The sequence below is a fragment of the Malus sylvestris genome, chromosome 5 (assembly GCF_916048215.2).
Source record: "Malus sylvestris chromosome 5, drMalSylv7.2, whole genome shotgun sequence".
Taxonomy (NCBI): domain Eukaryota; kingdom Viridiplantae; phylum Streptophyta; class Magnoliopsida; order Rosales; family Rosaceae; genus Malus; species Malus sylvestris.
In genome coordinates this window covers 3,238,023-3,296,934 of record NC_062264.1, presented here as the reverse complement: position 1 = coordinate 3,296,934, position 58,912 = coordinate 3,238,023, and the positions used below count along the sequence as shown (strand labels likewise).

At 37.9% G+C, this 58,912-nt stretch overlaps 1 protein-coding gene and 1 pseudogene across 1 annotated transcript; both read left to right on the top strand.

The window, feature by feature from the left end:
• Positions 1-20,880: 20,880 nt before the first annotated feature.
• LOC126623494 (dof zinc finger protein DOF3.5) lies at positions 20,881-22,089 on the top strand. Its single transcript, XM_050292392.1, has one exon. The coding sequence runs from the start codon at positions 20,996-20,998 to the stop codon at positions 21,905-21,907; it is 912 nt and encodes a 303-aa protein (XP_050148349.1). The 5' UTR covers positions 20,881-20,995; the 3' UTR covers positions 21,908-22,089.
• A 22,395-nt stretch (positions 22,090-44,484) lies between these two features.
• Positions 44,485-44,591, top strand: LOC126624863 (small nucleolar RNA R71; annotated as a pseudogene).
• The last annotated feature ends 14,321 nt before the right edge of the window (positions 44,592-58,912 follow it).

Below are 58,912 nucleotides of genomic sequence, written 5' to 3'. Positions count from 1 at the left end.
TCAAAAGCAAAAGTATCTCATATCATATCTTCTCCATTTGCTTCTCCTTACCCTTGTTGCTGTTTACGACACAATGAGAAGGAGAACAATCAACCGGAAGCCAAAGTCGAACCTCTGATCCAGGTTATTTGCTTGGAAGTCTGATTGCTTACCTTGTCTGTTACCTCCTTTGGCAAATCTCCTAGCTCGGCGACTTAGGGGACTCCTACTATAAGGTTTGTATCACACTTGACCAAGCTCGAAATTATAAGTAAGCTTCAAGTGAAATTGATACATTACCTTGTGCATCTTCATCGGTTAAAGATACCACCCCTGGATGGAGGAAAAATACTTCCAGAGAAGATGCCACATCTACATATGAGACAGATAAGGCAAGTGAAAATGATACCACACTTCGGTAATTAGAAGTTTCGTGATTACTCAATGGCTTGGATCTTGCAAGTCCGCAACCGAGGAGTTTCCCTCACTCGAGAACTTAGGGGAGCACTGTTTGTACCATACTTGACCAATCCCAAAACTATTGAGCACCGGTCAACGTTATACCGTCAAGGACCCAGAAGAGTTTCCCTCCAACCAGGAGGTCAATCACAGCGCGACACGTGTTGACATCAGAAGCCAATCATAGCGCGACATGTGTCAACATCAGAAGCCAATCACAACACGACACGTGTCAATGTCGGAATGAAACTAGAAACTATCTTCTATAAATAGAGATCATTCTCTCACAATATTTCCTAATGTCATTTGTACTAAATCATTCACTAGTACTCACTAAAGGAGAGCTTGAACCTATGTACTTGTGTAAACCTTTCACAATTAATGAGAACTCCTCTACTCCGTGGACGTAGCCAATCTGGATGAACCATGTACATCTTGTGTTTGCTTCCCTGTCTCTATCCATTTACATACTTATCCACACTAGTGACTGGAGCAATCTAGCGAAGGTCACAAACTTAACACTTTCTGTTGTACCAAAGTCCTCACTGATTTTGTGCATCAACACAATTCATAAATGTCAATTTTTATAAAAACTTTCAAATCTACCCAAAATCTTACATTAATATACCAAATTACCCTCCTATTAAAAAACCACACACCAAAGAGATGTGTATTTTCTGTTCGTTCTTTTTTATTCCTTTTCAATTTAGGGTTCCATATTGTAATTCGAAAATATAGAAAGAAATATGGCATATGTTCTGATGGTATCGAGTCCATTATATTCTCAAATTCAAATCATAATTGACAAACTTACAACCAAGACCATGAAGAAAATTACACAAAAATGCAATTTATGTATGTTTTTGTGTAAGATTTAAATTGTATTTTGCAGAAATTTTCATGGAAATTGCCATTACACGTTCTCATATTTGTTGGATCCCCAAAATCAGATTACCTATTTAATTAAGAGTGAGCATGAAAGGCATGCCCAATCCAGCAATTATAACGTGTTTGGATTATTTTGATTTAATGGTTGTTTCCATGGCTCCCATCTGTTCTAATAATATAATTTATTCTTTGAACTTTATATTTGTGGTAGAGTTCTTCAAATTTTATACTTAGTGTAGACAAGTAGAATGTGTTTCTATCTTCGCAATGGTGCAGCTGACGTACATTCATGGTGTCTTCCTTGTTCAACCATGGCTATAACTAATATACATGTGAGTCCAATTTACCACACCCAAAATCTCATCAACAATGACACAAGATTTGAAAGCATTTGTTTATGTAATTAGGTGTAAATTTTAAGGGTACTTGGGTCTATTCAAGTGGAGTTTTGGCTATATTTGAAATATTTTATAAAATAGACATTTTTTAATTTGTATGTTAAATTTTGGCTATATACAATAAATTCTCCCCTAAAATATAACCCCAATTGAAATTGACCCCCTAAAATATTTTTAGGTAAATTAACCCCCTGAACTATTTAAAATCAATCAATTAACCCCTTGTCGTTAGATCATGGGATCAATTCCATCAAATTCAAGGGCAAATTAGTCATTTCATCATTAATTGTTATTTGTTAGCTATAACCACCTATAAAATTTTGACACATGGCCACAAAATAATTAAAAAATATATAGCATAATGAAAAAACATAAAAAACCAAATGTTTACATAACGGACCATCTCACATTGTCATTACACATTATTTTGTTTTCACATGTCATAATTACATTGTTGGTTATAGTTGACAAGTAAGAATTAATGAAGGAAAGACTAATTTTTCTTTGAATTTGACGAAATAGTGGATGGAATCTACCGAAAATTGGTCAATTGGCTTATTTCAAATAGTTCAGGGGGGTCAATTTCAACTTGAGTAATAGTTCAAGGGTCAAATCACTAGTACAAAAAACAGTTTACGTGACGAAGCATAGTTCGTCGCAGGGTTTGCGCGACGAAGAAGTAACCAGCGTCGTGCAATAGGTTTTTGCACGACGCATCGTGCTCTCGTTGTCACGCAAAAATTAGTGTGCAACGCAAGTATTGTCATTGCGCAAAGACCTTTTGCGCGATGCATGTTACGCCTTCATTGCGCAAACCCTTTTTTTCTTTTTCTTTTTCTTTTTTGACAAAATATTTTTTACTTAATTTTTTTTATAAATATTGTAATTAAATTATAAACAATAATTAATAAACAAAAAATAAAGTATTTAATTATAAAATATATGAAAATGTACATACAAGATGTTCGAACATAAAAGAAAAAACTACAAGAAGTAGTCGTCTATGTTTGATGCATCAAGCTATTGGGTATCGGCTGGGCGAAGTGGCTGAGCGGCACCTGGGACGCCCTAGGAGTAGCTTCAGTAAGGGGTGTAGGCTCCCCAATCAATGGAGCACTCACAGCTGAAGCAGTAGGTGCTGAAAATGCAGGAGGCACATTGGTCACACTCCAACGACGAGTGATCAATTACGACATTTATACCCTTTTTGAACCATAAAAATATAACATTAGAAACTAATCCTTTCTTGCATTTGAAACTAATCAATTAGCAGTCAAAGTAGTATCATATCTTTTCTTGCATTTGTTCACATATATATAAAGCATTATTGCAAAGGTAGAAACAATACTAATTCAAAAGTAGTATTGTTTCTAACAATAACCCGATCTGAACTACAATAATAAATTTAAAGCTACTTAATAAATATACATACCATTGAATTTCTTAAGTGTTATACATACAAAATAAATAAATTTAAAGCTACTTAATAAATATATATACCATTCAACTTGATGGGATACGCATTCTACAAATTAGTTTCAACAATCTAACCGTCAAATTTGTTTGTATATACTTCGAGATCGCATACACCAAAAATCGCAAAAAAACAAATATTCAGAGCTCAAGTAACGAGACAAAAAATTTCGACAGTTATAAACGAAAAATCACGATTTAACGATTATTTTAACTCCAATTTTGATGATTTTTTACAGCTACACTCCTTGACCCTATATGAATACAATGAATGAATTCGATCTTCAATTTAAAATATTTACACTAGTGGATACCTCAAACTCTTATGTTATACTTAATGAATGGGTAAATAAACTCCAAGTGTTAGTGAATCTATTGTTTTGATGGGATCCGCATTCTATGAAACTAGTTTCAATGATCCAACCGTCAAACTTGTTTTTATATACTTTGAGATCGCATATGCCAAAAATTACAAAAAATAAACATTTAGAAATCAAGTAACGTGACAAAATTTTTCAATGGTTGTAAACAAAAATGTCATGCCCCGGACCCGTTGTCGGTAATAAAAAACTCGAACTTGAATCCGAAACACGAATAAAAGTAAAATAAATAAATAGAAATTGACACGGGTTGGAAAAATAAACTCCTCTTATTAAAATAACTCCAAAATCCTTACAGGGTGTACAAAAGTAATAAATTAAAATCCTTAAACTTCTCCTCAATCACAACCTCATCTCTTCTAACACCTGTCTTGCCAAATAACTCATATGTAAAATAATAGGTGAGGGGTGAACAACAACCACCGTCGCTCAATGAGTAGAATATATCATATGTCAGTCAAGCTTGCCATTTTAATCACACTATCAAATAGGATAATAATATCAAAGCTTTAGCCATGTAATTCCATATCACATCGTCCCTTCACATGTTGGTTATCCTTCATAATATGTAGCTCACCACGTGACCCCTAAAATGGCATTTCCGCCCTAATGTCCCTGTGTGCAGTTTACATTTATCCCTCGAATAACCCAACACTAAAGTTCTCATGCTCTATGAACATCTCAAGTAATTTCATATACAATATATATCCCATCATAAAACATTTACACAAAATCCAACATGCTTGACTTAAAATATGTTTGTACCATACTTAGGGCCTCCGTATTTAGACCTCGTATAAATACTCAGGGACTCAAATGTAATTATGTAATAAATGAAGGGGCAAATATGTAATAAGTGAGGAGCCCTTATTCTATAAAAGGACTCCTTACCCTCACAATCCTTAAGCTCTGATCCCCACATACAAAGCCTCACATCCCCGAAGAGAGGCTCATATCCAGCAACCCCCTCACACTCTTAAACTCTCTCTTTCTCTGGTGGACTCCCCCTCACCCTTGTAATTCATACATACAGTTAGAGAGAAATACAATCAACATCAGTGTGGACGTAGCCCAAACATTGGGGTGAACCACGATACATCTTGTGTTCTTTACTTTCTTGCAGATTCATGGTCGGATTTACGTTGTTCTAAGACCCCTCTGGTTTTGTGCATTAACATTTGGAGCCGTCTGTGGGAATCGACACGAAAAACTATGTCGGTTCTCTTTCATTTTTTCATCTCACCACCCACTGTGAAACCTCACCACATTGTCCACCATAAATCTGCAAAAAACCCAAGAACCAAAGCTTTCCCAGATCCCACATGAAAGAGAAAGAGATATGATCACTTGCAACAACACCAAATCCCAGATCCTACATTTTTTCTTTTCTCTCTGTTATTTCCTTCCAATCCAAACAACCAATTTTCCGAGAAAATAAAAGGGAATGGGAGAGAAAAGAAAATCCGGCTCCCCATTTCAGAGACTTCAATTTTCCTAATTTTCCCGAGAAAATAAGATAGAAAGATGATGCAGAGGTAGCAGCAACATGACCAGCAATCCAGGGTTTTGTACGAGCTATCGTCTCTGGTTCTCAACCTCCTCCGATCTCCTCCCATGTCGATTCAATTCTCTGATAACTCCACGGTGATGATGCCCCCGCCAATTTTTGGCGTCGTCGTTGAGGCGGCCGGTGGCGGCGTCGACGACGTAGAGCTCACCGGCGGGATTCGCATCGTTGATGCAGGGGATTTTGATGGCTCTGATGCTGTGCAGAACAGTGACTTTCTTCATTGGGTTCATATTGATGCCGTGGGTGCTGGGATTGGTGATGGCCATCAATGGCGGACATGGGTTTTAGGAAGGAAGCTCAAGCGACGCAGAGGACGCGTCTGTCAGTTTCTTCATCTTTTGATCAAGCTCCATTATTCCTCTGCTGCAGTCCGTCCCCGCCAAAACCTTCCAAGCCAAGCTCTACTCCAACAGGCTCCGACCCATCAAACAGAGAGGAAGGTTTGGGTTGTCTACGATTACATGCTCCTCTTCTAATGGCAAAGAGCCTGATTCTGTCAACATTGGTGTGAAGAGCGTGGAGCGTTTGTTGGAAGAGAAGCGGCGCGCCAAGCTTTCTGCTGGGATTGCCTCAAGAGAATTCATTGTGGAGAAATCTGGTTTTCCATCTCAATTGAAGAGCGGTTTGTCGAAGGTTGGAGTTCCTAAGAGGATACTAGATTTCTTGTTCAGTTGGGCTGATGCACCTGAAGACTATAAAAAAAAATAATTTCTAGAGGCAAAATGAGCTATCAGTGCCATCCGAAGGGGACTGGTAAATATGGTGCAGACGGCGACGTGCTATAGTTCTTGCACCGCATAAATATACGAAGCTCGTTCTTCGATGCGATTGCAAATCGATCAACTGGACGACACCGTCTTACGTGGCGTTTACTGACACGAAGAGGCTGATCGGGGATATGACTAATGGAAGCCAGATCCCATTCTCAATCATGCAGTTATTCTCCAGGTTGTCGCACTTGTCCAACAAAAGAAAAAAAAGGCCCTCAGACAGCTCAACCACTCCTACAAAAGTGAAAAGAAAAAGCAAAAGCAAGTCTGCAGGTGAGTATGTCTGGAGGTGGAGAGACAGAGAGATGTGCGGTGGAAAAGAGAAAGTAAAAGCAAAAGCTCAAATTCCCTTCAATTGTATAGATGCTATCCCATTATCCAACCATCTGCCATACCCACCTTCTGCAACAGCTTTTTTGAATAATGTGATTTACTTTTTTTATCTTTTGCAGACTTTTGTATAAACCCACCAGGGTGTAATCATAAATAAAGAAAGAAGGCAGCATGCCAAAAAAATAAAAAAAGGCAAGCCCAAATTAATGGGCTGGATTGTTATGTGGAGGGCGAAGGCACATATGCCCAAAAGAGCCAGGCCCTATGGCTTCAAATTCCAAACTCCATCCCCCCACTTAAGGTTCACCCTCTATTACCACCAACCAGGAAATCAAAAGTACGTCCAGTACTCCAAAATTATTCGGCAGTTTACCGCTATTACCACCAACCATGTGATCAAAAGTACATCCAGTACTTCAAAATTATTCAGGAGCCTGCCGCTATTATCACCAACCAGGTGATCAAAAGTACGTCTAGTACTCCAAAATTATTTGGCAGCTTGCCGCTATTATCACCAACTAGGTGATCAAAAGTACATCCAGTACTCCAAAATTATACATGAGCATCACTCATGTCAATCATACATAAACATTCATGAGCATCACTCATGTCAATCATACATAAACATTCATAACCATCACTCATGTCAACATTCATGAGCATCACTTATATCAAATATCTATAAGCATCACTCATGTCAATCAACATAAACATTCATGAGCATCACTCATGTCAAACATCTATGAGCATCACTCATGTCAATCAACATAAACATTCATGAGCATCACTTATGTCAATCAGCTTCGAAAGCTTCATTTACAGAGCTCCATCTTCGAGAGCTCCAGCTTCAAAAGCTTCATTTACAAAAGCTCCAGCTTCAAAGCTTCACTTCCAAAGCTTCACCTACAAAGCTTCAGTGCAATGTATACAAATACCGCATCTGAACAACCGCCACTTCGGCCCATACATGGATTCAATTTGAAGTCTCCAGCCAACAGATTCTATTGACTGAAGACTTAAGGGGCTGCACTATGTACCATATATTGGGCTTCCGCAACTGGGCCCCATGAAAAATACTTGGGGGACTTAGCCCATTATTTATGTATTGAGGAGCGAGCCCTTACTCTATAAAAGGGGCTCCATCACTTTCATTAGAAAGCACCCATTATTTATGTACTGAGGAGCGAACCCTTATTCTATAAAAAGGACTCATTCACCATCATTAGAGAGCATCGCCACCTGCTGAGCAACCGCCTCGCCGCGAGCATCAACTCTAGCCCATCATTTATGTATTGAGGAGCGATCCCTTATTCTATAAAAGTACTCCCTTACCATTATTAGAGAGCATCGCCGCCTGCTAAGCAACCGCCTCGCCGCGACATCAACTCTAGCCCATTATTTATGTACTAAGGAGCGAACCCTTATTCTATAAAAGGGACTCCTACTTTCATTAGAGAGCACTTATTATTTATGTATTGAGAAACGAGCCCTTATTTTATAAAAATGACTCATTCAACATCATTAAAGAGCATCGCCGCCAGTTGAGCAACCATTTCGCCGCGAGCATCAACTCTAGCCCATCACTTATGTATTGAGGAGTGAACCCTTATTTTATAAAAGGGACTCCTTCACCATAATTAGAGAGCATCACCGCCTGCTGAGCAACTGCCTTGCCGCGAGCATCAACTCTAGCCCATCATTTATGTATTGATGAGCGAGCCTTTATTCTATAAAATGGACTCCTTCACCTTCAACACCACAAGCCGAGCCAACTAATGCAACATAAGCCACAAACCGAGCAGCCTCGCAACATGTGCTACTTTCAATTGAGCATCATTTCAGATTGAGCACCGCCTTATATTGAGTATCAGTTCTAGACGACATCTAGTTACTTCGGCCCACACATAGACTGAATTTCAAGTCTCCAGCCAAAAGACTCTCTTGACTAAAGACTTGAGGGACTACTGTTTGTACCATACTTAGGGCCTCCGTATTTAGACCTCGTATAAATACTCGGGGGACTCAAATGTAATTATGTAATAAGTGAATGGGCAAATATGTAATAAGTGAGGAGCCCTTATTCTATAAAAGCACTCCTCACCCTCACAATCTTCAAGCTCTTATCCCCACATACAAAGCTTCACATCCCCAAAGAGAGGCTCATATCCAGCAACCCCTTCACACTCTCAAACTCTCTTTTTCTCTGGGGGACTCGTCCTCACCCTTGTAATCAATACATACAGTTAGAGAGAAATACAATCAACATTAGTGTGGACGTAGCCCAAACATTGGGGTGAACCACAATACATCTTATGTTCTTTACTTTCTTGCAGATTCACGGTTGGATTTACGTTATTCTAAAACCCTTCCGGTTTTGTGCATCAACAAAATAGATAGAGATTTATAAATAGATAAAACCCACAATAGTTCATGGTTTTCGTTTATCAGAAAATAAGAATATTTTAAATACATTACATAAACCACTCACCTCAATAATAGCTTTGACAAGACAACCCAACTAACAATCTCCATTCTTTCTCTCTTTACCCTCACTCCCTTTCTCTACTTTGAACCTTCAATGCACGCTCTACATGTTTCCGTCTTTTAATGCTCCAAAAACAATGGAGCAAAGCTCCTATTTATACTAGTAGGAGACGGCCAACTATGACCTCCAATTGGTTGGTTTTAGCAGCCAGACAATGGTGGCATGCAAGGTGTCAAATGGATGGTTTAAGGGGGGACACATTCACTAGTAGCTTTCTACAATCATCATACTAGAGTGCTCAGTCACTCAATCAAGATAAGAATGCATGAATGGCTTCCACCTCATGCTAATTGAAATAAACATCTGCTTTGGGAGATATCTATGGAATACTACAACTTATAAATTAATAACTAATAATATAATGTTATGGCATGTTGTTGTAGCTTAAGGATATCACGTGGAATTCTCATGTTAACCTATAAACTTGCCTAGGAAAAATATATATTCCAAAATACGGGTCCTTACAGAAAAATCACAATTTAACAGTTATTTTAACTCCGTTTTTTATGATTTTTTATAGTTACACTCCTTGACCCTATATGAATCAAATGAATGAATTCGATCTTCAATTTAAAATATTTACACTATGTTATACTTAATGAAGGTATAAATAGAGTAAATTGTATCAATAGTCCCTCAATTTTAACTCAATTGGAGTAATGGTACCTCAACTAAAAATCCATTACCATTGGTCTCTCAACTCATCAAAACGTGCAACTATAGTCCCTCAACTAAAAATCAATTACCAATGGTTCCTAAACTTTAATCCAACTAGAGAAATGGTCCATCAACTTTAACCCAATTGTAGCAATGGTCTCTCAACTTTAACCCAATTGTAGCAATGATCCTTCCAACATAACTCATTTTGACAAAATTGTGACGAAGTTGACAAAAATGACCATAGCTAAACGTTTTGATGAGTTGAAGGACCAATGGTAATATATTTTTAGTTGAGGGACCATTGCTCCAATTTGATTAAAGTTGAGGTACCATTGCTACAATTTACTCGTATAAATAAACTCCAAGTGTTAGTGAATCTATTATTTTGATGGAATACGCATTCTACGAAACTAGTTTCAACGATCCAACCGTCAAATTTGTTTGTATATACTTCGAGATAGCATACACCAAAAAACACAAACAAACATTTAGAGATCAAGTAACAGGACAAAACTTTTTGACGATTATAAACGAAAAATCACGATTGAATAGTTCTTTTAACTCTGATTTTGATGATTATTTACAGCTACACTCCTTGACCCTATATGAATACAATGAATGAATTCAATCTTCAATTTAAAATATTTACACTAATGGATACCACAAAATCTTATGTTATACTTAATGAAAGTATAAATAAGCTCCAAGTGTTAGTGAATATATTATTTTTATGGGATACGCATTATACGAAACTAGTTTCAACGATACAATCAACTCATTTGTATATACTTCGAGATCGTATACGCCAAAAATCGCAAAAAACACATTTAGAGATCATGTAACGGGAAAAAACTTTTCAACGATTATAAATGAAAAATCACGATTTAACAGTTATTTTAACTCCGATTTTAAAGATTTTTTACAGCTACACTCCTTGACCCTATATGAATACAATGAATGAATTCCATCTTCAATTTAAAATATTGAATCTATTGTTTTAATAGTGTCGCATATACTATTTCCAGAAAAGTGCGCGACGGACAAACCACTTCGCGCAAAGCCTCTTTGCGCAACGGAGATTTATTATATCGTGCAAAGTGTGTTAGTGCAACACATTGGTCCGTCGCACAAAAACCCTTTGTGCAACGCGGTTCTTCTATTGCACAAACACCCTTTGCGTGACATATTAGTTGGTGTGTTGCGTAAAACACCTTTGCACGACGCATTTGGTTCGTCGTGCAATTTTCTGGTACCAAACCATGATTTTATCGCAATTTCCTGGCACATTAATATATTTTTCTAACAAAAACCCGATTCGAACTACAATAATAAATTTAAAGCTAGTTAATAAATAAATATGTACCATTCAATTTCTTAAGTGTTATACATACAAAATAAATAAATTTAAAGCTACTTAATATATATATATATATATATATATATATATATATATATATATATATTAATCCTCATCTGAACTACAATAATAACTCTCACTATTCTCACCACTATCATTTTTGGATTCCCATTCATCCTCATTTCGTTTGCCTCTTCCGGTGCATTGTATCACGGCAAATCACCAAGGTCAATTGAAATTGACTCTATTGGTATTTCGATTTCGGGAACTCTCGCTACTCGTTTTCTTAATTGGAGCATACCATCACGCAAAACTATTTAACGCAACGAAGGTGTACCTTCGTCGTGGAATGTTGGAAAAAAAGGGTAAAAGTCTTGGTTTGGCACCAAAAACTTGTGCGACGGACCAACCGTGTCACGCAATTTTCTAGCGCCAAACCAAGATTTTTACCCTTTTTTTCCCAACATTGCGAGACGAAGTTACACCTTCGTTGCGCTAAACAGTTTTGCGCAACTGTATGCTTCATCGTGCAAAGTTCCGTTTACTCAAAATGTGCTTGGGTGATGCTTAGTTGTCAACATTGCGCAAAATGTCCTTACGCAACGTAATTTGCTCTGTCGCGCAAGTATGTTTTTGTACTAGTGAATGACACTTTACCATTCTTCCATTGCAGTTTTTTTTGGTTGAAACCTAGTAGGCAAAGACCTAAGTACTTTCTTGACAACTTTAACTTCAAGAATTTTTTCACCCAAGTTTTTTTTTTTTTTTTTTTTTTTTTTTGAGGACATCGATATTTTACATTAAGGGGAGGTAGTGTTTGGCTAAGTCACACAATGGGCAACCTAATTTGGTATCAAATTCACCATCCATGAGATTCGAACCTAAGACCTCTCACTTCTAAGTGAAGAGGAATACCACTAGACTGTAGTACTAAGTGCCTTTTTTCACCCAGGTTCACACACCCATTTATATGACACTCAATTTTTCTTAAAATTCAAAGTAAGATTCATCCTCACTCATCTTAATGTTTTCAAATTAAGTTGCGAGCATTGCAGTTTTTACTCTCTTACAATGTAATTTCTCTCATGAGTGACCTGTAAGATATCCCAAGCCTCCTTGCAATCTCACACCTTGAGACGTAATTGAATTGATCAGCAGACAGAGTTGTGAACAGGGAATTCAATCATTTTTTATTGCTTATGCAATGCGTTTTCTCATCAAGCGACCACTCACTTTTAAGTTTGGGGACAACAACCTCACACATATCGACTTATATTTCACTATGTCCGTTTTCTAATTTCATTTTCTCTTTATTTTTCACAATTTTAATTGGTGCAGTATAACCTTTAATAATTGTGTCCAAAGTACTATCATCTATTGTCCAAAAGAAAACCTTCATCTTGACCTTCCAAGCCCTATAATTTCAAAGTACTATCATCTATTAGCCAAAGGAAAACTCTGGCGCTAATCAAGCAACAGGTAGAGGTCTAGCATCTAGGAGTCTAGGCGGAGGCCTAGGCAGTTTTTTTTTAATTTAAATTTAATTTATTATATAACATATAAATAAATGTCTACTTTCTTAACACATGGTCTTTTTCGACCACCAAGTAGTACAGACCGATAAAAAGATCGAGAAAAGCCCAAGAAAGATCAAGACCTAAAGAAGGAAAAGAAGTCCAAGGCCTAACGAAATTAGAAAATGAGTATTTCTGAGCGCTATAGCCGACCTCTCACCAATGTGGTTTGACTAAGCAACATAAAGCACTTTCCGACTGGCACGTGGACTAACTGACATCTTATGGCACAAGGCTCTAGGAACATACCTACTCAGGCACCAACCCAGGCCACGTGTTGGTCACCAACGAAGATAGAAACCTAGGACAGAACCTAGAAGTTGTCAGACGATTGCTCAGAAGGAACATGTTGACTAGTCAAGGCCGAGCTTGGTGCTCGGTACATGTGGGCCTAGAAGAATATGTAATCTCGACTGAGCTACCATCATCTCACCGCCAACATGTCGAATGATGTACGAAAGAAAGGCCAGCATGCAAGCCCATGTAGGTAGCTCATTTAATACCAGAATAGTAAAGTAAGGGGGCACAAAGCTTTTGGGCTTACTGAAGGCCTATATAAGGGGGTAAATGCCTCTTATATGGGGTCAAACGATTGAGAAAAGAAAGAATTTTGACTATAGCCGAGCGCTTCTTGTAATCATCAAGTCAATATATTCTGAGCACCACAATGGATGTAGCCTAATTTTGAGGGGCGAATCACTTAAATCTTTAGTCCATTATTTCAGAGCTTTTAACATGAAACCATCTAGGGTTAATTGTTCTAGTAAATCATCCAATCCATGCATGTGAGTTTGAAAGAGAACAAACTTAGTTTCCCCTTGTTCCTAGTACCATCCAATCCAATTAGAATGGAACCAGACTCATAGCCTTAAGTTCAAGTGAAAACCCAAAGCATGGCCCACATTTGATAAGGAGAGAAATGAACTTTCCCTTTCCAACTCATGCAGGAGAATGATAGACGAAAGTAAGGAGGTGTGTTATTGGAATTAACGCTTGTGGAAATTGATTTGGGAAATAGGCGCTCTAGGAAGATCACCAACACAGTATTCACTAGAGCAACAATGCTTATCTTTGTTACACCAAAAAGGAAGGTTGCAGTTGGGCTAGGATTAGGAAAAATAGGAATGAAGACCGATGTAAAGGAAGAAAGCAAAAAAGCCTATAGATTCCCTAGGGATCCTTGGAAAGAGAACCCTTCACCTATAGCAAAGGAGGTTCAACTGAATGCAAATGGCAACATAACGCTAGAGAGAGGGAGAAGGAGATGAATTCAAGGTTGTATTTCACCGAGCAAGATAAATCACTCTCTAAGTGCAAGCAGTCTTGAATCCTTGAGACAGTCATCTTCCTACAATCTTAGAGGTTCCTCGCATCTTCCTTGATCTTTCTGACTCAATAGAAGCTCTCTTAGAATCCTAGGTAACCCAAATTATCCACCTCTTAACATCATGGAATCATGCAAAGTTCTCTCTCATGCTAAACTGACAAACTTCAAGCTTCCACGCCATGCTTCGCTTAGGCAATTCATTATTTGTCTAATCATGCTATCTTCAAGCCATTAATATAACCAAGATACTTCTTATGACACTCTAATTCTTTCGAGATATTCCTTAACTTGGTATTCAAACAAACTAGGGGAAGTAAAGGGTGTCCTCCAAAGCCCAAGTTTAGTTCAACATAAAAATCTCCCAACACAACCCAAATAAACTCAATCACATAAATGTGATTTCCTAAATGAATGCATATGATTTTTACCTTAAGAAGTCCACGAAATCAACTTTAATGATGTTCTCGCGCAAACCAAAGACCTAAAACTTAGGACTAAACTGAAATTGAAGATTAAATATTGCAAACAAGTTTTAAACAAAGTTTAGAAAATTAGCCAACTAAAAAACTTGCGCTTTCTGTATGATATTGAAATGATGATCAAGAAAATCTACGGTTCTATTATTAAATTTATGTAAAAATACGTTAATAGCAGAAAGTGAACAAGATGGTGCACCTCATGGAATGAATGCAAGTATTGTTCTTATAATAAAAATGAAGACATCCAACATGGAAAAATTGTAAAGGATAATTTGCACCAAGAGCTTATTGATATTTCAATCAGAATACATCAACTGCCTGCATGCGTTTAGGCAACCATCAAGTGGTGACACTGAAAGACATAACTACTCATTTCATCAGGTTGGTCCAGGTCATATACATAATGTCCCACCTTATCTGGCTTGCGTTAAGCATGCATACATGTCTAGCTACTATCTCATATATGGAGAAGATAATGAATCATCATCACACAGGTTACTCGAACTCTAGTCACACGGGTCATGCATGCAACATATTGTTATATTGCGCACGTGCTATTCCACCAGTTGTAGCTGTGCTTAGTTAAGGGACATGGAATGGAACATGTATCTCTTATTAATTTCATAGGACGATCGGTTCATTACAACAAGAACTTTGATACAGTATTATTGTAGCGTTCCGTATTAATAATATAAAGATAAATAAATAAAAATTTACACATACTATTTTGTTATTGTTAGAACAGAACATCACAATAATTTTGACAACTTGCAATGAGAAAGATATGAAGCATTCGGGTTTGTGATCATTTGTGATTTTGTGATATCTGCAAAGTAAAAACTAAGGAGAGGTAGAGACGTGGAAGCTATTGATCCTCGACTTCGCATCTATATCGTGAAAGCGACGCCAAACCCCCACGTGATTTAACTCATGACCAAAGGTTTCAATCCCATAGAATTGGCTAATATCTTGCAATTCCTGATCGTGTGAGATTGATAGTTGCCCACAATTAAACACCAATTTTAACTTAAATCCTTCCCGCGTGCAATAATAGTGACATTCAACTTTTTTGATTTTTGTGGGGAGAAAATATTAAAATATGCAAAGGAAATCAAGAATGTATCACGAGGACGTCATCTGAATTGACTTTGTTTTTTTTTTGTTTTTTGGCTAGCTTTGTTGTTTTGAAATTTTTTGATCCAAAAACTCTAGTTGCATTCGTGGGTCTTTATTCAGGATTTTCTCAGCTTGTAGATAAAGTTCTAGCAGTTAGATCGACAAGCTCTTCACTCTCTAATCCTCAAACAAAGCTGTAGCCGGTAAATGGACGGATTCATCACTCACTCTCTAATAGCTAAAAGAAGTTGTAGCCGTTAAAGCTCTTCGCAAATGAAACTATGTCAAATCTAATATTTATTTTAATAAAATTCAACGTAAAATATTATAATAAAACATGTTATATATATATATATATATATATATACGGCGGTGAAAATGAAATGAATGTGGTTGTTAGGAAATTGGACAACTCAAATTAGAAATCATATTTGTTTAACATTTAAAGGAGGAAAATTAAGGGAGGGATGTGAAGTTGTGCTCTTATGCAATATATATGTGAACATTGGCAGGCACATGCTGATGTAAGTTCTTGAAAGCCTTTGCATTATACGATCATGGATGCCTACTGCAGATAGTGTTGGGGACCAGTGACTGTAGGTTTTTTTAAAATTATTTTGAACAGTCACATGCATGGAGGTTTTTTGGGCCAATGGCCTTCTCCCACACGTAGGTACTAAAAACTTAACAAAAAGGATTAAATATATTAAAAGTTAGATACATTTTATGTTATAACACTATTAGTTGAATTAGAAGTTAGTTTCAAGTACCTGCGAGGAGGATGGAGTAATGAGTATGATAAGTTTAAAGTCAATTCCATCTAATTTGGCAAAAGATAATTACAAGCCGGGCAATGTTGTAGCGACGGTGGCAATGATGATGTTGTGAAATGCGCCGCTAGTTATGGTGATTATGATGGTGGGTGGTGGTGGTGACAAGGATATATGGTGGTGATCACTGTTGCTTTTTTTTTTTTGTTTTTTTGTTTTTTGTTTTTTGTTTGTTTTTGTTTTTGTTTTTTTTTTTCGCTTTTAAACTCCTATACTCATGTATTAACGTTCAAAATTTGTAGGGTAACAAACTAGAATAATTAGTCCTTGGTGGACTTGGAATTGAAACTCAAATGAAATGGACTCAAGATTTGAGTGGATCACCCCTCAAAACTGGGCTACATCCATTGTGTTGCTCTGATTATATTGATTTCCAAGGCTACATATGTCAGATAGTGCTCAGCTAAAGACTACAATTATTCTATCTCTCTTCAGTAATCCAACCCCATTACAACAGGTTCCCAACTCTTTATATAGGCCGTCAACGAACCCAGAAACCTTTGGCTCCCTAATCTTATTTTGCTAGCATTTAATGCATCACTCACATCGGCTAGCGTGCTGACAACCTTTCTAACCATCAATAGCTCTTTGGCAATGAAGTGACGTTTGCTCAATTGAGATTCCACGTTCTTCTAGATCGATATGTGTCAAGTGACCTACTAGGTCTTGACTAGTCAACGATGTCACTTTGAACAACAGCACGATTGAACAACGGCACGACCAGCTTTACGTCTCGTCCTAGACTTCTGCTTTGATTGGTGATTGACACATGGCCTAATTGGTACCTAAGCAAGTATGCTCCTAAAGTTTTGTGTTATATAGTTGTGAGTCTTCCCACGTGTCCTTGGCGGTTGGAAGTATTTTATGTTGCTCAGTCGAACTAGGCTGGTGAGCGGTCATCTCTAGCACTCAAACGTGCCCCCTTGTTAATTCTACATGGCATTGGGCTTCTTACTCTTCTTTGGGCTTTAACTTTTTGGTCATTTTCTTGACTTGCACTATTTTGAGGGTCAAAAAGGACCCTACACTAACACATAGAAATTTAGAGATGAGAACTACATAAAATTTAAATTTGGAAAATGGAGGTCCCAAATTTCAACTTTTTTTACGCGAAAATTCTAAATTTCTATGTTTATGAATCCAAGGAATGAAATTGGTGCATGTTAATTTATAGATTCAATCTTTTGTCTAAATTTTAAGTTTATCTTCCTCATCCAAACATAGTGTTAGTGATATGCCACTTAGTAATACGGTTTAGAAGTATATCTCTTTACTTGTATATGTGAAAGGTCTTATGTTTCGAATCTCGTGAATAATAAGTTCAAAACCAATTTATTTCTTCACCCCATAATGTAAATATATATTTATATCAAAAAGTTGAAAAAGATACAAAATTCAATTCCTCTCTTTCCTTGCATTATTAACTGGCAAAATTCATCATTTTCCCTTCATATAATATGTTTACTTGAACGTCAGTAGCAAATAGCTAGCATACTAAAGGAGATGCATGAATGAATGGCATAAAGAGCAACAGATACGTTGACTGTGATTAATTAAGAATTATGAAATTAAAGAGATTAATCATACATAATTAAATAATTGGAGTGTGAGTTGTGGACTAACACAGTCCGTAAGTTGAGATCAAGTATTCAATTCCAGTCTCCAGATGACAGAAATTATACATTAATGTTTCAATAAATTAATGTTAAAATTAAAAAATTGAGACGAATGAAATGGTGCCACGTAACAGTGGGGCATGTGGGTTAAGGGATGTGAAATGCAAGTATATGCAGCAAGATATACACCCGCGACGTTAGCCTTATGATTGATTAATGAAGGGGAAATCTTCCTTGCACAGTTGCACTCATTCCTCGTTAATTCCGAGAAGCAACGTACGCTGTGTGTAGTCCATACATGCACTTGCATGCCGACAACTAATTTGTTGACATTCTATGATTAACCAAGATTTCATTCTTTAATACAGTTTTTACTTTAATTTTTAAACTTTTTTTACAATTTGTCTGTCAAGTACAAGGAATATTATACACTAATTTAACAGAGGGATGGAGAAAATATGAACCTAAATCGTAGTATTTTGAAAAAGAATGACTTTAAACGGCATTTCACTATTTGCAACTATATCTTACATTTAAGTATGCATGTAATTAAGATTCATATGTCCTATTTAGATTATTTATATTAATTTACAAACTCATAGGGAAGAAATACAAATGAAAAAAAGTTCATGACTATTTAGTTTAGGATCACCCTATTTATACAATGTTGAAAGAGGTCTTTAACAGTGAGTTTGATATACAAATATAGAAATCAGACAATTTGAGTTTAATTTTTGCGGCTCAATTTTTATAATTGTTTGAATTTGATAAAAATGAGTTCCATCTATCAATTATATATGGAGATATATTTATTTTGGAACATTACTTGGCTACTCCAAGATGAGTAGGAACTCCTACTCAAAACTTTTAGTATTTGAATCACAGAGTTTTGTGCATATAATCAAAACCATTCATATTATCAATCACACTATAAAGATCATCCTTGCAAAAAATGAATTAAAACTATGATTGTTTAGTCAATGTATTCTAGCAAATACATAAACGGTTCGTAATGCTTTTACCAATTTCGTTCATTTGTTTTTATACAGTTCGATGACTAAACAATCTTAGTTTTAATTTATTTTTTGCAGAGATGATCTTTATAGTGTGATTTATAATATGAACGGTTCCGATTATAAACATAAAGTTCTATAAATTGGTAACGAACAATTTTGAGTAGGAGTTCCTACTCATCCTTTGAGTATCCAAGTATTGTCCTTTATTTTGTACTCTACTATATTGCACTCTCTCTTTCTCTGGGAATTATAATTCATAATATTGTAATTTTTTTTTAAAAAGGGACAACCATAATATTGTAATTAAACTCATTACTTTCAACATATTATATTCAATAATTAGAATCATTTTCATATAACTCAAAATTTTCTGCCTATTATAAGGTCTTCTATAGTATGCTGAAAAAAGTTAGTGTGATACCAATATATTGGACTCATACAAGAATTGTACTCTTACAATGGGCTGGAAATTTGGGTGTTATACCAATATATTGAACTCGTGAGTGTGATAACAAAATTGAACTCATACTATTAATAGTGTTATAGATATCAAACTTAGACTCCCTGATTCCTATATATAGGGATCACACTCACTCAAACTACTATGAAAGGTCTAAGAGTTTAATTCTTATAAAATTGGAATCAAACTCAACCGGCTCACTGTGAAAAGCCTCCAAGTTTCATACATAATAGTCATCAAACAATAATAATAATAAAAACCTATGAAAAAATGAAAAAAAATTAGAAGAGAACTCTTAGTAAAAATTTGAAGTACTGATCTATCGCTGTAGCGTAATAACCATAATCATATGGCCTCCATTGAATTCAATTACTGTGTTATGTCATGGTCCATATGATACTAACAAAAATACACTGCCAAATTAGGTATACTTGTAACTTTGTTCCTTTCATTAAAGCTATTATTCATGACCCTCATCCTTTCGAATTAATTAACTTATCGTCAGGGAATGTCCACATAAAGCTAATTAGGTTGTCATGAAATTGACCTATCAAGCTAAAATTTCTTCGCTAGCTGTTAAATTACTCAGCCAGTGATCTGCCCAATTTTTTCCACTGCCTTCAATTCCTTTGTTTATATGGAGATTGGAGACTTACAAGTTACAAACTAAATAAACTAGCTAAAGTACAAGATTAGGTATACTTGTTATTTCGCTACTCATTAATTAATCATGCTTCTAATAATCTTCACCCTCTTAAGTTCTACTTAAGCATTTATTCCTCAAACTCATTGCCCTAATTGCAAGTTCTCTGATCCCTAGGGACCATATAATATATATATATATATATACACACACACACACACAAACATGGCCATATTGGTCATTTGGAAACACAGAAAATGTGACAACTAATAAGAAGCTTTGACTTTGTTCAAAAAAAAAAAATGTTTTGACTTATCAACCTCAATCACTGTCATATGAACTCCCCAACGAAGAAATGCCACATGAGTTCGAGAAGGGCCACGACTAATCCGCCTAGTAAAGAGCATGCCGTAACATGCATGTAAACATGAAATAATTAACTCACTTCACATTAGCAAAATCATGATAAATTTTTGTTTTATTCTACGTGTTATAATGTGTTGGTAATATAATTGATATGTTTCACTTTTAAGTTATTAAAACAAAATAAATATCGTGCAATAATTTTAATAGAATAGTAATCATGTAACCCTAAAGGGTTGATCTAGCGGAAAGTGAGCAAAAAATTGAAACCTCCACCCCAAGTTCGACTCACACAGGTATATTGTTTGGTGTCACTAGCTTTGCTTTGGTGTATTATTTGACCTGGGAAGTCAAAAGTATGCTACCGTCTTATCCAGTATTAGGACTGTATGGGAAGAGAAATTAATCTATTATATGATGATATACCTTCTATATTAAAAAAAAACCATGTAATTTTGTGAAAGTGTTCGGAATACACCTAAATCTCTCCAAAATCACAATCACAATCACAATCTCAATCTCACACCCTTCCTTGGTCGTGACGCTTCCCCAACCGCCCACGTTCATCTCCAACCCCATCTTACAAATTAGTAAGAGATTCACATACAAATTTCACTCCCACACACACGCACACACATGCCTTTGCACTAACTCCAACACATACCCTCCAAATTCCAAAGCCTCTTATATTTATATACCCCCAAACTCTCTTTTCTCACAACCCCACTTCCAAATTTTAATCACAATTGATTTTGCAAAATGTTCACAGATCCTACTGTTAAACAAATGCTACAGTGCCCTCCATCTGGGCAAGGGCAATTCATGATGATGGAGATGAAGAGACCATGGAACAAATCCCATATTGAGGTTGCCCCAAACTGCCCTCGATGTGCCTCTTCCAACACCAAATTTTGCTATTACAACAACTACAGCCTCTCACAGCCAAGGTACTTTTGCAAAGGGTGCAGGAGATATTGGACAAAAGGAGGCTCCTTACGCAACGTCCCAGTTGGTGGTGGCTGCCGCAAGAACCGCCGTGGTAAAGCGACCAGGCTCTCACAGACTGACAGCGCTTCATTAAGTTACTTTCAGCATCACAACTCATCAAGTGGTACTGAAGATGATCCGTCCGGAAATAATCAGCCAGGTGGATCTAATGCATCAGATATTGATTTGGCTGTTGTGTTTGCCAAATTCTTAAACCACAACTCCACTACCCCTGATGATCATTATCATGACCCCAATTTGGTAATTTCAAGCTCAGCATTGAACGATCACGATGGCTCACAAAATTCTTCCAAGGCTGGTGATCTTGTTGAAGCAGTTGATCATTATTTACTTGAAGGACATCAACAATCACAGGAAGAAAATGTTCAAACTTTTATGGGAATTAATCACAATGATGATATGAACATTCATGAATTTGAGTTACAGGGTTTACCAGTAGACGAAGACCAAGTGGTGCAAGATGTGTTTTGGTCCGATGATGCAACGATGTCGTCTTTGGCAAGCAGTACTGCTAGTTTTACATGGCAACCGATGGTGCATTTGCAAGAGTTGGACTGTTCACTACCATCAGACGATGATCAAATGAAGATATCGACCAATTTATGTGGCGATAATTGGAGCACCTTTGATTTCTCAGGGTTTGAAGTTTTCTCACGATCTTAAATATTGGATGCAAATTTACAAGCATTTGATTAATTATTTGTTGTGTTAAGTTCATTTAATTTACAATTTTTGTTCCTATATATATAGTTGGAAGGTTTAGTACTGTTACATTGCCATGGAAAAGAAATATCATGGCATATACATAAATACTATGATATAATACAATAAACTTTTTTTCATAATATGTTATCGAGCGAGTAGTCAATTGTTATTAGCGTTAATTTCTGCTGAGTTTTTGAGTTTCTATATATATCTATATATATATATATTTACACACACACACACATTCAAAGAGGCTTCTAAGGTTAGTTTTATTATCATACGTCCTTAAAATGTCATCCCTCAATCTCCTGAACCTTATATTATATTAAACAGCTTTGGACCATCATTAAGAAACAAGTTAGCTGCGACCTTGCACGAACTACTATTGGTTATGTGAGGATGGTATATATTATACTAGATTACCCATTAAAATTTGCTACTTAATCAGTTATACTTGTAATTGAGAGGTCTTAGGTGCGAATCTCGTGGATGATGAATTCATTACCAAATTAGATTGCTCATTGTGTGGCTTAGCCGGAATCCTCCCTCCCCTTAGTGTAAAATATATTGTTGTACTCCAAAAAAAAAATCAATTATACTTTACTGTATTGAAAACAATATTGTTAAACAGTTCTAAATAATGTAAAGATTGAAGCAGTAGCTTCAATGGAGATGATTGAAGAAACCAAATTGTAGAGAGAGAGAGAGAGAGAGAGAGAGAGAGTTGAGAGAAGTTTTCTTTCTATTTCTTGAGAGTGAAGTTATCTTCTTACACCTTAGCTATATGTATTTATCTAATTACATGGCTTGTAACACAAGCTAAGATATGGATAATATTCTAACAATCTAACAACCTTAGCACCAGATTCTACCAACCTTATAACTTCCCTTGGATCTTGTGACACTTGTCCTCATCTAGACCCTTAACTTCCTTTCACTTGGATTCTCATCTTTGTGCTTATTGTCTTTACTTAAATCCTCTTCTTTGTGTTTGTCTACACTCTTACATCCCCCCTCAATCTCATGCTCGAGTGAACTGAGCATGAGATTGCCACAGTGTTGTTGAAAAAAGGGTTTAGATAAACCTTTTGTGAGTATATCAGCAAATTGTTCAGTAGAGAAAACATGTTGCACTTGAAGATATCCTCTTGTGACCCTTTCACGAACAAAGTGACAGTCGATCTTAATGTGTTCGAACTTGGCATGAAACACAAGATTGGTTGATAGAGTTATAGCTGAGATATTATCACATTGAATCATTGGTGCTTGATAAAGAGAAATGTGTAAATCACAAAATAACTTTCTTATCCAAGCTATTTCAGCAACTGTGATAGCAAAAGCTCGATACTCAGCTTCTGTAGATGACATCGACACAATGTGCTACTTCTTTGATGCCCAAGAAATAGGATTGGATCCTAGAAAAACTACAAACCCTGAGGTGGATCTTCTGTCATTTGGATCCTTGGCCCAATCTGTATCACTATAAGATTGAAGATGTATTGGTCCTAGTTTAAAATGAATCCCATAATTTGATGTGACTCCATAGGATTATGCATGAATTGACATGCTTAATTCACATAAAAGGCTATGTTAGGCCTTGTAAATGTGAAATATTGAAGTGCTCCAACTACACTTTTGTATTGATCAGGACTATGATATGGTTTTCCATCGTTTTTTAAGAGTCTGTGACATGGTAAGCATGGGGTAGCACATGGTTTACAATCCTGCAAATCCACTATGTCAACTAACTCACTGATATATTTGGAATGTGAAATAAATAAGCCTTCTTCTGTGTGACTAATTTGCAGCCCCAAAAAAAATAATGCAGATTACCTAAATCCTTCATCTCAAACTATGTAGTAAGTTATTTGATCACCTAAGATATCAATTGAGATGAGCTACCAGTTAAAATTACATCATCAACATAAAGCATCAACACTGTACAATGCCTTGTTGAGAGTGTTGAACAAATAAAGATGGATTAGCCTGTGAAGACTTGAATCCCAATGTAGGTACAAAAACTAGTAAACCTGTCATTTCTTGCTCTTGGAGCATGTTTAAGCCCATAGAGTGATTTTTTAAGCTTGCAGACATGATTAGATGGATGTTGTGATCTTTGAAACCCTAGAGACTGCTTTATATACACTTTTTCTTGTAAAATGCCATGTAAGAAGGCATTTTTCACATCTAATTGCTTAAGTTGCCACTTGAATTGTGATGCTAAAGCAAAAATAAGCCTAATGGTTGTAGGCATAACCACAAGACTAAATTTTACTCATAGTCTACACCTTCATTTGGACTATAGCCCTTTGCTACAAGCCTTGCTTTTTACCTTGCCACAGTGCCATTTGTATTCTTTTTTATTATGTACACCCATTTACACCTAACCAGGTTTTAATCACTTGGAAGTGGAAACAAGAGACCATGTATATTAAGAATGTAGTGCATCCATCTCTTCCTGCATTGCATTTTGCCATTTTGATACTTTGGAAACAGCCTTGAATGTTTTTGGTTTTGAGACAGATGACTGAGAACCAATACTAGCTTAGAAAGCTTTCCTCTTGGTAATACCATTCTTGGATCTTGTTAACATAGGATGCACATTCATTGGTACTGGAAGAACAACATGAAGTTGTTCATGTTGGAAATCAGAATCCACAGGGATTGGATGTTATGTAGGTGTGTTTCCTAGTATTTTAGGACTAGAAGATCGATTTGAACTGACGTGGTGATGAATGAATAAAATTTGGGGTAGCAGATGCAGGTGTTTCCAAGACATCTGAGGCACTAGATACAAGCAAAAAATCTGAGACACTAGATGCAGCCAATGAATCTAGGGCACTATATGCATTTGTAGTTATTAATCTATGATTTTTTATGAAGATGCATAAGCATGAAGTGGTGATATGACTTAATTAGTCAATGTAATGCATGGTAATGATGTACAAGGATGCAATGATAAATTTGTGAATATGAAGGTTGATGTTTTGATAGAACCATAAAACTTTTTGCATGGAAAGACTGATTCATCAAATAGCACATGTTTGGATATGTATAATTTATTTTGAGCAATGTCTAAACATATAAAACCTTTGTAATTTCCTGCATAACCTAGAAAGACACGTATTGTTGTTTTTTGTTGTAATTTGGAAGTGTTATATGGTTTCAAGAGAGGAAAACATGCATAACTTGCTGTGGTTATTGTTTCATTGCCTTGATATGGACTTTCCAATTCCAAGTTAGCTATCTTAGAGGTCATATATAAAGTTGCACCAGTGTCTGCAACCCATAATTGTTCTACAGATGCAGAAGGTTGATGATTGGCATACATTGCATAGAGATTTGGGGGTGGTGACTTTCCTTGATAAGCAAAATTGCCTCTATGATAGCATTGAATAGTTGAATGACCAAATTTCCAGCAAATTTAGCATTGAATTGGAGAATTAGAACTTGTGACTGGTGTATTATGTCTCTAGAAGCAATTAGCTACAACATGTCCTCTTTTGTTACAGATTTGGCATGTTGGTATCTCAGATGGATGATTTAGGTAATGAGCTTGAAATGGCCTTGAAGCACCAAGAATTCCTAGACTTGCATTTGGTAGAGGATATGATCTGCCTTTTCCTTTGCCTCTGAAGTTGTTACCCTTGTAACCCCTATAGTTGTAAAAACCTTGATAATGACCACCATAGTTGTTGTATTGACTACCATTGTTATTGTCTTGACCACCATAATTATAACCAGTAGAATTTGATCCACCATCATTACTCTTGTAGTTTTGATCATTGGTTCCAAAGCTAGAACCAAACTCAACAGAATGTTATGAGTCTTGATCAAGAACTAGAGCTTCCCCTTTATTGCACTAGTACAAAAAACAATTTGCGCGATGCAGGTCCTTCGTCGCGCAAAGTAAAAAATGTCGCGCAAAACTTAGCGCAACGAACCTTCGTTGCGCACTAACCGTCGTGCCAAAGCAGTGACAGAAAGGTTTGCGCAACGAAGAAGAAACATGCGTCACGCAAACCCTCTTTGCACGACGTAGGCTGTGTCGCGCAAAACCATGTTTTTTTTTTGGCAAAAATATTTTTTATAAATATTGCAATTAAATTATAAACAATAATTAATAAACCAAGAAAAAGTATTTAATTATAAAATATATGAAAATGTACATACAAGATGTCCGAACAAAAAAGAAAAAACTACAACAAATAGTTTCCAAAGAAGAATGGTGTAAAGTTGGTGAACAAAGGCTCATTGGTTTCAGGATTCATCTTCTCAGGTTTTTCTGATCATCTTCTCAGCATTTGAAAATGATCATAAAAACCTTGCAAAAAGTAAGCAAATAAGTAGCAATGCAAATTGTTCAGGAGGAGTTAAGAATTAAAAAAAAAAAAGGTGCTGAGAATCAATCAGTAGGGATACATTGGCCTTACCTGATTCAATGAATGAGAAAGCTTGACTATCTGCAATATGCCCGATTTATCAGTTTCCTTGCTGGGAAGAATCTCAACTCTGCCCTTGCTTATGAACGTATAAGGATCACTACAATGTTGGATGCGAATATCAGTCTAACATTCATTTCTCATCCCAAATAGAAATCAATATTCGCCAAAGTTAAGAAGAAATATATATTGGAAAGAAGAGGGTTGGTTGCTAGGAATAATACCAAAAATCAATACATAAACATTAATATTTCTAGTTAGGTATATTAGTTGAAGAGAAACATGGATCAATAAAGGAGTACACAAAATCGTAAATGGAAAATCAGGGAGTCTATCAATTCTTTCACCATAGTGTCAGAAGCCAGTCAGTAACAGCAGAAGGCTAACCTCTGAGGCACAGAGTTCAAATTAGCAAGGGAATCTTCAACTTGGAAATTTTCTCAAGTGCATGGATGAGGGTTACAACCTTGTATCAACAAAGAAGCAAATTAAGTCAATTCTGCTCATTAAACACAAAACTAACAGAAGGAAGAGTTGCATTTTACACACAGCACCTGCAACAATTTTATGTCTGGATTTTTTACATTTGCATGTAAATGGGTATTTGACTGTGGCCGAAAAGGACAACTGTGTCAGCAGTCAGCACTCGAGAATTTAGGATATAAGGTTGTAGAATTTGAAATAGACACGATACCACACAAATTGTAGGTCCCTCATTTTCCACCATTTCTAATATAACAACAAGTGCAACATTGTCTTGAAAAATTGCGTACAAGAAGCTGATATAACAAACAGATGGGAAGCAGAAACAAGAGCCCCACTATAATAGAATGCACATTAAAAACCATACAAGAAGCTGATAAACAAACAGATTGGAAGTGTTTCTAACCCTCCAAACTACTTCTCTCACTCTTTTAACATGTTCTATTGCATCTAATATAACCAGGAAGATCGCCATTGATTTAAAGTCATAGTGTTCTTTTTAATATAATTGGATGCTCCCTGCCCCTATTAGATTTTACTTGAAAATATATCAGCACAATTAAACATACATACTAGTCTACAATTAAATGTCAAAACATACACCACTTTGAACCTATTTTCATGTTTTTCAACAAACTCCTAGAGTAACCTATACAAAACAACTTTTAATCACTTGTAAACAAGAAATGCAACCCACAAGCTTTGAGATAGTTCCTATACCTCTTTGCAGCATTCAAAGACACCAAGTAATTTCAACTCAACCACTTGTAGGAAACCTATAACATAATTCAGCACCGAAAGTAACTAAATTTAGACAATCTTATACAAATTTAAACACATCTTAACTCAAATTCCAATCAAGAATTTTTTGTAGTAGGTATACATGAAATTAAATGTATAATCAATCCTAAATGCCCCACCAAAGGAAAAAAACCTTCATCCCCTGCACTCGATCACCAAACTGCTGCTCCACTTCAATGATTCAATATGCGCCTTCCCCAATTAAGGTAAACAAAATTTAGTTTACTTTTTTGGGACAAAAGGGAGAATATTACACAAAGATAGCATCATAAAGATCCCTAAACACCAAGGTACAAGCACAGAAACTAAAACAAACTTTCAATCAAATGGAGGAATCGAGTAGGAGGGATTGGGGGCGCCATGAATTATACACATGGAGAATTGGAGAATAATGCACATGCTTTTGTAATTGGTCGGTTTCAGAACCCAAATTAACGTACTCGATTTAATTTATCTTCTGAGTATAACATAAAAAAGGTGTGTGTATGTGAATGTGATATGGGTTCTTCCCAATTTCGTCCCAGCAGCATAAAAAAATATTTTTATTAGTCATTCATCAAACAAGGTTGGTTTAATCTCTTCTAATGTGCATGTAGCATTCTATGACCTCTTGCCGCATTCTATAACCCATATTAAGGTACAAATGCTTGATTAAAGTGCACAACAAACGGATATTTTCTCAGAATTTGCAGAGAGCTAGAGATTAAAATTAAATAACTGAAAAAATATATATGAGAAATTAAGGTGGGCTCTGTGATAAGAAATTAATTAACTTTAAAAAACAAAGACCTGTGAAATTGGAGGAAAAGGGCAGCAGATTTTTACCTCTGCGGTGGCTGTCGAGACGGCCAGGCGAGCAAGTGCTTGACAGCGAGGATACAAGGCTGCAACCTGTGAGGGTTTGCAAGGCTACGAGAGGGAGTGGTGTGAATGATGATGACTGACTCATAGTGAGGGAGAGGGAGGCGCGGGGAGGAACACAGGCAGAGAAGAAGAAGTGAAGAAAAACCTAGGGTTAGTAGCATAAACAAAAAAAAACGGTGGAATTGGGCTTAGGTATGCAGGGGTGGAGGCACTTGGAAATTTCTGAAGAGGAAAGGCAAAGAAGCTGCGATAGAGAAATGAAGAGGATGAGATTTTGGGCGCCATGCCAAAATTTTGGTAGCCCTCCAAATTTTAATCTCCCGCCTCCTTCAAATGTTTTTACTTATGTATGATTACTTTTTTTTTCTTTGTCACAATGTATGATTCTATTAAAATCTATTGTTTTGATAGGATACATATTCTACGAAACTAATTTCAACAATCCAACTGTCAAACTTGTTTGTATATACTTCAAGATCACATACGCCAAAAATTGCAAAAAAAAAAGACATTCAGTTATCAAGTTACAGGACAAACCTTTCCGACGGTTATAAAATAAAAATCACAATTTAACGGTTATTTGAACTCCGATTTTGATGATTTTTTACGGCTACCCTCATTGACCCTAACTAATTTGATCGTCAATTTAAAACATTTACACAAGTGGATACCACAAAAAAAAAGGCAATGCAAGAACACCAAAAGAAAAGCAAAAGAACACAGTTGTATCTACGTCGCTCAAAGTCCCTTTTTTTTTCCTTTTGCTTACGAGTATAAAATAAATAAATTAAAATCTACTTAGTAAATACATATACCATTGAATTTGATGGGAAACGCATTGTACGAAATTAGTTTCATTGATCAAACTGTCAAACTTGTTTGTATATACTTCAAGATCGCATACACCAAAAATGGCAAAAAAAAAACATTCAGAGATCAAGTAACGAGACAAAACTTTTCGACGGTTATAAATGAAAAATCATAATTTAATGGTTATATTAACTCCGATTTTGATAATGTTTTATAGCTACATTCCTTGACCCTATATGAATACAACGAACTGATTCGATTGTCAATTTAAAAGATTTACACAAGTGGATGCCATAAAATCTTATGTTATACTTAATGAAAGTATAAATAAATTCCAAGTGTTAGTGAATCTAATGTTTTGATGGGATATGCATTGTACGAAACTAGTTTCAATGATCCAGCCGTCAAACTTGTTTGTATATGCTTCAAGATCACATACGCCAAAAATCTTAAAAAAAAAACATGCAGAGATCAAGTAACCGGATAAAACGTTTAAATGGTTATAAACGAAAAAACACGATTTAACGGTTATTTTAACTCCAATTTTGATGATTTTTTACAGCTACACTCCTTGATCCTATATGAATACAATAAACTCATTCAATCGTCAATTTAAAATATTTACACAAGTGGATACCACTAAATCTTATGTTATACTTAATAAAAGTATATATAAACTCCAAGTGTTAGTGAATCTAACGTTTTGATGGGATACGCATGGTACGAAACTAATTTAAAAAATCCAACTGTCAAACTTGTTTGTATATGCTTCGAGATCACATACGCCAAAAATCACAAAAAACAAACATGCAGAGATCAAGTAACGGGACAAACCTTTTTTACGGCTATAAACGAAAAATCATGATTTAACGGTTATTTTAACTCCGATTTTGATGATTTTTTACAGCTACACTCTTTAACCCTATATGAATACAATGAAATAATTCGATCGTCAATTTAAAACATTTACACAAGTGGATACCATAAAAGAAAAAGGCAATACAAGAACCCCAAAAGAAAAGCAAAAGGAAAAAAAAAAAAAGGACTTTGAAATTTTTGACGGTTGGATCGTTGAAACGAATTTTGTACAATGTGTTTCCATCAAATTCAATGGTATATGTATTTACTAAGTAGATTTTAATTTATTTATTTTGTACCCATAAGCAAAAAGGCAAAAAAAAAAAAAAAAAGGTACTTTGCGCGACGTAGGTACAACTGCGTCGCCCAAAGTTGGCAAAAAAGCGGTCAAATATTCTTTGTTTGATGCCAAGATCTTGCGTGACGTAGGTTGGCGTCGTGCAAAACGTAGAAACTGCGGCGTCGTGCAAATCTGTTTTGCGCGATGCCAGCCTACGTCGCGCAAAGTTCCATCGTGCAAAGGCCGTTTGCACGACGTTTTGTGTTTTGGGTCGCGTAAACATACTTTGAGCGATGAAATTTGCTCCGTCACACAAACATGTTTTTCTACTAGTGTTGGTTTCAGTACCAGCAACCATTATAGAACTAAAAGGTGTTGAGGTCTCAAAGTATTGACCAATTGTAGTCTCTTTTGCAAACAATTGTGATCTAAAATCTTTTAGTGAAATACCATTCTCTCTGCCTCTTATAACACATGAAAGTATTGAATTTTGTAGGAATACCTTTCAAGGCAAGAATGATTATATCATCAATTATAAAAAATAACTCATGCAGCTGCAAGATGATCCCTTGCATCTTTGATCTTTTGCAAATACACAAAGACAGATTCAAACCCTTTTTTTATGTTCTGCAGCTCAATTTTCATATGAAAAATTGTAGCTTTTGTAACCGTTAAAAACCTCTCAGCAAGATTAACCCACAGTTCATGAGAACTTTGACTTCCAATTATGCAGGACATTGCAATTGTAGACAGAGTTGTAATGAGTAATTGCATAAGAGCACGATCGTGCATCTTCCAGAAAAGATAATCATCATTTTCAATCCCTTCAATTGTAGCATCATTATCAAACCTTGGAGGACATTTTCTCGATCCATCTACAAACCCCATAAATCCATGACTTTGAAAGAGTAGTGTGATCTAAAAACTCCAGGTTAAGTAGTTAGAATCATAACACTTGACTGTAACTGATGTAGAAATGGTGGAGATAAGACCGGTGATCGGAGACTGAACAATCTTTAACTGATCAGTAGTAACAATTGTTGATACTTTGAAGAATTCGTTCATTGAGATGTTTTATCAAACAGTTGATGTGCATAAGAAGAAGAGCAATTTCTTGAAGCTCTATGGAGATTCAAAAAAGCCGATTGTCGTTTATCGCGGAACAGTTTGCAAATCAGAGGGTAAAGAAGAGAAATGAAAGCTTTGATTAAGATGAAAAAGCGCCATTTTATGCTTGGCAATGATCGAAGAAACCAAATTGTAGAGAGAGAGAGATTGAGAGTTGAGAGAAGTTTTCTTTGTATTTCTTGAGAGTGAAGTTATCTTCTTACACCTTAGCTACATGTATTTATCTAATTACATGGCTTATAACACAAGCTAAGATATGGATAATATTCTAACAATCTAACAACCTTAGCACTAGATTCTAACAGCCTTGTAACTTCCTTTGGATCTTGTGACACTTGTCATCATCTAGACCCTTGAATTCCTTTCACTTGGATTCTCATCTTTGTTGTTGTCTTTACTTGAATCCTCATCTTTTTGTGTTTGTCTACCCTCTTACAAATAAGATATATGTATATGAAACATTCGTTAAATGAAAATAATGGAACGAAGATATTTCCTTCTGTATAACATTTCTGAATAATGAAAATAATGGAACAAAAATATTTCATTCGTTAAACAGTTATGAATAAGATCTATGTATAACATTCGTTGAAAATGATGTATAACATTTTAAGCAATTTAATTCCCTTCTGTCTGCTTTTCTTCTAACTTTTGATTTCTTCTGGTCAAACATTAGGCTTGATTGATTTTTTATTTAAACACTACAGCACACAATATAACTTTCAAAATCGTGATTAAATTTTGAAAAAGAAAAAGGTTCTACTGTTATTAATCCACTGTAATTATAAAGTCATACGGAATTACACAAAATATTAATAGTGTACGAGTCCTTTATTATTTAAATTTAGAAATCAAACGAAAGATATTTTAAGTTACACATAAATAATTAAACATATCTGTTGGATCAGAATATTAGTAGTTAACAAATTAATCAGGCTGATATGTATGTTTTGTATTCAAATAATAAAAAGCCAGCTGGTACGACAAAAACTACGACGACGCACACATATATATATATGGCCTCCAGTGCAGAATCATGTTAGCTAGAGTAAGGAAGGGACCCGAAAATTGCATGAAGATGTGGTCCTGAATCCCCACCATAGCTACGCAATCACAATTCACGACTCGATGAAATGGATTGAAGATCATTGGTCGTCATCAATTCATGGCATTTTCTAATATGTATACATCAATGGGTCGTGCAGCAATATAACTAGACCCGCCGTTTACTTGTGTTTAAACTTGTCTGTTTGTATCTTAAGTTGTATTCATTTTTTTTTTATGTCATGCAGTTTGATAGGTATTTTTACCACTTGCAAAAGTAGGAATAAAAACACTTAAAAATACTTGCAAGAGAACAAGATAGTCGTAGTATAGTAGCTCAAGTAAGGTCGTTTCCATAGGGATTGAATGAATAATTTATGTAAATACCAAATCTTAATTCATTATTTGAAAACAAAGTTTGGAAGAGATTGATTTTGAATTTAAAAATAATAAAAACGAATTTAATTAAAATGATTAAAGAAATTAGCAAAGTAACGAAAACAAAAGAAAACGTTTTGAAAACCAAATTGTAAAAGGCCTAGGGTTCCGCCGTCCCCTTAACAATCCTATGTAGATTTACCAATTACTTATAAATTACCCATGCAACTTTGAAGGTTACGTTTTCCTTAATGCATATTCTACTTGTGTATCAAACATGCAATTCGTCTGTGGCATTCAAATCAAATATAAACATGCATGACTCATACACTTTGTGAAAACCCTTTGAAAAACCATGCAACCCCTAAGACGTGGCATTCGCCCTAGGTGAAATTACAACTATCGATCACAAAGAAGCAATACTCAATTCCCCGGTGGCATTCCGATCGAATTGCATCCAGTTACTTATCTAAACATCCTAATGGTAGCTAAGCGTTAAGATATAGAGACAGTTTAAAGCACAGTGATTAATAATTCAAAGTACACATAATATCATAAGCAATTAAATAAAAACTACATATTCATGTTAAGGCTCAAGGCATCGTACTAGCAAAAGAAAAAATTAGCTACGAACAACCATAAAACACAAGGAATCTTATTGAAATGGAAAAAGGATAAAAAAACACGTTGAAAATACAAACCGTCAAAGTCTAGCTAAATTTTCCTCGTACGTTCTCCCCCTTAACCTAATGGCTAAAAAACATTATTTATACTACTACAAAATAAAATCCTTCCTAGAAAATGTCTTAGAATAAAACTAGGAAACATAATAAAATAATAAAACAGAAAATAAAAGGTTTCCTATTTAAATTGAAATTCGGACTTCTTAGAAAATCATACTTTTGACTGACCAAATTAACTCCTATTTGGTCCCAAAAGATCTCTTTTGAAAGCTGAAGACGTCCCCTACAAGTAGAATTACTCCAAAATTTATCCATTTGATCACTTTTTGCTACAGAGGAAGTCGAATGTCCTACATTGGAAATATATAACAAATATCAAAATTCTATCAAAATAACCAATAAATTAATACTAAGTTGAGGGTAAAATATATGGTATAATATGGACTCATCACAGTCTTACATTGAAACATACATGTAACAAATTATAATATGATATTATAGGAATAACTACAATCGGCGTGCACCATATATATGACATGCATGTTCTCTCAATTTTTATGTTCATGTATACATCATACGTGAAGAAAGATATTGAAAAAAAAAAGGGTATACAAATACTATACATTGAATTTCTCTCGTTTAATCAATAATTTATAGATCAACAATTTGACAAGGATTACTGATTGAACATTGAAGTAGGGTTTTTCGTTAGTGAAGTAGGATTTGTAATCTCTACTAATTAATAAAACCTTTTTTGTTAACCAAAAGAAGGTGAAATGACAAATTAGTCTTCTATCGCATAAAAAAATGATGGGTGATGTGAAAAATAAGTTAACACACAAAATTAAACCCTCTTTTTATCAATTGTAGTAAAGTATGTAAGTAGGGATCGTTCTAGGCCGGGGATTAGGAGGGATTGCTAAATCACTTGGAAACTGACTTGAAAACATAAAAACAAAGTTTAAAACACTAACTAGATTCAAAGAATGCAAAACTATACTTTAAAACACTAAAACAAACCAAAAGACTCAAAACAGCCCCTAAACACTCAAAACTACCTTAAACACACAATCTGGGCAGTTTTGGGACTCTAACACAAACTTGGACGAATTTTGGTTTTCTAATGAACTAAAACACTTAAAAACATAATCTAAGACAAGTTCTAATTAATATGACTCAAAGAAATAAGATGGGGTTGATTTTGGACGAAAATAATTAAATTAAGACAAGAACAAAGTAAACAAATTCTTAGACAAATTTAAGTGAATCAAAATAGATTGTAAAATGAATTTGAATGAAACTTATGGATGGAAGGCTAGCTAGGAGGTTCTTCTCCACACATGTCACACTTGCATACAAAACGATTTCCAGTTGCTTTTCGATAAGCTATGAATACTCAACGCCCCAAATTAACCGTGAATTGCACTAATTAACCCTCAGTTTTTCCACAAGTTATTGGATTGGATGATTGCATACGACAACCCAAAACATTCCCTACAAGTTCCCTACATGAATTGCATAATAGAGATACAAGCAAGAATCATTAAGTTCTATGAAAAACATAAGCATTGACGAGGCACTCGTTACTATGATTTGCATGAAACTTATGCCAAGTATTTACTTACGTGATTGTGACTAGCAACCTTCACTACTTGTGAATATAAGTTCATAACGATTAGGTGAAACTCCCTTATATTCTAGCGTTAAATTCATGCATGAAAATTAAGCGTGCACTCTCAACCAACATACACAAATCATTTTTTATACGATCGGATAAGTAAATTGAATTCACAACTTATGAATCACAACTGGATGTAATCAAATCATATTGCAAGTATGAACATGGTTTCGAATCACCCCCTAACTAAGAGGGGTTTAGTTCCTCATACTCACAAAGCAAAGATACATAAAATTAGACATTAAAATCAAAGGAAAGAAAACACCTAAAATGCTCCAACTTGGGTAGCAAGTGCATCCAAGAATTCTCCTTTGCTTGCTTGCGGCAGATTGCTTTGTGGACGGATTTTTGGGTAGTTTTATGATGTAGAATGGATGGGGAATGGTATGGAAAGGTTTAGGGTAAGTGTGGAGGAGTGTTTGAGGGTTGGAGGGTGGTGGAGAGCTAGGCAAAGAGGGTGGAAGAAGGTGGAGTGGCTGTTATGTTTTCTAGGCACTAGAATGGTGTTTTTGGGGTGTTTTGCTACCTAGGGTGAGTATGGACGAATTTCTGTGATGAATGGTGAATATGAGAGTGTGAACCCTTTGCCAAGGGGTGTAAACATGTATATATAGGCCCCAAAAACCTTAGAGAATCAGGTTAGGCTAGGGAGAATGCATGGCAAAGAGTGTATGTGGTGTGCAATGGTCCAAGGGTGAAAATGAAGTGATGATGCAAAGTGTGAAGGGTAAAATGGAGTGGTCTTGAAGCTAGGGAGCATGAATGATTGTGTACATTGCATAGAGATGGAAAGGGAGGTGAAAATGTGTCAATAAATGGGTCAAAGGTGCAGCAACATGTGGTACACAAGGCATGGGATTCCAAATGTGAATGATGGAGCATCAATTGGTGCATGTTATGGTTGTGAAAGTTGTCTAAAATTTTGTGGGTGAAGGGAACAAGAGGTATCAAGCAATTAAGTGTAATAATTAAATGAATTGAAGCATGAAATCAGAAATTATGTAGGGGACAAGAGTGATCAAGCATGGCATGGGAATCCAAAGGGAATTCTATGTTGTTTTGCATGGCAATGAAGGCAAGTTGGGGTGACAAATTTTTGGGCTGAGTTCTTCATCTTTTGGACCATAATTCTTCACATTCTTGGCCTCTTTAGTTCTCAAATTCATCCATCCACTTTGGCCCAAATATGTGACATGCATTCCAAGCTCCATTTTGCTCCAAAATGCTCCAAAATGCATCTTCTTGCCTACTTTGTCCATAAAATCTGAAAACACACGAAAATGACTTTAAACATTAAAATAACTAAGGAAACACGACATAAATGCACAAGAACAAGCCAACTAAGCCGCATAAATATGCTCCTATCAATGGGCAATAATGTTGTTTGTACAATACTTGACCAATCCCGAAACTATTGAGCACCGGTCAACGTTATACTGTCAAGGTCCCAGAAGAGTTTCCCTCCAACTAGGAGGCTAATCACAATGCAACACGTGTCGATATCAGAATCCAATCACAGAGCGACACGTGTCAACTTCATAAGCCAATCACAAGACGACACGTGTCAATGTCAGAACAAAGCTAGAAACTCCTCTATAAAAGGAGATCATTCTCCCACAATATTTCCTAATGTCATTTGTTGATGCACAAAATCAGCGAGAACTTTGATACAACAGAAAGTGTTAAGTTTGTGACCTTCGCTAGATTGCTCTGGTCACTAGTGTGGATAAGTAAGTAAACGGATAGGAACAGGGAAGCAAACACAAGATGTACATGGTTCACCCAGATTGGCTACGTCCACGAAGTATAGGAGTTCTCATTCATTGTGAAGGGCTTACACAAGTACATAGGTTCAAGCTTTCCTTTAGTGAGTACTAGTGAATGATTTAGTACAAATGACATTCGGAAATATTGTGAGAGAATGATCTTTATTTATAGAATAAAGTTTCTAGTTTCATTCTGACATTGACACGTGTCGTGTTGTGATTGGCTTCTGATGTTGACACGTGTCGCGCTATGATTGGCTTCTGATGTCGACACGTGTCGTGCTGTGATTGGCCTTCTGGTTAAAGGGAAACTCTTCTGGGTCCTTGACGGTATAACGTTGACCGGTGCTTAGTAGTTTCGGGATTGGTCAAGTATGGTACAAACAGTGCTCCCCTAAGTTCCCGAGTGAGGGAAGCTCCTCGGTTGGGGACTTGCAAGATCCAAGCCATTGAGTAATCACAAAACTTCTAAGTATCGAAGTGTGGTATCATTTTCACTTGCCTTATCTGTCTCATACGTAGCTGTGGCATCTTCTCTGGAAGTACTTTTCCTCCATCCATGGGTGGTATCTTTAACCGATGAAGATGCACAAGGTAATGTATCAATTTTACTTGAAGCTTACTTGTAGTTTTGGGCTTGGTCAAGTGCGATACAAAACCCTATAGTAGGAGTCCCCTAAGTCGCCGAGCTAGGAGATTTGCCGAAAGAGGTAACAGACAAGGTAAGCAATCAGACTTCCAAACAAGCAACCTGGATCAGAGGTTCGACTTCGGCTTCCGGTTGATTGTTCTCCTTCTCCTTATGTCGTAAACAGCAACAAGGATAAGGAGAAGCAAATGAAGAAGAGATGATATGAGATACTTTTGCTTTTGAAGAAGTAACTTTCCACAGGCTTATTCTTGAACTAGGCTGGAGGTTTTTTGGTTTCCTCCAGATTATAAGGCCGACTCCAGAATTTAAGGTTCAAAACAAGTCCATCAACTCTAGAGTACGTTCGACCTTGATGATATGGAATACTTTTATTGTTGACAAAGTAGTGGATGTATCGGCACGTGTTCTGTTATGCTTGTCTCCACATGCTTCCTTGTATCATTCTCCTTGCCCTACCTGTTCTTCAGGCAAATGTGGTATCTTATCTGGAAGCATAAGATGTTGAAGATGAGTACTCAAGAGTAATGCCAGGTTAGTAATCAGGCAAAGGGTTCCAGGAAGTCAGTTCCTGATTGGAAGCTTGATTCCAAGTGCTGACTGATTGCTCTTTTTCTCCTTGTCTTGTAGGTAAGAACAATGCCAAAGGAAAAGACAGGGAAACAACATGATATGGGATACTCTTGCTTTTAACCCTGATTATATGAGATACTCTTGCTCTGGTGTGGCTTGTTTGCAGAGGTATTATCGGGAGGAAAAGAAGTTGAGTATTTCAAGAGACTCTGCTGAGAGTGCCTTCTCGAATGTGAAAAAAAGTTGAGCATTTTTTTTATTTGAAGGTCTGCCTGGTTGTGGAGGATGGAGGTCGACATATATAAGAGTTTCCCTAACAACAAGTAGTAGTGCTATTCCTTTACCCTTCTTGGTCATAGCAATGTAGTGGGAGCTGCAAGCTTCACGTGTTTTAACTTTGTCAGAGCACTTTGAAAAAGTGGTTTGTGGTATCTGGAAAGCTGATGTTGTGTGTGAAGATTGCAGACAAGCTTTATCTAAAGAAATCTGGCTCTCAAAGTTCGGAGAGCAGTGCCTCTTCGGTTTTCAAACAAGCAATCCTGTCAGGGATTTGGCTCTCGAGATTCAGAGAATGATGCCTCTTTAATTTTTGAAAAAGCAATCCTGTTGGGAGTCAGACTCTTGAGATTCAGAAAGCAGTGTCTATTCGATTTTTGAGAAAGCAATCCTGTTGGGAGTCTGACTCTTGAGATTTAGAGAGCGGTGCCTCTTCGATTTTTGAGAAAGTAATCATGTTGGGAGTCTAGCTCTCGAGATTAGGAGGGCGGTGCCTCTTCGATTTCTGAGCAAGTAATAATGCTATTCTTTTACCCTTCTTGGTCATAGCAATGTAGTGGGAGCTGCAAGCTTCACATGTTTTAACTTTGTCAGAGCGCTTTGAAAAAGTGGTATGTGGTATCTAGAAAGCTGATGTTGCATGTGAAGATTGTAGACAAGCTTTATCCAAGGAAATCTGGCTCTCGAAGTTCAGAGAGCAGTGCCTCTTCGGTTTTCGAACAAGCAATCTTGTCGGGGATCTGGCTTTCGAGATTTAGAGAACGGTGCCTCTTCGATTTTTGAGAAAGCAATCCTGTTGGAAGTCTGACTCTTGAGATTCGACGAGCAGTGTCTCTTCGATTTTTTAGAAAGTAATCCTGTTGGGAGTCTGGCTCTCGAGATTCGGATAGTGGTGCCTCTTTGATTTTTGAGCAAGCAATCTTGTTGGGAGTGTTTTCTCGAATGTGAGTAAAGGTTGGGCATTTTTGCCAGTCTGCCTTGCCCCGGAGCACAGAGGTTGACACACATTGGGACTTTCTAGTTATCAAGCAGTGGTGTTGTTCCTTTACCCTTGTGGGTAATAGTAGGGTAGCTGGACCTTCAAAATTTATGTGTCTAAACTTTGTCAGAGATCTTTGGCAAAGTTATCTGTGGTACCCAAGAAGCTGATGTTACGTGTGGAAAGTGGTGCCTCTTCGAAATCCGGAAAGTGGTGCCTTTTCGATTTTTGAACCAACAGCCCTGTTGCCCCTTTCTTTTATAAGGGCACCAATCTTGTGCAAGAAGTACATTCAGAGAGTTATTGCTTGTAGGAATTTTCCCCTTACTTCAGAGATTTATTGCACCTCATTTCTCCTTCATCATTTCTGAGAATGTTTGGCCCATCCGACCGTCGTTTTGACTTGAACTTTGGTGAAAAGGCAACCATGCCTTCTCAAGACAACATATGGCGCCCATCCTTCTTATCGTCTACTAGTCCTCTTACCGTTGGGGACTCTATGATAAAGAATGATATGACCGCTGCGGTGGTGGCCAGGAACCTTCTCACTCCTAAAGATAACAGATTACTTTCCAAACGGTCTGATGAGTTGGCTGTTAAGGATTCTCTGGCTCTCAGTGTTCAGGTGCAGGTTCTGTGTCTAATATGGCCTAACGCCTATTTGCTTGAACCCGCCAAGTTGAATCATTGGCGGCTGAATTGAGAAGCCTTAAACAGGAGATCAGAGGGCTCAAGCATGAGAATAAACAGTTGCATAGGCTCGCACATGACTATGTTACAAACATGAAGAGGAAGCTCGACCAGCTGCAGGAATCTGATAGTCAGATTTTACTTGATCATCAGAGCTTTGTGGGTTTGTTCCAAATGCATTTATTGCTTTCTTCTTCTGGGGCTGTACCGCGTAATGAAGCTTCAAATGATCCACCTTTGGTGCTTCCTCCTTCTGGGGTTCTGCCTAGTACTGAGGCTCCGAATAATCACCCTATGATGCCTCTTCTTTCTGGGGCTCTGCTGACTGCTGAGACTTCTCTTGAGCAACCTTTGTGAAGGCTCCCTCTTGTTTGTTTATTTTGATTCATGTATATGTACATATTTGCAACTTATCGGAGATATCAATAAACAAGCTTTGCTTCATTTCAACGTATTGTGTTAAATACACCAAGACCTTCTTCACTAAGTTCTTTGAATTTTTCCTTTTGTTGAAGCTTGTATGTTAAAGCTTTGTGAGTGAAGCATGTAGGTTGAGGTAGTGCTCCCTTAATTTCCCGAGTGAGGAAAACTTCTCGTTTGGAGACTTGAAAAATCCAAGTCACTAAGTGGTCGTGAGACTTCCGAGTATCAAGGTGCAGTAGCATATGGTAGGAGTCCCCCAAGTCTCCGGTCGAAGGAGTTGACGAATGAGGCATTTCCTTGTTAAGTGGTAGCCCAAAACTCCTTCTTCATATATATTTGTTATGAAAGTTTTTAGGCCCAAAGAAGAGGAGGCCTAGGTAATTTTTTTTTTTTCGAAATTTTTTTTCTATTTTTTTTTTCAAATTTTCGAATTTTTGAATGTTTGAATTTTTGAATTTTCGAATTTTCGAAAAAAAAAAAAATATATATATATATATTAAAGCTTTGTAGGTGAAGCTTTGGTGTTGAAGCTTTGGTGTTGAAGCTTTGTAGGTGAAGCTTTGAGGTTGAAGCTTTGTTGGGCACCATGAATTGATTTTGCTTCACACTATCTTGATCAAGATAGTGTGAAGCTTTTGTGTTGAAGCTTTGTAGGTGAAGCTTTTGTGGGTCAAGCTTTTGTAGGTGAAGCCTTTATGGGTCAACTTTTGTAGGTGAAGCTTTTGTGGGTCAAGCTTTTGTGGGTGGAGCTTTTGTAGGTGAAGTTTTTGTGGGTGAAGCTTTTGTAGGTCAAGCTTTTGTGGGTCAAGCTTTTGTGGGTGAAGCTTTTGTAGGTCAAGCTTTTGTGGGTGAAGCTTTTGTAGGTCAAGCTTTGGAGTTGAAGCTTTTGTGTTGAAGCTTTTGTGGGTGAAGCTTTTGTGTTGAAGCTAGGGGTGGGTTCAAATAACCGAAAACCGAAAAAAACCGAAAACCAAACCGAACCGAGGCCGAAAAAAACCGAACCGAAACTGCCAAACCGAACCGAACCGAATCTGGCTGGTTCGGTTTCGGTTTTTAAGGTTCGAAAACCGAACCAAACCGAACCGAACCGAACATATATATATATTTAATTTTGTTTTCAATATTATAAATAATTTAGTGATACAATCATAACAAGACATAAAAAACTTGTTATTGATAATTGCAAGTGTACAATATCGTCCAAGTAATATAGTGATAAGTAGAGTGTCGTTCAAACAAGGATCGGATTAACCTAAATTTACTATTGAGATTGACTTCAAACTAAACTTAAATAAAAGATGGATAACGATGACAAATTCAAATATGCAAAAACCCAAACGAAATTGAAAATATCAATTGAACAAACACGAAGTAAAAGTGAATGAATTATGAAAAATTAATATATTGAAGCACTAGGACATCAGGTTCCTCATTCTCAATCCCATCTAATCCCGTTATTCATATTAAACTCAATTTATTCCCATGTTGCTAGCAATTATCCCTTGATTCGTCAATATTTCCTTTCAGAATATACTAACTGTGTTTCTAACTATCTACCATTGCTATGTCTAGCCACAGAAGTAGATAATCGAATCCCTTTACGCTAAATGGATAATTTCACAATACTACACAAATCATAACCAGTATGTCTACTCAATTATGTAATTCATGGTAATCGTTATGAGAAGCAATCTACTAAACTCAACCTGTCAGTCCCAATTTAGTTCTTCACACAAATAATGGCCAGTTATTTGATAACGATAAAGCACAATAACAATTACTCAACATGGAAAACAATCGAGATCAATATGAAATAATAAGAATTAGATGTTCATGATAAGAGTACACCCTAATCCTAGCAAAAGGACTTAGTTCATGATTAATCTAATCACAAACATGGATGAATTCGATATCATAAAGAAACCCCAAAACCCCAATTCTGGAATCGTATGCGATAAACCCCAAAACTGCCACCTTCTCTCCAGCGTACACCCACTGGAAGGCTGGAATCTCCTTATATCCCCACCTTTACGGCTGCTTCAAATCTACTCCCCAGCAATTGGAGAAAAGGGGGGGGGTCCGTCAGACCGTTTCACCCTTTTTCCCTTCTATGCCTTTTCCTCTAATCCACATGCCGTGTTTCTCTCAAACCCAATTCTTTTTGGGAAAAACCCCTTGTTCCACATCAATTAAAGTCCTAGCTGTGATAAGAAATGGCCGACCCAAAATCAACTGAGTCTCATAATCTTCTTCCATATCCAACACCAAGAAATCTGCTGGAAAAATCAGCTTGTCAACCTTCACTAACACATCTTCGATAATTCCCTCTGGATATGCAATTGATCTATCCGCCATCTGCAAAGAAACAGTAGTGGGTTTAATTTCACCTATTCCAATGGTCTTAGCAACAGATAAAGGTAATAAATTAATACTAGACCCCAAATCACATAATGCTTTTTCAAATAAATTCGTGCCAATAATGCATGGAATTTTGAAACTCCCTCTATCTTTTTGCTTGAGCGGAAGCTTTCTTTGAAGGATTGCACTGCATTCTTCTGTCAACTGAATCTTCTCATGATCACCAAATTTTCTTTTCTTTGAGATGATATCCTTCATGAATTTAGCATAATTCGGCATCTGCTCCAAAGCATCGGCAAATGGAATATTAATCTCCAATTTCTTAAACATCTCTAAGAATTTGAAATACTTCTCATCTAACATATTCTTCTTGAGCCGTTGAGGAAAAGGAATAGGGGGCACATATGGCTTCACGGGTTGGACAACAGGCTTAAGGAGTGGCGTGGCTGCAATGAATGATTGTGGTGAAGCTTTTGAAGTGGTTCCCAGTATAGCTAGTGGCTGTACAACATCGGACAGTGGATGCTCCTCTTGTGAAATGGTTTCTACCTTTTCTTCCTCATTGTTTTTCTCAAAATCAGCTGCTGTTTTCACTTGTTTCCCTCTTCGAAGAGTTATTGCTTTAGCTTGCTCATGGTTTCTCGGATTAACTTTAGTTTGGCTTGGAAAAGAACCTTTTTCTCTAACTGCCAAAGAATGAGCTAACTGCCCCATTTGAATCTCCAAATTTTTTATTGAAGCAGCCTGGTTCTGAAGAGTTGTCTCAGTTTTGCTCATAAATTGATTTGTATTGACAGAAAGAGTATTCACGTTACCAGCAAGCTGTGCAATGACATCTTCCAAATTATTCTTCTTCTCTTGAGGTTGGAAACCAGATGGTGGCTTTTGTACATTCTGATTATTAACCCATGAGAGATTTGGATGGTTTCTCCATCCTTGATTATAAGTATTGGAGTATGGATCGTTACCAGGACGTCTGTAAGCATTCACCATGTTCGCTTGCTCTTGAACAAATTCTGGAAAATCAACACTATACGGACAACCAACTGTGGCATGACCAGGAACTGCACATATGGAACAAACCTCTGGAACTGATGCTCTCCCATTCATAGAAAGCAAAGTGTCAAGTTTACTAGCAATCACATCGACTTGTGCCTTTGAAGCAAATTCGATAGAATTATTAATCTCAAAAACTCCTGCCCGTCTTCCTCTTGCTTCAGAATGTTGTGTTTCGAGTGCTAAAGTATCAAAAAGTGCTTGACATTCGGCTGGCGTCCTGTTCTTAATTGATCCCCCTGCATAGTTGTTCACTGCAGCTTTGCTTGAAACTGTTAATCCTTTATAAAATATCCGCATGAGAACTAGAGTAGGCAAACCATGGTGCGGACACTGAATCAACAAATTATTAAATCTCTCCCATGCCTCAGAAAACGTCTCATCTGCCTGTTGAGTGAACTGCATGATACTATCTCTAAGGGTATCGGTCTTCTGAGTCGAGAAGAATTTCTCCAAAAATTTATTCTGAATATCGTTCCAACTCGTCAAGGTTCTAGGCCTCAAAGAATTCAACCAAGTCTTCGCTTTGTCTTTCATAGTGTATGGAAAGACCTTCATCCTGAGATGTTCCTCGGTAACTCCTTCTACCAATGCCATGTTGGACACCATATTGAAGATATCTCTAATATGTGCCAATGGATCTTCAGTGCTCATGCCATGAAAAGAAGGCATCATATTAAAGTGGATAGTCTTCAACTCATAATTCCTTGCAGCTGCAGGAAGAGCTATGCTCGACGGTGATTCCGGAATGGTTGGCATATCAAAATCTCCCATCGTTTCATTCTGAACTAACGCCATCTTGCTCTCTTGCTGCTTTTCTTTCTCACTGACTTCTCTTTGTTCTCTTCGGATTTCACGGAGTATTTTCTCAATTTCTGGTTCAAACTCAAGTAGTACACAATCCGACGAACGAGTACCAAGCATTCACCTTCAAGAAACAATGAGCCAAGGTGAGAATACTCCGAGAAAAAAAATAATCAAAATAAAAAAAAACGAAAATAAAATTTAAATAAACTAAACAAAATCACAAAAGTAAAATAGAATTAAATTCGATCCGAGGCAGCGGCGCCAAAAACTTGTTATTGATAATTGCAAGTGTACAATATCGTTACCAAGTTGGTTTGCTTGAAACTTTTCAAGCCCCTGTGCATGGGTTCGAATCCTCATGCCTCTAGGGTTTCAAAAAAGTTTTTTAGTTTTTTTGTGCAATCAACAACCTTTTAACTTAAAATTAAATATAAATACTTAAAACCTGCTGCTGTGAGGAATCGAACCCCTTCCGTCCAGGGGGGATAATTCCTTCAAGCCAACTTGACTGTAGTCTTTGTGTTGTTATAATTGTACCAGTAATATATTTATAGGTTTCTAATATTTAATGCTTTATAAAATTTCTTAAGATTAAAAACCCTAGCCGTCACTCTCCCAATCCCATTTCGGTTTTCCCTGTTCTCAAGCACTCTCTCCCCTCCGCTATTTCCTCTCTGCCTCTCTCTCTCTCTCTTTCTCTCCCCTTCCTCTCTTCCTCCAAATCACTATCTCTCTTTGTGGATTTCGACGGTAGCAAAGAGGAGAGCCAAACCACAGTGGCAGTGGAGCAGTCCAGTGGCACAACATGGGACTGATGGGCAGTTGACGGCGGACGAGGGCAGTCATTAATCGTTGCAGATCCATGATCCATGGTTCTTTGTTTTTGTGTTGTGTTATTGGTTAATTTTCGTTTGCAGATTTTTTTTTTCAGTTTCGTTGGTTCTGAACTTCTGATGAATTTGATCTGTAGCTTCTAAATTTCATGGTTTTGCAATTTGTTTTGGGTATGCTGGATTTGGTTAGGTAACTTCATTTATGAACACTATTAGACTATTTGTTGAGGTTTGATTAATTTGTGAGAGTACATACGATTTGATTAATTTGTTTTGGGTATGCTGCTGCTGAAGCCTGGATTTGTTGTGGCTGTTTTGCATTTTTTGGAGGAAAAAAAAAACCGAAAAAAAATCGAAACCGAACCGAAAAAACCGAACCGAAAAAAAAACCGAACCGAAAAAAACGGAAAAAAATTTGGGCCGAACCGAACCGAACAGAAATTTCGGTTTGGTTTCGGTTTTGGCAAAAAACCGAACCGATAAGAGCCGAACCCAGCCCTAGTTGAAGCTTTTGTAGGTGAAGCTTTTGTAGGTGAAGTTTTGGAGTTGAAGCTTTGGAGTTGAAGCTTTATAGGTGAAGCTTTGGAGTTGAAGCTTTTGTTGGGTACCATGAATTGATTTTGCTTCACACTATCTTGATCAAAAGGGCTGGATAGCTTGATCTTCGTATGCCATGCACTGAAGTTGTTGTTGGCAGCTTGATCTTCGTATGCCATGCACTGAAGTTGTTGTTGGCTTGCAATAAGACTTTGTTGGTGCCTATAACTCTTGTTGGGCATAAGTGCTCCCCTAGTTGAGTTGTCAAGCTTGAGGGTTTTTTATTATTTGTGAATGCTAGGAATTCACATGTACAAGTTGTACCACTCTTCTTCTGGTAGGTGGAATGAATGGTGAGTTGCTTTCATCACTTAGTTAGTGGTACGAAGGTGAGTTCCTTCATCACTTTCATCACATTTCATCACCAGGTTGGTGGCACGAGGATTAGTTCCTTCTTCCCCTGGTTGGTGGCATGAATGGCAAGTTTGCCAAATAATATTAGAGTACGGGTTGTACATTTCATCATCTGGTTGGTGGCATGAAGATGAGTACGGGTTGTACATTTCATCACCTGGTTGGTGGCATGAAGATAAGTTACTTCTTCACCTGGTTGGTGACATGAGTGGCAAGTTGTCAAATGATATTAGAGTATGGGTTGTACATTTCATCACCTGGTTGGTGGCATGAAGGAGAGTACGGGTTGTACATTTCATCACCTGGTTGGTGGCATGAAGATGAGTTCCTTCTTCACCTGGTTGGTGGCATGAATGGCAAGTTGCCAAATGATATTAGAGTACGGGTTGTACATTTCATCACTTGGTTGGTGGCATGAAAGAGAGTACGGGTTGTACATTTCATCACCTGGTTGGTGGCATGAAGGAGAGTACGGGTTGTACATTTCATCACCTGGTTGGTGAGAATAAAGGCAAGGTGTCTAGGCACATTGTAGCAAGTGTCGAATGACACAAAGTATTTTGAACCCTTTCAAAGCACAGTTGGCTTATGTATGAATGTGTTGGAATGTATGACTGAATGAATATACTGTGAAGCTGTTCATTTATTTGTATAGTCTTGTTGACATATACTTAGACTTTGTTTCATGTTAGAAGCATTCATGTTGAAGCTTTGAACCCGAGTGTTTCATTGCTAGGAATGTAACAGGATTAGGACCGAGTTGTCTAAATCACCTCTTTATTGAATTCAGGCCAAATAGTCTTCGTTACATAGGATGTCAAACGGCTGAAGCTTAACACTTGTACAATGTGAGTTTACTTGTAATAGTACTTCAAGTGATCAGCGTTCCATGGATGGCCAAGGGTATTGCCATCAGAGCTTCTAAGCTTGTAGGAATCAGGGCGACTGATGCCAACAACTTCAAACGGTCCATCCCAGTTTGGACTAAGTGTTCCTTTACTCGGGACTCTGTCGCAGAGTAATCTTTTCTTCAATACCTAGTCCCCTACTTTGACAGAACGAGGTTTGACCCTTGAGTCATAGTAGTTGGAGATGCGCTGCTTGTGAGCGACATTCCTCAAGTGAGCTTGGTTTCTGTGTTCCTCGACTAGATCTAAGTTGAGGGTAAGTTGTTTGTCATTTTTGCTTTGCACGTAGTTCTGGACTCGAAACGTTGCTTGCTCAAGCTCAACTAGGACAACTGCCTCTGTGCCAAAAGCAAGTGAGAATGGGGTTTCTCCTGTTGATGTCCAATACGAAGTGCGGTATGACCAAAGAACTTGGGGTACAAATTCTGGCCAACAACCTTTAGCCTTGTCCAAGCTGGTTTTCAAAGTTCGCTTGATTATTTTGTTGATGGCTTCAACTTGTCCATTAGACTGGGGATGAGCTGGGGAGGCAAAACATAAGTTGATGTTGAACTTAGAGCAGAACATCCTGAACTTATTATTGTCAAACTGTCGCATGTTGTCAGTGACTATCGCATTGGGACTATCGCATTGGGAATGCCGAATCTGCAAAGGATGTTCTTCCATACAAAGTCTTCTATTTTTACCTCAATAATGGTTGCCAAGGGTTCTACTTCGGCCCACTTTGTGTAGTAGTCAACTGCAATGATTGCATAGTGAACCTTGCCTTTCCCTGCAGGCATTGGGTCAATCAAATCAAGTCCCCATTGGGCGAAGGGCCAAGGGCTGATCATAGGAGTGAGCGGCTCAGGAGGGGAGTGAGGAATAGTTGCGTAGCGTTGACACTTATCACATGAGCAGGATATTCTGATGGCATCTTGGTGGAGTGTTGGCCAGTAATATCCTTGGTGAAAAGCCTTGTGTGCCTAAATGACAGTTTCCGCCTCTGCGGGCGTAAGGCATCTTAGGTATGGTAGGTTAAAACCCCGCTTGTAGAATTGGTCATTAATGATCAAGTAATAGGTAGCCTTGTATCGAATCTGCTTATCTTGGACTTTGTCATTTGGAAGGGTGTCATGAGCAAGGAATCTATAAATCAGGGTAATCCAACTATCCCCCTGTTGTAAGTTGCACACTTCCGCAACCATGGTGTTTGGTGCCGCCAACAATTCGACCTGAATTTTTCTCCCAATCTTGTCTTCCACTGCTGAGGTGAGGCGAGCCAAAGCATATGCATGACTATTTGCCGCTCGAGGAATTTGGGTGATCTGGTAGTGGAAGTGCTTGAGCAACATTTGTGTTTGTGCTAGATATGCTGCCATTGAGCCATCCTTAGCGTCAAAGTTGTTGGTGACCTGGTTAACCATCAATTCGAAGTCACTGAAGATATCAATTTGTTTAACCCCAAGGTGTTTGGTCAAACGTAAGCCTGCTAGGAGGGCTTCATATTCAGCCTCATTGTTCGACGCCTTGAATTTGAAACGAAGAGCATACTCTATTGCCACTTTGTCAGGGGTCGTAAGGACTAGTCCTGCTCCACAACCTTGTTGGTTGGACGAGCCATCAACATATAGACTCCATGTTGGGGCTGTTGGTTATATTTTCTAAGCTTCCAAGGGTAATGAAACCACTTCTTTAGGCGTAGAAACAATGTCAATAGGATATGTGAAGTCGGCGATGAAGTTTGCCACTGCTTGGCCCTTCTCAGCTGGCTTTGGTTGATAGGAAATGTCAAACTCACCCAATGCTATCGCTTATTTGATCATTCGCCCAGAAGTGTCAGGACTTTGGAGTATCTGTCGAAGAGGATGATTGGTAAGCATGATGATGAAGTGTGCTTGGAAGTAAGGGCGAAGTTTTCGAGCAGACATGACCAATGCTAGAGCCAATTTCTCAATGTTGGAGTATCGTGTCTCCGCATCTTGTAAGGCCTTACTAGCGTAGTAGACAAGCCGTTCAACATTACCATCATTTCAAATAAGAACGAAACTTATTGTTGAAGCTGATACCTAAAGATAGATAATAAGAATGTCACCAACCTCAGGTTTGGAGAGTAGAGGGGCTTTACTTATGTAGTATTTGAGGTTCTTGAATGCCTCAGCACATTCATCAGTCCATGTAATGTACTTCTTACTTCCCTTAAGTGCTTTAAAGAAAGGAGCACATCTGTCTGTGGCCTTAGAGATGAACCTAGTTAAGGCTGCCACCTTACCAGTAAGGCTTTGGATGTCTTTTGAAGTTACTGGTTCCTTCATGTCGAGGATTTCTTTGATCTTCTCGGGATTAGCCTCAATGCCTCGTTGGCTTATCATGAAGCCTAAGAATTTGCCAGAGCCTACGCCGAAGGCACATTTGTTAGGGTTCAACCTCATTTGATACATCTTCAGAATGGTGAAAGTTTCAGATAAGTTGGTGATGTGTTGGTCAGCATGTTTACTCTTGAGTAGCATATCATCAACGTAAACTTCCATGCTCTTCCCAATCTGTTCGGCGAACATTGAATTGACCAATCTCTGATAAGTTGCTCCTGCATTCTTTAGGCTGAAGGGCATGACTTTATAGCAATATAGTCCCCTATCAGTAGTGAAGGCTGTGTGTTCTTGGTCTAGAGGGTTCATGAGGATTTGGTTGTATCCTGAGTAAGCATTCATGAAGCTCAAAAGTTCACACCCTGCCGTAAAGTCTATAAGTCTGTCTATGAGAGGAAGAGGAAAGCTATCCTTCGAGCATCCTTTGTTTAGGCCGATGTAATCGACACACATTCTCCACAAGACCTTTTAGAGCAGGAGACTTTCCTTGGTCGGATTCTTCTTAACAAGAACAACATTTGCTACCCACGTTGGATAGTTGACTTCGCGGATGAAGCCTATGCCTTTGAGTTTTTCAACTTCTGCCTTCATTGCCTCGTACCGTTCAGCGTCATAAGATTTTCGCTTCTGTCTCAGTGGCTTGGTCTTGGGGTCAATACTTAAGCGATGACAGATGATATCGGGAGAGATGCCTGGGATGTCCTCGTATGACCAGGCGAAGACCTCAATGTTCTCTTGCAAAAATGAGATTAATGCCAACCGAATGGGTGGTGACAAGGTGGTGCCAATCTTCACCATGCGATCCGGATAATCTTTTGAGATAGAGACATTCTGCAACTCTTCAGCAGGTTGTGCTTGCTGGGTGAAAGGGTCATCTCGAGGATCGTCTGGTTGACTGTTGCCACCATGAAAATCCAAGTTGGCTTCGTCTGGGCTAGTCTTTATGACTTGGTCATGTATAGAAAGGGTTTCCTTGGGCATAGGCAGGTGATGTTGCTTGACCGAAGTGTTGTAACATGATCGTGCACTAAGTTGATCTCCTCTGATGTAACCATTGCCATAGGGGGTTGGAAATTTCATCAACAACATATGTGTGGATACCATGGCCTTGAGATCATTGATGCCTATGCATCTGAAGATGACATTGTAAGCCGTTGGGCAATCAACCACCAGGAAGTTAGTGGTAATGGTAGATGTGTAAGGGCATGTACCAATGGTGAAAGGTAAGTGTATGCTCCCCAAAGGTTGCACGATATCACCAGAAAAGCTTATCAAAGGGGAAATCGAGCGATCGAGCAAGTGTTCAGCTATATTAAGTGCCCTGAAAGCTTCAGCAAACATGATATTGACCGAGCCAAATGTTGACGCACAAAATCAGCGAGGACTTTGGTACAATAGAAAGTGCTAAGTTTGTGACCTTCGCTAGATTGCTCCGGTCACTAGTGTGGATAAGTAAGTAAACGGATAAGGACAGGGAAGCAAACACAAGATGTATGTGGTTCACCCAGATTGGCTACGTCCACGGAGTATAGGAGTTCTCATTAATTGTGAAGGGTTTACATAAGTACATAGGTTCAAGCTCTCATTTAGTAAGTACTAGTGAATGATTTAGTACAAATGATATTCGGAAATATTGTGAGAGAATGATCTCTATTTATAGAAGAGAGTTTCTAGTTTCATTCTGACATTGACACGTGTCGTGTTGTGATTGGTTTCTGATGTTGACACGTGTCGCGCTATGATTGGCTTTTGATGTCGACACGTGTTGCGCTGTGATTGGCCTCTTGGTTAGAGGGAAACTTTTCTGGGTCCTTGACGGTATAACGTTGACTGGTGCTCAGTAGTTTCAGGATTGGTCAAGTATGGTACAAACATCATTTGTACTAAATCATTCACTAGTACTCACTAAAGAAGAGCTTGAACCTATGTACTTGTGTAAGCCCTTCACAATTAATGAGAACTCATCAACTCATTTACATCCTGTGTTTGCTTCCCTATCTCTATCCATTTACATACTTATCCACACTAGTGACCGGAGTAATCCAACGAAGGTCACAAACTTGACACGTTCTGTTGTACCAAAGTCCTCACCAATTTTGTGCATCCAAATTTGGCACCGTCTGTGGAAAACGACACTTATTCCCACTCTCTTTAGCTTTGCCAAGCTGGTTTCCACCATTCGTACACTCTCTTTTGACCAGGCATCCCTCTCCAACATGGGTAGCGAAGGAAACCACAGCACGCAGAATGACACCCCTCTTGCACCTAGTGCAAAGCAACGAAAGAAGGAAGGAAAGAGGGTTGCTCTTCAAGCTAAAGTTGTTGAGCTAGAAGCTCAGAACAACAAGATAGCAATGAAGAATGAGGTCCTCCAGGAGTAGTATGAGAAGCTCTTTGAGACGCTCCACGAAACTAGACGTACTCAAACACGCAAGCTCGTTGTCCCTATGGACATCAACCATTATCTGGGTGCCCCCCAACATGGAGGGTCACCTCCCTTCGATATGGGTATCCCTGATCAGGAGCGAGCTAATCATCCAAACATTGATTAACATGAGACTTCTCTCAACCCAGATGCTTCGACCCAAAGCAGGAGAAATGGAGGAAAACACCTCCTTGCCGAAGGGTTGGAAGGATCGAAAGCCGTTTATCGTGACTGCCGAGGCTTCCTAAAGCAACGTCGAGATAATCCCCTCCATATATGCTTGAAGATCAATGACTCAAAGGTTTCTGAATACTCAATCCCATCCCACGACCCAGGCCAGCTGCCAATCTAGGAAAGGAACGACAGGTCCTAGAGGAACATGAAGGTACAGGAGACTCTGAGGTGTTCCGACAGACTCGCCCTAGAAGTCAGTACGGCGAGTCTAAGAAAAAACCACACGCCCTTGATCAAACTTTCCTACTTCCAAGAGGTGATGGAGACTTACAAAAGAAAATTCCAGTGGTACATGACTCCACTCAGGACCTTCTAATCCTACAGCTCCTTGAGGAAGTAAACAAGTTGAAGGCCGAACGTCAGGCCGAGATACCTGACTGGAACTAACCCAAGCATGACCCTCTCACAAGAAGGATCCTCAACACCTCCCTTCAAGCGAAGACAAAACAAAAGCTTAGTTTACAACTCTATACTGGAAGGGAGGACCCAATTGAACACCTTAACCTCTTTGAGTCCACCATGGCATATCAGATGCACACTTACGAAGAACGATGTCTTATCTTCCCCTCCACCTTCTCTGGCAGAGCTCTAAATTAGTATTGCCGTCTTCCACCTAAGACAGTAGACTCATTTGAGGAAGTGAGGAAACTGTTTGTCTCTCAACACATCTTCCAGACTGATCGCTTGCATTCTGCAGGTGACTTGTACACTATTCGCCAGAAGCCGGATGAGTCAGTACGAGAGTATGCTGGTCGCTTCAGCCATGAGTATTCTCGCTGCGCTGAGGCAGATGACAAGACCACCCTCAAGGCCTTCACGGCAAGCCTACGTGATTGTTTCTTCAAGTACATGATAAATGCCAACACTTGGAAGACTTACTCTGAGGTGATGGCACAGGCTTACAACCACGCCTCCGCCGAAGCAATGACATACCAAGGGAACCCCCATATGGTTAACCCCTATCAACAAGTGGGAAGTGGAAGTCCAAGTTCTACCAAGTGAGGAGATCTTGGCCATTCAGACACCCATTGCATCATCTCCTACCTTCTTTAACTACTCGCTAAGTCACTAAATGTATCTGTCTCTTGGTAAGAGGAAGGATTTTTACTCTCAGCAAGCCCATTACAACAAAAGGGATAAAATTTCGTATCAAGACAACTAGGGGTGAACGTACCGTCAACTATTATGACTATGGGGCCAAGCCTCACTCTTTCAAAGTGGAGGACTAGGTACTGAAGGAAATTCTATTATAAGAAGGCATACACATTACAAATGTTTTGCCTCTCAACCGCTTGAGATATTTTGTCACACAAGCCATTCGGTAAATATTTAAAGAAGAGGGAATTCAGACAACTTCTTCTAAGTCTTTTGCGTTCCTAGGGTTGGAAAACTTGGTCTACGTTGACCTACCCTTATACTCCAACTCAGAGCTTCAACATGCGTACTTTGACACAAAGTATGTGATACTAAGTGTTACAACCAACATGGTTCACATATCAAAAGCATGGATCCCTTCATGCATAGCAAAACATTCATAAGCATCATTCATATCAATCAACATAAACATCATACATTCCAACACATCCATACATAAGCCAACTGTGCTTCGAAAGGGTTCAACATACTTTGTGTCTTCGACATTTGCTACAATGTGCCTCGACACCTTGCCTTTATTCTCACCAACCAGGTGATGAAATGTGAAGAAGGAACTCATCTTCATGCCACCAACCAGGTGATGAAATGTACAACCCGTACTCTCCTTCATGTCACCAACCAGGTGATGAACTGTACAACCCGTACTCTAATATCATTTGGCAACTTGCCACTCATGCCACCAACTAGGTGAAGAAAGAACTCATCTTTATGCCACCAACCAGGTGATGAAATGTACAACCAGTACTCTCCTTCATGTCATCAACCAGGCAATGAAATGTACAACCCGTACTCTAATATCATTTGGTAACTTGCCACTCATGCCACCAACTAGATGAAGAAGGAACTCATCTTTGTGCCACCAACCAGGTGATGAAATGTACAACCCGTACTCTCCTTCATGCCACCAACTAGGTGATGAAATGTACAACCCGTACTCTAATATCATTTGGCAACTTGCCACTCATGCCACCAACCAGGTGAAGAATGAACTCATCTTCGTGCCACCAACCAGGTGATGAAATGTGATGAAAGGTGATGAAGGAACTCACCTTCGTACCACCAACCAAGTGATGAAAAACAACTCACCATTCATTCCACCAACCAGAAAACGAGTGTTACAACTTTTACATGTGAACTCCTAGCATTCACAAATAATAAAAAACCCTCAAGTTTTACAACTCAACTAGGGGAGCACTTATGCCCAACAAGAGTTATAGTCACCAACAAAGTCTTATTACAAGCCAACAACTTCAGAGCATGGCATACGAAGATCAAGCTATTCAGCCCTCTTGCATTCGCTTCAGACATTTCTCCTTTGTAACAATGCAAGCATTACAACTCGTAAAAAGATTCACACACTCTTGATCAAGACAGTGTGAAGCAAAACCAATTTATGGTGCCAACAAGAGCTTCATCAAAGGAGTTTAACCACAATTCTTAAAAGCTTCGCACACTCTCGATCAAGACAGTGTGAAGCAAAACCAATTTATGATTCCAACAAGAGCTTCATCAAAGGAGTTCAACCACAATTCTTAAAAGCTTCACACACTTTTGATCAAGACAGTGTGAAGCAAAACCAATTTATAGTGCCAACAAGAGCTTCATCAATGGAAGGGAACCACAATTCTCAAAAGCTTCACACACTCTTGATCAAGACAGTATGAAGCAAAACCAATTTATGGTGCCAACAAGAGCTTCATCAAAGGAGTTCAACCACAATTCTTAAAAGCTTCACACACTCTTGATCAAGACAGTGTGAAGCAAAACCAATTTATGGTGCCAACAAGAGCTTCATCAAAAAAGTTCCACCACAATTCTCAAAAGCTTCACACACTCTTGATCAAGACAGTTTGAAGCAAAACCAATTTATGGTGCCAACAAAATCTTCATCAATGAAGAGCAACTACAACTCGTAGAAAGCTTCACACACTCTTTATCAAGACTGTTCGAAACAAATTCAATTTATATGGTTCATCCAAACTTTCGACTACTACAAGGTGTGGCTTGCATCACAATCTCTTGCTCAACAATATGGAAGCAAAATTTGTATATGTTGTCTCTCCCACATTTTCAAATTTCTTATTTTCCCAACAAAAAAAAAGGAAATTTGGAAATTCAACAAAGCTTCATCAATGGAGGACAATTACAAATTCTCAGAAGCTTCACACTATCTTGATCAAGATAGTGTGAAGCAAAATCAATTCATGGGACCCAACAAAAGCTTCAACTCCAAAGCTTCACCTACAAAGCTTCACCTTCAAAGCTTCACCCACAAAAGCTTCACCCACAAAAGCTCGACCCACAAAAGCTTCACCTACAAAAGCTTGACCCACAAAAGCTTGACTCACAAAAGCTTCACCCATAAAAGCTTCACTGACAACAGCTTCACCCCCAAAAGCTTGACCCACAAAAGCTTCACCTACAAAAGCTTTACCTACAAAGCTTCAACACAAAAGCTTCATCTACAAAAGCTTCACACACTCTTGATCAAGATAGTGTGAAGCAAAATCAATTCATAGTACCCAACAAAGCTTCAACCTCAAAGCTTCACCTACAAAGCTTGAACACCAAAGCTTCACCTACAAAGCTTCAAATATATATATATATATATATATATTCGAAAATTCAGAAATTAGAAAATTCGAAAATTCAGAAATTCGAAAATTCGAGGAAAAAAAAAAATTGCCTAGGCCTACTCTTCTTTGGGCCTAACAACTTTCATAACAAATATATATGAAGGAGTAGTTTTGGGCTACCACTTAGAAAGGAAAATGGTGAAGTTTTGTTACTTTAGAAGCTTGGCTACTTGCAAGACACCTCCTTCGTCAACTTCCTCGACCGGAGACTTAGGGGACTCCTACCGTATGCTACTAAACCTTGATACTCGGAAGTCTCACGACCACTCAGTGACTTGGAGTTTTCAAGTCTCCAACCGAGAAGTTTTCCTCACACGGGAAATTAAGGGAACAATACCTCAACCTACATACTTCACTCACAAAGCTTCAACATACAAGCTTCAACAAAAGAAAAAATTCAAAGAACTTAGTGAAGAAGGCTTTCGTGTATTTAACACAATACGTTGAAATGAAGCAAAGCTTATTTACTGATATCTCCGATAAGTTACAAATATGTACATTTACATGAGTCAAAATAAACAAACAAAAGGGAGCCTTCACAAAGGTTGCTTAGGAGAAGTCTCAGCAGTCGGTAGAGCCCCAAAAAGAGAAGGCACCGGAGGGTGATCATTCGGAGTCTTAGTACTGGACAAAACCCTAGAAAGAGGAGGCATCAGAGGTTGATCATTTGGAGCTTCATTACGCAGTACAGCCTAAGAAGAAAAAGGCAATAAATGCCTTTGGAACAAACCTACAAACCTCTGATGATCAAGTAAAATCTAACCATCAGATTCCTACATCTGATCAATCTTCCTCTTCATGTTTGTAGCATAGTCATGTGCGAGCCTGTGCAACTGTTTATTCTCATACTTGAGCCCTCTAATCTCCTATTTGAAACTTATCACTTCAGCCGCCAATTATTCAACTTGGCGGGTTCGAGCAAATAGGCGTTGGGCCAAATTAGACACAGAATCTGCACACTGAACACTGAAAACCAGGGAATCCTTAACAGCCAACTCATCAGACCGTTTGGAAAGTAGTCTGTTACCTTTGGGAGTGAGAAGGTTCCTAGCCACCACCGCAGCGATCATATCATTCTTCATCACAGAGTCTCCAATGGTAAGAGGACCAGTAGGGGTTAAGAAGGATGGGCGCCATATGTTGTCTTGAGGAGACATAACTGCCTCTTCACCAAAGTTCAAGTGAAAACAACGGTTGGATGGGCCAAACATTTTCAGAAATAACGAAGGAGAAATGAGGTCCAATAAATATCTAAAGTACAAAAATAAGGGGAAAATTCTTACAAGCAATAACTCTCTGAATGTACTTCTTGCATACAATTGGTGCCCTTATAAAAGAAAGGGCAACAGGGTCGTTGGTTTAAAAATCAAAGAGGCACCACTTTCCATACGTAACATCAGCTCCTGGGTACCATAGATAACTTTGCCAAAAATCTCTGACAAAGTTAAAAACATAAATTTTGAAGGTCCAACTACCCTACTATTACCCACAAGGGTAAAGGAACAACCCTACTCTCTGGATTTCGAAGAGGCACCACTTTTCACACGCAACATCAGCTCATCGGGTACCACATATAACTTTGCCAAAAATCTCTGACAAAGTTTAGACACATAAATTTTGAAGGTCCAGCTACCCTACTATTACCCACAAGGGTAAAGGAACGGCACCACTGCTTGATAACTGGAAAGTCCCTATGTGTGTCAACCTCTGTGCTTCATGGCAAGGCAGACAGGTAAAAATGCCCAACCTTTACTCACATTCGAGAAAACACTCCCAACAAGATTGCTTGCTCAAAAATCAAAGAGGCACCGCTCTCCGAATGTCGAGAGCCAAACTCCCAACAAGATTACTTGCTTAAAAATCGAAGAGGCACCGCCCTCCGAATCTCGAGAGCCAGACTCCCAACAGGATTACTTTCTCAAAAATCGAAGAGACACTGCTTTCTGAATCTCAAGAGCCAGACTCCTAACATGATTGCTATCTTAAAAATCGAAGAGGCACTGTTCTTCGAATCTTGAGAGCCAAATCCCCAACATGATTGCTTGTTCGAAAATCAAAGAGGCACCGCTCTCAGAACTTCGAGAGCCAGATTTCCTTGGATAAAGCTTGCCTGCAATCTTCACATGCAACATCAGCTTTCCAGATACCACAGACCAGTTTTTCAAACTGCTCTGACAAAGTTAAAGCACATGAAGCTTGCAACTCCCACTACATTGCTATGACCAAGAAGGGTAAAAGAATAGCATTACTACTTGTTGTTAAGGAGACTTCTATATAAGTCGACCTCCATCTTCCACTGACAGGCAGACCTGCAAAAATGCTTAACCCTTCCTCATATTTGAGAGGGCACTCCCAACGAAGCCTCTTGAAATACTCAGCTTTCTTCCCCTCCCCCAATAATACCTATGCAAACCAGCCACACCAGAGCAAAAGTATCTCATATCATC

What these genes read in the sequence shown, in the direction of transcription:
- LOC126623494 (XM_050292392.1), top strand. Translation starts at nt 20,996, where the DNA reads ATGTTCACAGATCCTACTGTTAAACAAATGCTACAGTGCCCTCCATCT.